Raw genomic sequence first — 61,032 nt, forward strand, 5'->3', positions numbered from 1 at the left:
AAAATGGACGAATCTTTTTTTGTGTCATTTGGTTCATTCAACGAACAAAATGAGCAAATTGACTCGGAAAAAGATTCGTTCATTTTGATAAACGAGTTTGAACAGGAGAGTCCGAACGCGCATCCCAGAACAGAGAAAGGTAAGCATTTGAGTTTATAAAACTTAAACTTTTTCATTTATTTCTTAAATGAGCGATCGTTTCGCTAGATAAGACCCTCATTCATCGTCTGGTGTCGTTTAAAGTCCTTTGAATGACATGGACATCTTGGATGGCATGGGGGTGAGTAAATTATCAGCAAAAGTTTTTTTTTAAAAGTGAACTACTCCTTTTAAGTTGCATGGATTAATTGTTCACAATAATATGCATTTTGAAAATAGGTAAGGTTTTTTCCTTTCATCCCAACTTTTATTAATTCATTAGTTTTATTCTGTTTTCTGTTTGTGGTGCAGCATAGACACAAATGTGTTGTACAGACAAAGTGAAAGTGCATGCACTGTTAAAAAGAAAGGAGAAATATGTGTTAGCTGTGGCTTATATCTAGGTCATAACCAGGGAGAGAGTAAACGTTTCCTTATCATGGCTTGAATAACGGATTTCTTTACAGTCCGCTGACTATTTGCAGACTAATGATCCTCATCTGAATCAACAGGCATTATGGACATCCGTTCCCATTAGCTCGCTTGCACCGCTGTCAATCTGGTTTCAGCCTTAAACGGAAAAAACAGGGGTGACGGGAACTGATAACTATTAGTAGCTGAAACTGCAGAAAGAGATGGAGGAGATAGAGGCTCCTCGGGGTGGTTGACTATCAGATGTTCTATTTCCTGTGCTCAGCTGGGGTGCACCTATGCTCACGCACTGAATTGATACAAAGCACCTGATTACAGATCGCATGCACCTGCAAAACCAAGTGAAATTAATTAAAAAAAGGACCTCATGCAAGAAAAACATTTCTAGAAAAACTTTATCCTGCTAGAACACATGTGTGAAACTGAGGACAAATGATTCATTCATAATATATATAATGTTAATTCAGGTCAGTAAAGCTCAGGTCACTTAAACCTTTCTGGACTGTTGACATAAAACAGATTCCTTTAACACACAACAAACCCAATACTATGCTTAACTCACGAGATAAGATGTCTTGGGTTTGCCAAGTTCCCTTCTATTGAGTATAAAGTTTCTGTCCATGTCTAATGGACACCCTGGTTACCTGTCAGATATCACTGTGTGGAAAGTCTGCATCCCCTGGGCGAGCAAAGCTCCTCAACAGCAGACACACAGAGGGTTTGAGACCTGCAGCGCAAAACAAACGCCACACCTGCTGCTTCAGCACATTCATATTACAAGAATATTCCTGGTTCAATACAAGATAAGCTCAATCAATAGATTTTAATGTAGATTGCTAATAAAAAAATCTGACTTGTCCCTTTAATCTTAACCTTAAAGTCCCCCTGTGGTGAATATATATATATATATATATATATATATTGTATATATTTGTCTATGTGGTGTTTTTAATATGCCTTAATATGCCCTGTGGTGAAAATCAAGCTTTTCTTGTTGTTTATATGGTGTTTTAAATTTGCTTTAAGACAAACCACCATGTGCAAATTCATAAGTCAACACCATTGCTGAGAATTTTCTTAAAACTGCAGTGAACCAAAGACAGTGTCGGGGTACGTTTTTCGCCACAACGATATGCTTAAAACTGAGAAGTTTTTCCATTGAGTACAGACGACACCATTGTCAAAACGATCCCCATTCACATGGATCCGTGTCAACTAATATAAAAGCTGTATTCTGCTGCCAGGCCATTAGATGGCGATGCAACACTATAGACTGAACGCGTAATACGCATGTGCATGACGTCATCGACTTCAGAAATATCGTTTGTATTTACACGGAGACCGTTTTCAAAAACTTGCACTTTGAAACCCGTTTCCAACATTTTGCATTTTTAGGCACCCAAAACGCATTAAAAGTTTTACGTTTTTATTTGAAAACGGATGTCGTGCAAACAGCCCCTCAAAAACGCGGTTAGAAATCGCTGGTGTTTCTGATGTCACAAACTACCTTGCAATCAATCACGTCAACGTGTGATCGTCAACGAGTGGATCTCTGAGCTGTTGTAAGTGAGTAGTAAGTTTTACACATAAAAGTTCGGTAAAAAAAAAAAGTCACACTGAAATCATGCCGTTTACATTTTGTTCCTCTGCTATTGAAGCATTGAGAATTGTAACATTTATCCTTCCTCTTGTAAACCATATTTAGAAAAGAAAAGATAATCAACTAACGAGTTGTCACTCGAGCTTAAAGGCCAATTTATACTTCTGCGTCGAGGGTACGCCGTAATGTGCGGCGTTGGCTACGCACGTAGGCGACGCCGTTATGAGCATTTATACTTCTGCGTTTAGGTCTTGTTGCTCTGCAGTACTGCTCCGAAACGCTAGTTGGCGGCGGAGAGTTTTAATGTTCCACTGTGTTTAGATTCCTCGCGGCTAGGTTACTACAAGCAATAGCGATTGAAAGAGAGTGGATCATGTTGGAGTTGGAGCTTATTGAGGTGGAAAAACAGTTCACTTTAGTGAAATTACTAAAACGGAAAGGCAGAAATGAGAGAAGACGTCGGAGGAGATGGTACGTGTGGAAATCATAGACAGTGATGGAAATGCGTGAGAAGGTACGTGCGGAAATGCGTAGGAGGAAATGCGATGCTACCAAGCCGACCAATCACCGATCTTGCGGTCCGCGTCGTCGCGACGTGTAGTTACATTTTTGAGGAGGTGCGCGTCAGGCGACGGCGAAGGGTACGCGCAATGGGACGCGTCTGTGCGTATGCTACGCCGTACCTACTGCGCGCACCCTACGTAGAAGTATAAATTGGCCTTAACGCTGAGGCACTTCACTAAATGTAGCATTTAGCGTGAGCTAGGGTGTTTCTGATTTGAATTAGTGTTATTTCAAAATCATTGAGATAGTATTATAGATTATTTGAATGGTTTTAGTTAGTTTTAGTTTCAGTTAACTATAACCCTGATTTGAACAATATATGTTGAGTATTCATTTGGCACTAAGGGATTTTTTGTTGTTGGGATCTTTACATTAGGCTGGCTCCGCCCTCCTACGTACTTCCGCTCATTTTTCATTTTCCTTCAGTACTACGTCTGGGATTGTTCTTTGGTTTGGTTGGGAGTGGCTGAGAACAATGACGTTGATGCCAAGCGCTAGTTTAAGTCGTCATAAGTCAAGACCAAAAGTTAGCGGTTGGTTATGGCAGATCCAGAGTGACTCTGGGCAGATCCAATAGTTTTAGACTTCAACAGAGCACCCGCCTACAAGGAAGTTAACGCTTGTCAATGAAGCGAGGGTAGACTCTCTGTACAAATAAAATGTACGTACGAGAGCCTGGTGGGACCAGGCTATCTTTACATAGCAGTATCCCCTAAAATAGTCTGTTTAATAATGAAAAATCCAGTGACAGGTTGTGATGCATCATTTAGGATGATGGTGTCTACTCTGGGCGTTGATGAACTGCTGTCAGGAACGCCTGTGCCTGGGCTCCAGGGTTTTGTGGAATCCGGGTGAGCTGACACCGAAGCCACCGTTGATATAAGAGCCTGATCAAAGCCGCCCTGTTTCGCCTGAGTGATTTTCACAGGATTACGGATTAGGGAGACAGGAAGCAGCGAGAGAGGCATGGAGACAGAAAGAGAGAGGGGGAAGATGGAGAATGAGAGAGTCAGACAAACAGACGGATAGAGACTGCTGTGGAATCAAATGCTGAATGCAGAAATACTTAGTACAATAGCCGTGAAATGTGTTCAAACCTGAGACTAAAATTATAAACGAACACATGGGATAGTGCAATGACAGTAAGCCTGTTATAGATCTCTGATCTTTAATACTAAAATTACAACAGCTGTTTTTGCCAGAATAACACGTTCCACTCAGTCGGAAAAGGGTGGCTTGTCTGCTTCAGGTTGGTGGAGAGTTCCTGCCTCAAGTGGAGGAGTTCAAGTATCTTAGGCTCGTGTTCATGGGTGAGGGAAGGATGGAATGGGAGATTGACAGACGGATCAGTGTAGCGTTTGCAGTAATGTACCGGTCTGTCGTGGACTTGTGGTGCCGTGGACTCTTGATTTACCGGTTGATCTACGTTCCTACTGTCCCCTATAGTCATGACAGAAAAAAAGACAAGATACCGGATACAAGCGGCCGAAATGAGCTTTCTCCGCAGGGTGGCTGGGCGATCCCTTAGAGATAGTGTGAGAAGCTCTGTTACTCGGGAGGAGCTCAGTGGAGAGCCGCTGCTCCTAAACATCAAGAGGAGTCAGCTGAGGTTGCTCGGGCATATGTTCCAAAGCCTCCTGGGTGCCTTCCCCGGGAGGTGGTCCGGGCGTGTCCCACCAGGAGGAGAACCCGAGGACTACCTAGGACACGCTGGTGGGATTATGTCTCCTGGCTGGACTGGGTACGCCTCGGTATTTTCCTGGAAGAGCTAGAGGAAGTGTCTGGGCGTTTCTGCTAAGACTGTTGCCTCCGCAATCCGGATAAGCGGAAGAAGATGTAGCATATGTATGTATGTATATATATATATATATATATATATATATATATCCATCCAATACTCTATGTTGGCTGCCAAATATTGTATTATATATACTCAAAAGTAATAAAGGAGTAACTCAAAAGTAATAAAGGAGTAATGTAACTCATTACAATTCTGAGACAGTAATATTGTAAGGTTCTCTTCGAAATGGTAAGAAATTATATTAGATTGAATGGAGGATTTTAACTGTGACGAGATGATTGACAGGCAGTTTATGGTGATAAGATGCACGCGACAGAGCTGTCTCTTAAACACGACATAGTAGTATGTACCAAACATTCCCTAATCCTTTGCTACACACTCAAAAGTATGTACTTTTCATTAACAAAAAGAGTACATTCTTTACCTGGCGTAGTACAAGTAGGCGAATTGGGGTGCAGCATTAGAGTCATTTATTCTGTTATTATCTGTTCAAATGATTGATTCAGTCACTTAAGTTGAAAGTCATAAATTAAATGGCTCTTGAATGGGCCATTGAATTATTGGTTCACCCTATTGATTCGCTTAAAACGCAAATTCATTCAGAGATAAAACACTGCTGTGTGTCACCCGAAGAAGCACAAGAGTTCTGCTCTGGCTTTAGGTAATATTTTCTTTGTCAAAATTGACCAAAAGCAGACAATATTGTGTCTCTAAAATATGTTACAATATTAACTTTTTATTTTTTTTTTAACTGTTGTATAAAATCATTACATTTGCACTTGTGCTATTCGGGACAAAACAGGACTTGTGATATTGCTTAACTACATCATAATAGAAATATGAGACAAATACTCATACAGGGGCATTTTTGAGCCGATATCTTCTCGTTCTATAGGCTCCATGCTAGGCTACTCTTACAAGGATAATACTTCATAAAACATCTGTTTTTCATATTTGTTGCCACATTTGTAGAATGTACCTTGACGATAATGCTTTGGAACTACAAAACAGATATTTCTCGACAATGTCATTCTTTGCTTGGTTCGATCTGATAAAACTAAGCCTGAGGTCTCGTCTTTCGTCAAAGACTGTGACATCCATTTCCCCTGAAGCCGTTGCACGCAGCACAACCACAGGTTCAGGGTTGTGTTTGTGCAGTTGTAATGCACTGAAAGCAATTAAACATGGTGCAAGCAACTGAACACATGGGTCTTGAATAGCTCTAATTAAATAAAATGCTTAACCAATTGGAATTGAACCTTTCGTAATATCCGTGCAAAGACAGTTATTGTGAATTGCTTCCCAGCAAGCATGAGTAGATTAGGCAAGCAGTTTCTTTTTAAATGTGATTGAAAAAACTAAATAGATGAAAATGTGGCCCACATAAATTTGTGTGCCTTGCGAGATCAGATGAAATGCTGCATTCAAGCAATAAGACACGTAGGCTACATAAACTCATCATACCTGCTCTCTCATGGAGATGCGAGGGCCATTCGAAACTGTTGTGTGACATGATGGTTTGCATAGCATTTTTCATATGGCAGACTTTTCCTTTTGCCTGGATGGACAGACTGCACGCACATCACTCCTCCCACAGGAAAGCTGTTTATAGAAATGCAGCATCAATTCACACCCAGAAGACAACTATACATGCCCAGCAACATGTAGGCTACTTGGCTTGCAACAAAACATTACAGCTCCTTATTCTTGAGACCCTGATATACTCACAGCAAAGTCCTTTTCGTATACTGCAAAAAATAAGTTTAAAATCATTTTGCCGTGATATACTGTTAGCGAGCATCCAGCAACATCCACATTTATATGAATACGTAAATATGTGCTGAACAGTTTCCTCTCAAATAAAATAAATGTAACAAAAATGAGTGCGGTGAAAACACAGCAGTTTAAATGCATCTGATCATAGTGATGTGTATATGTTTGCACGAGCTCTCCTATTCAGCACTTCATTCAAGTCTCGTCATGTTTATTTATATGGTTCTTTATACAACAGATTGCTTTAAAGGGTTAGTTCACCCAAAAATGAAAATTGTCATTGACTCACCCTCTTGTCATCCCAAACCCGTAAGACCTCCGTTCATCTTCGCAACACAGTTTAAGATATTTTAGATTTAGTCCAAGAGCTTTCTGTCCCTCCATTGAAAATGTATACATGGTATACTGTCCTTGTCCAGAAAGGAAATAAAGGCATCATCAAAGTAGTCCATGACATGTGACACCAGTGGGTTATTTAGAACTTTTTGAAGCATCGAAAATACATTTTGGACCAAAAATAACAAAAACTACGACTTTATTTAGCATTGTATTCTCTTCCGGTTCTGTTGTCAATCCGCGTTCACGAGTCCGCAGTGACGCTGGTGGTGTAAGACGCTGTTGACGTGTTATCTGGTGCGTCTCTGCATTCGGGTTCAAATAAATATAGCTGGGTAAAAAAATGCAAGTCTTGATTATTGAGGAAAATGAGTATTGGAAGCGTTACAGATATTTCAATATCAATATATATGGAAAAATCCATGTTTTCTGCCACTACATTGCACTTAGTTTATTATTTCAGATGCCTTTTAAAAACACTATTTATTATCACACGATTACAAAGTGTATATACTGTATATAATATTTAAATTCAACCCTCCAAAGTGTCTAGTAGGCGTGACTGTGTTACACACCACTGCTCACCCGCATTTGGTGTTAATGTCAAGCCCAGTGTGTGTAGTATGAATTTAGTCCGGATGTAATGCAGTCGCCATGTTGTTATCATGTGACATAGCATCAGTTGTGGTGCTTCACTGCCATTCACAAATCCTTTCATGTGGCCTCATGGGATAGTAAGTAGGTCGGATGTAGTAGGTCATCTGGTTACTTTTTGCCAACTGTTTTATGAGTACTTTGAATTCAGACATACTTCTTTTGTCACATACAGTACTGTTTTTTTTTAACATTGATGCCAGCCTTTATATGTTAACATGATGCCTTTTGCAACCGTTAGCCTTTAATTCAGAATACCTTTTACGTTTCACATATGTCTTTCAAGTGTGGTCATTGTACAAATACAATAGCTTGCATTAGCATATTGTTTTAGCTAACAATGTGATACTCTAAGCAGCATAGCAATGAGCAAAAACACACAAAGTTGTTAAAATAGTAAATTTATAATTAAATAAAACAATTTTTTGTTGACGATTAAAATTAACTACATTTTAAAAGCAACATTTCTATATCTATCTAATTTAGATGTAGTTTTTTTTTTACTCACTGAGCTTATTGTAATGCATTGTCGGTTTGCATTTTCCACAAAACAATACATGTAAGGCCTTAGGTATTAAGAGGACGAATGGTAGGAGGCAGGAGAATGGTAAAACTGTTTTTGTGTCAATGATATTTGATATTCTGAAGGGAAATCACGTTGCCTTTACATGGCGTTGGGCATGTTTGACAGCTGTATACAAGGGAAGCACAATCTGATTGGATAAGATGTCAGAGTTTGTACATTAATCATCCACTGATGCTCACACATGACCGAAGACAGTCACCTACAAAAGAGACTAACAAAAAGACAGCCATGAAGGGAACCCATGAGAATAATTGCATGTGTGCTCCCAGTTGTCATTCGTCAGATTGTATGATAGACTGTTTTGTAATTTCGTTATCTTTTAAGGGTACAGCTTGTCACTGCATGGGCAGTAGCCTTAAAGGACAGTTCCGGCGCAAAATGAACCTTTGGTCTAATAACACATAGGTACCTAGTCAACTGTTCTCTGAGATTTGTTTTCATGATAATCGAATGTAAAGAGTTATCTCTAAAAAAGTTATCTCTAGCTATCTCTAAAAACTGTTTAGCATATAATTCTAGTATATGGGGCATAGCATAATGAAAAATAAAAATTGCTAGTTTAATACCACTGACAAGGCTCAAAATAGCCCCACAGCAGAATAATGAGGGTCCCTACATGCAAACCGAAGCATTGAGAATGTTGTAAGTGTACAGACCGTTTAATAAGAAGATACTTTATAAAGACATTCCACTTCCAGACTGATCTCATGAAATGGCGTATGTATAATGGCGTATTCCATTTGCATGGCGTGCTATCAACACGCATAATCGCTTTTCAGCGTGTTTATGAATGCCGTTGACTTAACGTTACATTACTGTATATATAAATATATGACCTACCCCAACCCCATCCCTAAACCTACCCGTCACTGGGGTTAATATTTATGAGTCTTCCATACCATCCTAGGAAAAAAATATCGCTCCCCATATGTAGATCTACATTTTGCTTCGTTTCGCTCAGACATTTAAAGGCATGTACATACACGCGGAATCATTTAACGGCGTAGACTTACACTAATACACACGGATAGCTAAAAATGCGTATGGATAACACGCCACTTGACTTGAAAGTGGCGTGTATGTTTACGCAAAATCTTTGGAAAACAGTCTCGACCAGTCGAACCACAAACTATTTTGTGGGGCTATTTTGAGCCTTTTTGGGGGTATTAACAAGCGATTTTTATTTTTCATTACTCTATGCCCTATATACTAGCATTATAAACTAAACAGTTTTTAGCGATAAATCTCTTTACAATTGATTATCATGAAAACAAATCTCAGAGAACAGTTGACAAGGTACCAATGTGTTTATTAGACCAAAGGTTTTGCGCCGGAGTTGTCCTTTAAAAGGGACAACGTTGCAACTTAGATTAGCTATATGTACCCTTAAATTACTTCTAAAAACCTTTTAGTGGTAAAAAAGATTCAAAGCTACCATTTTGAGGGCCAAGATTCATCGCAAAGGCAATTATGTCACTAAGCAATCAAAGACTATTTTTTCTTACAGCAAGATACAACTTTAGACTACAGAAATTTCCCAAAATGAAATGTACTTTAGGTTGCACCTTTATGTTCCCTACACCTCTCTGAACGTGTAGTGCAACCGAACGTGTGCATGTTAGTGTTCATGAGATGTTGTTTGGGATGCAAGGTGCAAACGCACTGGATGTGGTCCTCAGCTGCCTGGGGTGAGGCACAATCTTGTTGCTTCCACAGGAGGCGGGATGGGGAGCATGCTCCAATCACCCACGAGCCACTGCTGGAAATTTTATTTGTCAGCACATCTATCCGTATAAGCAGGGGACCAATGGCTGCAGAGGAAGTGGTCATTCTGTCACAGAAACAGTTGCCACAGAAGCAACATATTACAGCATTATCCAACCCCCCCTTGCCGTCATCTCCTCTCTCCCCTCCTTTGCCTATATTTGTCACTCTGAATCATTTTCCTTCAAGCTTTCAGCCATCAATGAATCGCAACCAACCCTGCTGTGGACCGACTCTTGCAGCTGGCTGAGCAAACCAGCATGGCTTCAGAACATCTGCCATATCTCGCATGTACACATATAATTCATACCCGTCGTTCTTTGCGATACAGCTTGCATTTTCTCCTCCCGAAATCTCTCTGTACCCCGCTCTGCTTTCTCTTTCTCTTTAGGGTTTAATCCTACTAGCTGTTTTCCCCTCTCTTCTCCTCTATCCCCACTGACTCCTCCCTCTTTGCTCTCATACTCCCTCACTCACGAACGAACACACTTGAACACAAGCACACATACATACGCAACCACACACACACACATACACACACGCACCCTCCTCCCCCATCGCTGCAGTGTCTCTTAACTGCCTTGGAGCTAACAAGAGGGGAAATAACACACCGACAATTATAAGAGGAGAGAGCACGACACAACGAAAGAGGGACAGTGAATGAGTGCATGTGTGAGAGCAGATTCAGACGGATCTGAGGATGTTGGCGATTCAGGACTAAGGGGACGGATCGCGCGCTCCCTCTGCCTCCCAAGTGAATGTTTGTCTGCAGTGTTGCTGGTGAATGGACGGCAAGCGGTGAAACGGTGAGGAAATATTTTCCTTTTTTCACTCTACTTTCCACACACCCTTATTCCTGTTGTTACACCCAGGCTAGCTTCCCTGGTAGTGTCCTTGGTTTTCGTTTTTGGCTTGGGAATGTGACCGTGTTTAGTAGCTCGGCCAGGAGAATGCTATTTTCCTCCATCTCTGTGAGGTGATGCTCAGGGATGATGCTAAAGCAGATTGGTTCACCAGTGTATATTTAAGGACTAAGCATCTTCAGTTTCGAGCCCACGTATTGTACGTAAGTGATTCAGCTTGTGCAATGTTAAATGGTCACATATTATTGAATCTCAAATGGAGCAGTGCACTAGGTGTAGTGTGTTCATGCCACGCTCTGCTGGCTGGTGAATATGGAAGGAGCTGGATTAGGTGCACACCCTGTGTAAAGACAGAGCTGCTGTTTCTCCTGGCAGTGTAGCGAAAGCCCGTGTCAATATTCTCCTTTCGGCCATACCTCCTGCTGATCTTTGACTCCAACTGCCCAAACGTTAAACAACGACACGTTTGCTCCCCATTGATCGCCGTTGATGTGTTTGCGTGTGCCAGAGGCGGGTCCGTGGATCCCCCGGTGGCAGGCCCCCTTCCCCAGTGAGTGTCATTTGAAGTATTTTTGCCCTGTCTAAAATTCCTGGGATTGTTATTAGGGCAGCGGAGGACAGTGTAGCCTAGTGACAGGGTTGTGTGTGCATGTGCGAGGGAACCTGCACAGGGAGAGGTTAGGTGTTGGGGGGAGGTATAATGGTGGAGAGATAGTAGGGGCAGAAGGGCGGAGGATGATGCGGTACAAAAAAACGAAAGGAGAGAGCAAGATAAAATATATCTTTGCAAGAACCTGCCTTTTCTTCTTTGCAAGAAGAAAATATATCTTTGCAAGAAATATCACAAGCAAGGAAACGGATGTACGGGGAGGCCCATGGACCCATTACAAATGAAGTCTCATTAAAGTCTCGATTGTTTCTCCTACAGTAAATACCAATGAGATTAAAGGAAAAGCAAATTGCCTCTCTTGAGTAAAGAGAGTTTGCTTCTCTAGTGTAAAAGACTCTGGCATGTAGCGAGTTTCTCAGCAGTGTCTCAGACTGTGCCTAGAAGCTAAAGTCAGAAGTTTCAATGTAAACGCAATTATTTCACATTCCTCTTATCCAAAATAATTTGAGCTATGGTATTGATATCATTGCTCACTCAGTTCTTTAAAGTAGAAGGTTCCTAAAGTTTTTTTTTTTCAAAGCGATACCATACATTTTTAAACCAACAGTGCTTAAAGTCTCTTTTTTAAATATTAATAATCTAAAGAACCTTTTTCTACACACTAAAGAATCGTTGTGCAATAGAAATGTTTATGATACCACAACCTTCGTTTTTTAGAGTGCATTTTTGTTTGTCCTAAGGATTTTTAGGAGAAACATCTACATTAAATTAAATGTAGCTGAGCAGTATGATTTTCCTCTGGGGACGTTTGGGAGCGAGCAGTTATGTTAGCTATGTTCACTTCATTAAATTACTGTGTTGTTACTCATAAAGACTGGGAAACACAGACTATGTAAAGATGAGCTGATACTGCCATCACACACACACACAACCCACAAACTGACCAAACTGCAGGATGGTTGTGCAACATCAGCTTAGAACCAGTTAATATATGTACATCCTGTGCTGTCGTCTGAAATGAACGCCGTTTCGGGAGGCGTACCCTCATTTTAATATGGCTCTTCATTTGCTTATACGAATGCGAGGAAAATTATGGATGTCTAAACACAGGAATATCTGTCAGTGATATTCAAACACTATAACCATCAACATCAACATGATCACAATGAAAGCTCAGTCTCAAATGATGGTTAAAAATAAACTTCACTTGATTACCAGGTAGCTCATGTGAACCGAAACTATGCCGTAAACAAAACCATCTAAAGCACAGAACGTCGGATTGTTATGCATTTGGGTCATGTTTTAAAAATACCTGAGCTTGCTGCTTTGATAGCAAAGCACGGCATGCACAAGAATTTCACGAAATTCGTATTTTAGAAAAGAAAGTCACATTTATTATTAAACATGCTTTTGTTACTGAAGTGTTTACTGGAGTGTTTAATTTTTTTGCCATCACACTACATAAGTCTGGTGGAGACTAAATAATTCTGCCCTTCGTATTGAGAGTACCCTTAAAAGACAAAAATGGGATGCAGGAAAATAATCGGGAGAAAGAAATTCTAGTTTAGGTTCAACACTGATAGGAAAATTCTTGAAAGGGAAATGCCAAAATATACACATGCTGCTTTCAGAGTGAATGCTTGAATGATCATAACCAGTTTTTGGCACCACAGTAGTGGTTTGGCAAAACACCTCGCTGGTGACCTTACATGCTCTGATAGCCAGCTGTTCATTAATGCTCAGGACAAATCACACATCTGCCATTGAGGATACAGTTTCTAACGGGTACTTCTTATTAAAACAGTAATTAGTTTTATTCATCATTCCTGATGTGTTGTTTATGATTCCTGACTGTTTTGCAATAAAATAATTGACAAGGTTTGCGGACAGTTAGATCATCAATAATGCTTAAAGCGAATGGTGATTGTTTAATAGCTCAAATGTGAAGCATTTTACAAGCATGCTAAATCTACACTCAGGAAGTCGGCCAGTCTCTCTAAATTTATCATCATTATATCCTTAAAGATGATGTGTGTAAATTGTTAAAATAATGTCTTTTATCCTAGTTTAATGTGCAGTGGTTGACTTACCAGAAAATGGTAACACTTGGTACTTTCAACATTTCACTCTTTGAGCGTTTTGACACAGCAACACTGGCTCAACCAATGGTGTGTGTTTGGGGCGGGGCAATCTGTTTGTCTAACCAATGGAAGATAGACAGAGTGTTTGGAAAATGATTAAAAAAAAAACAGTCAATTAACTGCATCGAAATCGCTACAGTATAGGCAAAAAGTCCATGGATGACCTACTATTTCCGGAGTGATTCTGAAGTGCGCATGCGATGGGCATTTTACTATGCCATGAGGCCACGGGAGATAATTTGTGGATGGCAGTGAAGCGACGCAACGCTGGTAGGTCACATGATTATAACAACATGCCGAATGTAGTATGTCCGAATTGAATTCATACAATATAGAATGTGCTTTTAGCCATTGTGTAGTTACTTATTTAAAATAAGTTCCTAATTAAGAGTATGTAATTTTGGAACTGGTGCCACTAATGGCATAAAATGGTCTTTTGTGGACAATGGACAAATTATACTTTTCTTTTTACATTAAACTTTACAGTCATAACTTACCCTCGAGTTGATGAAAATATGAATATTTCTTCTTTAAATCAAAAGATGAAATTCTTAAGACAACGTTTTACATGTTGCTGTTTTACATGTACATACTATGTGGACTGAATTATTCAGTTTATATGAACTGGGTCAATTTATTCATAAAAAAATCTCAACAGAGTGATCCATTCGGACATCAGTTCTACAAACCTGTAAAGACTTCAAATAACTTCAAATAATATAGTGCACTGCACAACTGATCACTGGACCACTTTTATGGTGCTTTTCTATCCTTTTTGATATTTTAGTCCCCATTCAGGGCACCATGACATCATGACTTTTGCGTATACACTTTCAAGTCAAGTGGCATGTTATCTATACGCATTTTGAGCTATCCACGTGTATGCGTGTATGTCTATGCCATTAATGTCCGAGTGATTCCGAGTGTATGTACACACCGTTAAATGTCAATCTACATCTGAGGACCGATATTTTTTTTCCTAGGATGATGGGGAAGATTGATAAATGCTATTCACCCCAGTGATGGGTAGGTTTAGGGACGGGGTTGTGGTAGGTCATATATTTATATATACAGTAAGACAACGGCGTTCATAAACACGCTGAAAAGCGATTATGTTGATAGCACGCCAAGTGTCATACACATGCAATTTCACAAGATCAGTCTGTCAATGGAATAAACTCATACAGCTTTGGAAAGACATGAAGATTCTGATTGATCATTCCAATCATATGACAAATAATAAGCTCTCCTTTCAGCTGGAGTTTCTCTTTAAGAGATATTATGTTGAAAAAAATGCAGAGAGCATATTGTGCAAGACTTGTCTTCTGATATAGATTGGCTAGAATTGGAGTAGCTACTCGGTGAAGTGGACTGAAAGGGCTTTTCTAAGTGAGAGCACGGAAAATCCAACACTCTGACAATCTGAGGTGACCAGGCCCTTGTTTTATAGAAACACATGTGAGAGAGGCCTTTTGTTGAATTGAAACCAGTCATTAGCTATAACCAAGTGGTCTCCTAATAAGAAGCCCTGTGGAATTCTATATGATATAAGTCATACCCAAGTCTTAAGTTGGTTCAGTTAATGTTTTAAGATTGTTAGAAGAGTGTTAGAAGATTCAAAGTAAAGCCAAGAGCTTATGCTCTTTCGATCTGGAGGAAAAGTTGCCCGATTTGTTGCCATAAGTGGGACAGGCTTGACCTCATGTTACTGTGAACTAAACTAACAGGCCCTGCTTATGCCATTCCATCTTGAACAAGGATATATTCTTGGTGATCAACACGATAAAAATATACACGGCGTTCTTAGCATGTTGTTTATCACTGAGTAGATGATTTCCAGAGTGTTCTGATTGGTTACAAATCAAAAGACACAAGGTAACGGTAAAAGCATGACATTTTAAATGATGCCAACCTCCCGTTCATGCTAAGTTTGCATCTGTATCACCTTTAGGCTACATGTTTGCTTATTGCACCTTTATGCGTGTTCATTTACAAAGCAAAGTGATTTGGCGCAAAAGTACAGTTGTCATGACATCAGCAGGATGAAATGGATCCGACTGTTAATTCTGTGGTCAAGATCACATTTCTCCTGATGAGTCAACTCAGTATTGGCTTTTGTGTACATTCATTATCAGCAGTTTGTTTCACAGGGCAGTTTTGCATATCACAAAGAAAAGGTTTCATAATACTGTGTGTTAAAATGTGCAGAAGGAAGTAGGTTCGAGAACTGAAATGACATGTTCTATTTTGGCTTTTAGAAACAATGTTATTGTGAACTTTATCTGCAGTAGATAGAATATATTGGTTTATTCTTATAAGAACATTTACATCAAGTTAAATACTTTCAAAGCATTTTTAGTTAATACATTTACTAATACATTATTAAAATCAAGAGTTGTTAATACATGAGCTAAAATGATCTAACAGTGTATTGGATTTTTATTAATGTTAAAGTCCCCGTGAAATCAAAATTGAACCTATTTACTTTGTTAGCGCATATTACTAGTCTTGTGGTGAACAATTAATCCGTGCAAGTAAATATATATTAAAAAAACGTTTTACCTTGGTAATCTTTAATCAAAATCTGAAAAGTTACTTCCGGTCTGGAACGGTTGATGACGTAGGTTTCACAGTTTGGGTGGGGAAACGCTTAACCACTCCCCTCAAACCGTTAGTTTGCTATGAGCGAGAGATGGAGAGGAGGAGCGCTAGAGTAAAACCCTGCCCTCTGTTCAATATTCCGTTTCACTTGGAAATACGTCACAGCACGGGAGAAAAATCGTTTGCAACTTCCGGTTCACGGGGACTTTAACAAAGATGAATAAATTCTATACAAATGTATTGTTTTACTTTTTTTGGAATTTCATATATATATATGTTAATTAAATAAAAAATTTTCATCTATTATGTTTCAAGACTAAGTTTTATGCTCTCAGAATGTTTGTAATTTTATCAAAATGTATTTGTCACTATGTAATTAAAAATGATCAAATGTAACAAAAAAATATTTGCATTAGTAGCCTATTATTTTATAGAAGGATTTTGTAAATATTCATACTTTTTACAGAAGATTTTTTGTTCCATTAGTATCACCAAATGAAACAACAAAAATAATGATAATTTCAAATAGGTTTCCTGAACACTCCCCCTTCTTCCACTGGTTGGACAAACAGATAGCCCCTCCCCCAGATTCACTCCATTGGTTGAGCTGTTGCTAGGTTGAGTTGGTCAGAATAGAGAAACAGCAGTTTTTACATTTTTCAGGGAAATAAATCTACAAATGGCTTACTTATAGTCATCCAACATTAAACTGGAATAGATGAAAGTATTTAAACATGGACTACATTTACCTGAAAAATAGAAACTCATTTGCAAGTGCTGCACGCATGATGTTTTGAAACTAAAGCTGTAAAGGTGAGCATGTTGGATGAGCCATTGGTCAAGCATGTCTGTATGTGTTGTCTGGCTCTATTACTCAGAAATGGCACTTGGCAGGCAGAGGACGCACGTCCTCTTATCTAGGTCAGCAGGTACGGAGAGGGACTCTGAGGTGTTTGCATCGTTTTTGTGTACACACGCCACCAAGGGAAGTGGCTTTAGAAGCTTTAACAATACCTGAATTAAACAATGGTTTAACAAAAAAAAATCACATAATAATGTATTGCCTCATAATGACATGTTCGATTAAAAAATCTAGCATATCAACTGGCTTATTCGCAATTTATTTAGACGAAGTTATACACGTGCAGTCATTTAATCACATTTTCGGCTTACGTGAACCGCATCCAACTTTAATGACATAAAGCAGATTTTAATGTATCAGTCAGAGTTTGATGAGCTGAGAGGTATTTTCATACAGATTATACAGTGAGGGATTATGCCATTTGTATGAATGGATTGAGAAACCCTGATCTAATTGCGAAGTATTGTCATCACACCTGATAAGAACACCCCCTTCCTAAAACCCCCCCTCCCCATTTTTACTTGCAAAATTAATATATTATTATTTTTAAATGTTATATAAACAACAGGTGCCACTATATTCTTACTGTATATACACTGTATAAAGATCTCATTTGCATAAATTCCATTTTCCAATACATTCCATTTATTCCTGCCTTATTTATAAGCAAATTAAGGAGACTTAATGGATAACAGACTTAACAGTTGATGCTTAAATGAATCATAACTCCATTAAGTCTCCCGGACTATGAAAGAGCATTTCTGAGCGATGTAGTTTTCTTCTGGGACTGCTGCAAGAACCGTCCTACAGTATTTGTGTGTGTGTGACCGAGCATAGATGAGCTAAGAGGGTCCTCTTTTCTGTTCTCATTACGCACAGAGCATCATTGTATTCGTCTGCATGGCTGTAACAGCGGTCATATGACTGAGGGGTAGGTGGAGGGGTGCCATCACCCCATGAGCTCTCCTTCAGTCATATGACCACTGTTATGGCCATGCAGACGAATACAAAGGTGCTCCACATGATGCATAGGGTTTGAGTAAGTCTAACCTTGCCAATGTTGTCAAATAAATAGGCGACCTGAACTATTAATGCTATGATAGTAAAACTGCTGTGCTAGCATACTGCTACAGTTATGTTTTGCGCAGGGAATATTCCAGGTTCAACACAAGTTAAAGACCACATGAAATTGTTTAACGGATATAGTCTTATATTTCCTGTGTTGTATGGTCCTAACAGGAACTTTTGGTGGGACATGTTCAACAACTCGTCTCCCAAGGCTTTAGCAATGTCACACTGGTGAAACATGACTTGCTGCTTGCTAGTCGGTTGCATGTGGTATTGGGGGAGGGACGTTCACATTCTATAGAGCATTTGATGGATAAAAATCTATGTAGTGCAAGAGGAGTCATCAATATTTTTTGATTTTTTGATTTTTCTTTTATTTGTTTTGATGTAATTTTGAATCAATATGCCATGAATGGATTTACTGGTGAACCCTCAGACTTCTCTATTCCGGCCTTTAACCCCATCCCTTTCTTACAATCAACCGCAAGTTGGCATTCAGATCTGACTCCATCCAATCAGCAACCAGATAGAACCATCTGTTTTACTTGGATGCACATCAATAATAAAGACAAAATGAACTGTGGTGCTATATAAGCACCATTATGTCAGCCATTTACCACTGGTGGGCCAATTTTCATGGGTAAAATCATGCCTTTTCGATAGGAATCCACATGATCTGGAAGTTCATGTAAGGACGAACGATTTCACCATGCTTAGTTTTAGAATTTGGTCCTGTAAATTTTCTGCAGTGACCGACAGAAAGCTTTCATCTCAGCAGTGCTTCATACTTCACTACACTATTGACAACAGGCAACAGACCTTTTTGCCTGCTAAATTTAACTTGAACGCACCATTAGACGGTTAACACTATCGGCCATTACTGTCAACTTATTGGTCATCATCATGAAAGTTGTTTATTTGCATGCGTTTTAAAGCCATGACAATCTATACTCCTGATATGTGGTTTTCTGAGCGCACACACCTGAAGCAAAGCTGGATGTCACGTCTTATTGTGCTTAAGCAAACAAATACACACAAGGTTATGTCAAAAACACGTACAGTTCACATAAACACAGGCGGTCATGCCTGTGAACGTAAACAGCAAGTAAAGAAATCGTATGTGTTTATTAGATCTGTGTATTAAAGTGAAAGAAGCAGCGTAATATGCAGAACTTACTGCTGGATAGGCTGTTAAAATGAATTAAACAACAAAAGAAAAACTGAAAATCACTTAAAGGTTCTCTAAGCGATGCTGGGCCAAAACATTTTTTGTCACATACATCAAACGTCTCCTCACTATCGGCTAGCTGCCTGTCCCCTAAACACACTGTAAAAAAACGTGGTCTCTGTAGACACCACAGGCTCCACAAACGGCAACAAAAACAATCATGTCTCACCCGGACCACGAAACCTAACAAACAGTGTTCCAGCCAATCACTGGCAAGAAGTATTTGAGGGTGGGTCTGGGGGGTTAGTGCGCGTGCACATGAAGGGGGTGTGTGTGTGAAGGAGAAAGAAGCATAAGAGGGAAGTTTGAAAAATGGCCGAAACACGACCAAAGAGACGTCGTTCTGAGGAACAAATTAAAAAGAAGATTGAGTCGGATAAAGAACGTGTGAAGTTCCGAATTTACATCGGTAGCAAAGCTTTTGAACGATGGCGAGAACTCCGGCGGCAGAAGGGCTTCCAGTCCGACATTCAGGTTGCTCTGTTTTTGCTGGACAGGTGGGTAACGTTAAATAGTTTTTTTTTTCTTCTAAATTGACGATTATGTTCGCCAAACCCACACGCTATAATTAGCTAGAAATGCACATTCACAATTATTTCAGGAAGGACGGAAGGGAGGGGGAGGAGATGAGATACGGAGGAGGGAGGGTCTAGCTAGCCTCCGATTTGTTTGAAACTATTCCGAACGTCAACACCCAGGATCGCTCAGAGAACCTTTAAGTCTCTTGACTGAAAAACTTTAGTAGCTTTAATGAGAATACATTTCTTACTTGAATGCTGCTGTTAAATGCTCTGGTGAGGACATACACATGGCAGACTGTGTAAAGCGCTCTCAGAGCGGGGTCTATAATAGGGCATAATCTGTCTGCAGTTGTGGGCGGGGCCTAAGTATATGTGACATTACACAGCTAAAATCTGCAAACGGTTAGTCCACTAAAACTGTTCACTTGAAGGAGTGGATGAAAACGAGTGAGCAAATTCGAACAGCCGTTGAGCGTCCATCAGTTTTACACTCAATAACGTCCTATTTGATGGTATAGGGGGTGATTTTGGATTCAGCCCTTGTTTTGAGACACTGCTTATGATTTATGGGGATTTAAAAAAGAGGATTGGGTGGATTTTTCTGACACACATTTATGTTCAAACACCATGTAGAAGTCAATTTTGCATTATAGGTTCCCTTTCAAATAATTTATTGACAAAGTGATTGTAATCAACATTATGCTTTATCTATCGATTGTGCAAGTGTTGCACATTCCGTCAAAGTCAGGTACATTCTTGTCTGACAACCTTTCATAAGCATCATTCTGGCCAGTTTTGTGCCAATACGGTCTGTGTTTACAGTGAACAGTGAAATCACACCCCAACTAAGTGCAGCCGCTAGGGCTAGCGCAGAGATAAACCGACCCCTTCCTTCAGAAACCTGCTGTGCCTCAAAACGGCTCATATCTTATCAAAGCTTGAATTTGAAGTGAACATTACACACAACCAAAGCAGTCCTCAAAGATAGATTAGCAACATGTCGCTCTTGAGCTTGGTCAGACCTCTTTTGTTTTCCTTTATTTGACAGCGGTTGAGGTTAAAAGGTTGTGGACAAACGCAGACTGTTAGGCTCAGAACTTAAAGTCCAACCAATAGTTGGTACACCATTTCCCTCTCTTCAGTTCAGTCTGGTTTCCCCTATATAGACGGTTCCCATTAGCAGTAATGCAAAAACATTCACAGTACACAGACGTGCATTGTCAGGGCAAGAAGCACATGTGACTGAAAACAACACTTTTAATAGGGGCCAGGCCATGCCCCTACCTCTCATGAGACCCTTTATGGCAAAAACAGACCTGCTATACAGTCGCCCACCATCAACGCTGGCCCCAGCCAAATCAAAAGTCTTCTGTTTTGGGACAGCTATTGACTGAAACACTGCCACTCATTGTTTCTCGTGATGTTTCTACTGTGATACAACAAAGCTGTGTCCTTTGAGCAAAACATCTTGGGTCAGTTTTGGGCCATGAGTGTACAAAGCTTTGGACAAATGTGATTGTTTGAAGCTCATCATGTGACGCCCCCACATTCATTTCCAATGCATACGATCCCTTCATCCAGACGTGATGAAACGCATGTGCCTGGAACACTCTGAAATTCATAAACATGTTAAATATACTACTTTCCACAACGCTTCACTCTTTTTTGTTTTTCCCGTAGTGAGCATAAAAACCTTTTTAAAGACTTTGGCTAGAGGCCAAAATTAAAATTCACAGATTGCCAAATGCTTTTGGAAAAATAAATAAAATTTGCAAGGTAGCTGCATGGTAACTATCTAGCATATTATGCTGCAAGTAAAACCCGATCTCATGAGAAAACAGAACTATTTTGTGGTAATTTCGTACAATGTGATTTGATTTTCAGGAAAAAAAAACAGTATGAAGGTCCACCTCTAATCTTAACCCTCAGTTGGGCGTAAGCAGATCGCAAGAAAACGTACAACTGAGATTGTATTCACATGAATTTGCACCAATTAGCCAAAGCATATAATAGTTATAAAGTGACGAGTGTCACAATGGACTGCATCGTTTGTCGCAAACATAAATAAAAGAACTGATCAATTATTCCATTGTCATATGGACACAATTTGTTAATTACACCCCACTGGGTTAAGTTTAGGGGTGGACCTTAACACTTGCTTACATTATTTTTTCCCCAAATTTGTTTCAAATCACATTGTATGAATTCATATGAAGTTGCCACCTCATAAAATAGTTACATTTTCTCATGCACTTACAGTATAATATTCCAGTTAGACACCACAGAGCTAACTTGAAAGTAACTTTTATTTGAGGCTGAAATGTTCTTGCTCTGTGGCCCCTGGACTTTCTAAAGTTGATGCTTATATAGACTTATGACTAATTGAGCTTTCAGTGATGCTCAGTGGTTTATTAATATACTGTGACTTCAGACGAAGATAAGAGGAAAAAACTCTGACCTGACTGATTTAGTATTTTGATAACGACTTCAACCTGATAACCCGATGCTGTGTCTACTAATTCATTCTCATAAAGCTTTGTCTCATTTCTTCACCTCACACTCCACCCCAATCTTCACAACCTGTCATAATTAAAATATTCAAAGCACTATTACTTACAGTAAAGGGCCTTTATCTCTTTGATCCAGTACTTAGGCAGGACGTGACTCAAGTCTAAGCACTTGTCCCCTGGAAGGCCTAGTATCTTGTCATAAAAAAAGAACGGAAATTAAGCAGAATTTGTGATAGAAAGGGCACAAAGGAATGTAATAATAGGTTGTACTAGTAACCCACCAGGCATGGCCTTAAAGAAATAGTTCACATACAAATCATAATTCTGTTATTATTTACTTACCATCATGCCATTCCAAACCTGTATTTTGTTTGTTGTTGTTGGTCTTCATGGAGCACAAAAGGAGACATTTAGCAGAGCGTTCACGTTGCTTTTTTCCATACAATGATGTAAATGGGGACCAAATACTGTCTCACAAAAAAAAAGACAAAAAAAAAACATGATAAAAGTAATTATTCACTCTTGTCTGTTGCAGCTCTCAAGTCTCATTAATGTTCATATACAGTATATCAACGCGTTCTCATCCCAAAGCGCCATATAGGACGCTTTTGCAAAAGCGTAAATATCCAACGCACATGGCACCCTTTAACGTCTAATGAGACGCTTCGGTTAGGGTTAAGTTTAGGTAAGGTGTAGGGTAAGGGTTAGACCACTAGGGGGCGCCTTCTGCCCAAATATATCTGCGTCCCATTTCACGTTAAAGGGTGCCATGTGCGTTGGATATTTACGCTTTTGCAAAAGCGTCCTATATGGCGCTTTGGGATGAGAACGGGCTCAGTATATTGTTGCATCAATATGTATCATGCCAAGTTTGACATCAATAATGAGAAATTGCATTCAAAATGTACATATGTACATATGACATGCAGGTTAGGAATTTGTTCATCTGATTTATTAATTCAATTAAAATTAAATTAGTACAATTTAATTACATTTTTAATTTAATTTAATTCTAGTAATTAGAAGTAATTAGTACAAGATGACCATGATTTACCTTAAACGAGGGATCAGTGTGATAAGTCGTGACTCGTGGACATGATTTAAATATGACAAGGGAACAAATTAATAAAACGTGGCCACAAATGAATAAATTGTGGGATAGAAATCTTAATTTATGGTCCCAAATTATTTTTTTTTTGATTTGAGACCTGTCAGAGAAGAGTAAGGGGGGCTTATTTTTTTTTTTTTAACATTGTCAGCCCCTGCTCACCACTGACATTATATGGACAAGAAAAAACATTAGGGTGAGTAAATTATTTTTGGATGAATATTACTCCAAAATATTATAATGATGCTATTTGGGCCACATCGTCTTGCATAATGCAAGGCTTTAAATGCAGCATGCTGGATATCTCTTAGTCTGCGACCTACATCTAACTTGTTTCTGACGTAGGCAGGTTCCTGTACACCACCAATGAGTCAGAACTCCAAAAAGAGAACGCCGATTCCTGTTTTGAGCTGGAACACTGTACGTTAGCCATCGTTTGTGCAATCTACGTCTCAAATCTAAGAAAACATTCTCAGAAAAAAAACCCAGTGACCATCTGATGTTGTTTCGGTTTTTGTCATTTCTGTTTTTCAAAATCAACTGGGGTTTGCTTTATCCTTTTTGTTCATTGCTGTTTCAGAGAGGCATTCAAACCAGAAATTATTAGCATATGGGAAGCGAACGTCAAAGTCACCAGATGAGCTACCTGACACAACGAGACTGACAAGATACCTTTCCAGGAAAATTGTGAGTATAGGATCATTCGAAGATTTAGGATTTATATGTAGGAAATGAGCAGGCAGATTTACAGTATTTACTGGAACAGCATTTAAGGTTATAATTTTGTTTTATACTATATACTATACTATTTTTTTAAAAATCATAGTTACATCAGTGCCTCATCAAGTCTCAAGCGATATAAAATTAAATTAAACTTTTTAATTCTGCACATATTATTTAGTTTGGATAGTTAGTCATTAAATCTTCAGTAAGAACACCAAATGCATCGGTACTAAAATGTATCAAGGAGCAGCTTTAATTAAAAATTAGATGACTTGTCACTTCAGGCCAATTAGCGGACCAAGTTTCAAGCATGATAAAGGGTAATTAGCCAGTCACAGCAACACGTCTCCTTTCACATTACTTTTTTTTTTTTTTGGAGGATGTGCCTCATTTGCCCCCTTGGTCAAAATGTCCATGGTATCAGAATAGATTAGTGATTAGGTCAGTTGAGTTTGAGTGGGTGTAACAATACATGTTGATTGAATGACCATGACACGGTTAATCAGTCAGTGTTAACCACATGCTATAGTGACAGTGTTCAACAAGTGCATTACCTGCATGCCTAGCTCTGTATTTGATTGATTGTATGTTTTATGTATAAATCATTAAAGAAAGCAGTCCTTTTATTGCTTCATGGCTCTGGCACTAGCGCAGTGTCGAATGTGTTGCATCAGAATCATTAGCTGTAATTGTTGTTACAACTGTGGCAATCTTTAAAAGCTGACAAGTCATGCTGGGTGTGTGTTCTGCTTCTGGCGCGTTAGCGTTCCTCATGGATTTAGTGTACCTTCTGTGTTGAAAGTTCATATTGTGACATCCGTTTGTTCATAATGAGCCATCCCTGACATTGAAATTGTTGCTTGCACTGCCACTTAGAAAAACTTCTAACATTTGCCACAAGGGGCTCTATAGTGTTAAAGGTGCAGTAAGCGATTTCTGAGAAATGCTGGCGAAAGTGGATTGAACTGAGCAGCACAACACACTTGTAGCCAATCAGCAATAGGGGGGCTCTATGATGGGGGAGGAGAGAGAGGAGCAAAAGGGAGATTTGAAGAAAGACTGTAGAAAGAGAGATGGCTGAGAGACATTATAAAAGAGAAAAGGTCAGAGGAATGTCACTTCGGGTCAGAGGTCACTTTTTTAGGGCCATTACCAGAAGCCAGCAATTATAGTTTATAAAGTTATAGGTATGGAGAATTGTCCTTACAACACCACATTGCTTCACTTCAGAAGGCCTTATATTAACCCCTGGAGCCATATGGATTACTTTTATGATAGATGATGGATGCACATCTGGGGTACCATTCACTCCCATACATTTCATAGAGCTTGCAAGAGCCAGGATATTTTTTAATATGGCTTGAGCATGAGTAAATTATGGGATCATTTAATTTTTTGGGCGAACTAATCCTTTAAGAGATGCTTTACAAATGAAAACAATATAGTCTGAAGCCAAAAAATGAGTGTCTGCGCCCGTCATACATTGACCGATTTCCTGAAAAATCGGTCAACTCTGACTACTCAAAATCTTCAGGCTGGGTCTTTCTTTTGACAACTAGAGGCGACTTGTTCAGGCAGCAAATCAGTGCAAAAAATCTGTACGAAAGTCATGTAGTGTATTTCAGCCTTCCTAATTTTGGTCATGTTTTTCTATTAAAACATCAACAAGACTTTGCAGATACTTACTACAATCGTAAGCAATATAGTCAAGATTCGCCTCGAAGGAACACATACTGGCCGTATGAACAGAATATCACAATGATTGTTCATACATACATGGTTGCCAGGTTGGAAAGATTAAGTAAAACACTGAGCAGAAAATGTAGAAAGAATAAACAAAAACCAGCACACTGGCACTACTGCTCCCAAAAATCAATTTATTTAAATGTGCAACGTTTCAACCCGAATGCCTGACGTTACAAATTGAAATGAGCAGTAGTGGCAGTGTGCCGATTTTTGTTTATTCTTTAGTGAAGTGCTTTATCTGATTGTGCACCTGTGCACATCGCCCAAAACAGCCGTCTACTCAAAGCTCCGAGCCACAGCTTCCGCCCGCCCCGGGACCAGAGACCACTTTCTCACTCTGCCGGCCACTGCCCCCCTCTGCGTGGGCCCCGGCAAAAGATTGAGATAAAGCCAGAGGCCTCAAAGTCTTCCTAGCAAAGTCCTTAGCAAGTCTCACCTTCACTCATTCAGTTCCAGAAAATACGTCTGTTCCAGTGTATTCAGCAGTAAACAAGTTGGTACCATGGCCCGCTTGCCTGCACACAAATGCCGTTTCCACGGCAACTCAGATAAATCTCATTAACAGTGTAATTTCTGGTATTCGGGCCACGACCGATGGTGTGTAAAAAAAATGCCCAAGACCCAGTATTCATTCCTACACACAAGGACAGCCCACCACAGCAGGGCTCACACAAATAAAATAGACACATGTCGATTGTGCCCACAACCCAGTGCCCACAAGCACTACACACTGTAAAAACGAAACAAACACACATACAGTCAGCTCAGGCCGATGGTGTTTTCAGTGAAGTAAATGTGCTCGCTGTCCCACGCCCATATTCACTCACAGACATGATAAGCCCCACCGGGTTTGCTCCGCTCGCTCTCTCTCAGCAAATTGCCTTAAGGGAGTCGATTGCGGCCAGGCACGCCCCCCGCCTCAAATTCTGCAAGCACAGTGTTTATATTACAGCACACCGAAGCTCTCCGGTCACCATGTTGCGGCCAGAGGCCAGATGTCATTCTACCCTAGCTATTCATGCAAATGAGTGGGCAAAGCTTCCCGGGGTATCAGAATGGGTGCTGAACATTATACAAAGAGGCTATTCGCTGCAGTTCGCTCGTCGTCCCTGCTGCTACACGGCGCGGGTTGAAAATACGGTAAAAATGAAGTCTATTTCGAAACCGAAATAGCGAAACTACATTATCTCAACCTCAGAGCAAAGGTGTATTTTCCAGCAGATATTTTCTGGTACGGAAAAAAGACGTGGGGTCCAAGACCTAAGATCTAAGACAGCTGAACAAAGGATGCTCACAACCAGGAAAATCCTTGCACAGATTTGCTAAGAGACTGGTTTATGTCAATAGAACTGAAGGACGCATATTTCCAAATACAAATAGCATCACGTCACAGGCGATTTTTGAGATTCGCCTTCGAGGGCCAAGCATATCAATACACAGTCCTAACATTCGGCCTGTACCTAGCATCCCGTATATTTACAATGTGCATGGACGCATCTCTCGCACCCCTGGAATTTCAGGTTCAGTTTTGAACTACTTGGACGATTGGCTGATTCTAGCTCGATCACAGTCAAAGCTCATAGAACAATTTTTATTCTACAATATGAAATATATCAGAAATACCTGCTTGTGATAAGTTTTAAAGCTTTTACTTTTTTTGTTGATAAGCCACTTAATGAGACAACCGAGGTTGCCGGAACATTACACGTCATCGTGCTGAACAAGTAAACTCATCTACTCACTAGTTCGTTTTCACAATCGCACTCTTGCAAATGATATATGTCCACATTAATACGTTTTCGTTTGAAAACGTATACTTTTCTCTCCGTTTTGGCCTTCCGTCCAGTCCACACTGAGACGGCGTTTTAAGTCAACAAAAACGTATCGTTTGGAAAAGCGGATAAATTTGAAAACGCCATTTTCGCGTTGTAGTGTGGACAGTGAAACCGGAGGTATTTCAAAACGATGACGTAAGTTTAGTCATGTGATCCATGTAGTACCAATAGTTATTCATGTTTATCGGTATTGTGCCTCTTATGTGTTATTCATTTTTACACTATTGCTAAAATATGTTACTTTCATGTTACTTAATATGTGCTATTCTTCATAGCATGTGGACGGAGAGCGTTTTTAAACGAAAACCCCGTTTTCAAATGTATCCGGATTAATGTGGATGTAGCCAAAAAAAATTTTCAGGGGAAATGTTTTTAAACAAAGAATTAATGAGTTGTCAGAAACTTAGTTATGGTGTTGATGTTACAGTAGGTTTGATGTTGATATTGTGCGACTGTGGTGTAGTTCGTTTATAGCCAATGTTTAGCTTCTGACTACACTTCAAAATTCATAAATGTTTTGTTAATTTGTGATGATTATCATGAAAATAAATATGAAAATCAATAAAAACCAATATGATTTTTCCATTAGCTTTTGGATTATTGCAGACAACAATCTCTGTGACCAACAAAAGTTTATGATACTTACATTTTGTTAATCACAGAGATTGTCGTCTGCAATAATCCAAAAGCTAATGGAAAAATCGGAAACCATGCAGGGTGATGTGAACTTCCAGGGTTGGCCCAAAACTACGTCATCCCTGGAGCACTCTATAACCTGTGGGCCTTTATAGAGAAGCAAATCATGATCACAATAAAAATACAGTCCTAGTTATGAGCAAGTTTGTGGCTTATATGCTCTTCATTTTATTTCCATCACTCTATTAGAGAAACAATTCAACTGAAAAACATTGTACATGTGATTTTTCTGTAGAAGCTACTTATCTGCACTCACTTGTAAAGTGGACTGCGCTGGAATTCTCAAGAACAATTAAATGACTGATTTGAGTCATGCATGTTCCATCAAACGCTCTGACGTCACACGGTGCAACTCAAAAATTCTCCACTGGCCAAATTGAAACCCTGTGTCTTCAATCCAAAGATGAGAAACAAAAGAGTGGAAAAAAAAAATGAACAGCACAACAGGAAATTCTCCCCAACGGCACTTAAAAACGATTGCAACAGCGGTTGTGAGGCATCACAAATTCCCCTCTGATACACATCTCCTGAAACAATGATTTTTCTTGTGACGGATGGTTGAAACCAAGAGGACAAATTAAGGGAAATGGTATCTGATTTTAACATCGTTTGGTGAATTGTATGATTGTTCACTCCTTGTCAATGTGATCAAAGGCTGCATCTGTTCTGGTTGGTGTGTGGTCAATTGCCCACTGACACAGTAACCCAGGACTCTTAGCTCAACAGTCAAAATGACACCTATCCTGATGCACGATTTGAGAAGTAGCTTAGCATGGAGTGGATTAATAGCTGTAGAATTTATATCAGACACATTAATGCTTTAGCATTTTGTACTTGTACATTTGACACAACAAATATTTTAGCAGTCGTTTTCCCTCAGGAATGCTCAGCCACTTCGCTCTCTCAAGTGAATGTGGTTTCCTTTTCCATGATGCCTTATTAATAATGCAGAAAGATGAGATTTGCTAAGATTAATGAGTCTATTTCATTGAGCTGGGATACTGTATGGTTTCTGTATAACTATTCTCAGATTATTCTGCACTGTAATCAGTTAGTGTCTGTAACTGGGGCATGAGTCATTGTGGAGGAAAGACAGCGCTGTGATATATTGACAGCAAACCTCCCTCAATAGTGTGCCAAAATACCAAAGGGACGGAGGGTGGGTGGAGGGGGAAAGAGACTGACGTCAAGCTGTCCACAACACAGGGCTGAACTCTCTTGGGCATTTTACTTTATATAGGGGAGGGGAAAGGGCATAAGTTTTGTTATTGTTTGCTTGAACAAATATTGCATATTTGGTTGGGTGTATTTTTGTAGATTATATTTGACTCCATTTCTTTTCATAAGCACTTTTTTCTTTAAAATTTGCATCATAATGTGAAAACAAATCTCATTTTTCATCATAATGTCTTCTCAGTCATTAGAGCATGCCAAGGTCATGACTCATGGGTTTGATGCTCAGGGAAAGCAAGAACTGATAAAAAATGTGTACTTGGAATGCAATGTTAGTCGCTTTGGATAGAAGTATCTGCTAAATGCATGAATGTAAGGTAATGCAAAGTAAATGAAATATATTTAAATTGATTAAATTTATAAACAACAGTAATGAGATTTTTTTCACTTTAATAGCAAAATATATTGAGAATTAAAAATCATTTTATATAGACATGATTTAAAAAAAATCACAATGAATTAAAATCAAATCAATGAACAATCATTTTTAGACATGAGTTATACTTACAGTTTTATGCATGTATTGTACTGTAACAGAGTCAAACAGTGTAACAGAGTCCTGTATTTCCATTTGAAACCCATTTTACTTCCATAATGTGGCATATTTCTGAGTGAAATAGGATATTCAATTAGAAAAAATGTTGTTTACTCTGCATAAAACAATGCATAAATTAATATTTTCCAATTGATTTTTATTCACCAGCAGGAAAAGCTACAGAATTTAACTCTAATTGATTAACTTTGCAACGTCAACGCCATTATTGAATGAAATTTAAACAACACTGAACTAAAATGACACTATTATCTTCTGTAGAGCTACTTAAAGCTGAAATTAAATACGTTTTATAATTTTTACATTTGACAGAATAAACCATTTTTCCTGTTTATTAATGTCTCTATATCTCTTTTTGTCTGAAGGGCTATATAGATGTGACTTTGAATTGAGCAAAAACATAAAGATCCCAAGTCACATTGTTTCAAATCTGTGCATCATCATACAATAACCATAGTATGTTTCACTTAATTTGACACAGGTTTCCTGCTCTGTGAAATGTATGTGATATTTGTCAGACATATATGAGTTGGGCCAAGATTGTATCCCAGAGAGTTACTGGCTGGCAGCCTTACATAACACAAGCATTCATCAATAAGACAGAGATGCCATTGCGTGTTATATAACAATCTATTTTTATTGCACAAAGCTGGGTTTGTTCTGGGCAAAGGGAGTAGTCAGTAGTGGTCAGGGTCACATGGGTGACCAACTAAACACATAAAAAACATGACCTCAATGTTCCTCAAAATGTGTTAATCTGACAGGTACACAGACATTCATTTGTTTCATTCATTTGACTATTCTTTCCCCAAACTTATCAGTTTGTCCAGTGGAACAGTCAGTATAAACAAAGTATGTGTCAACATGAAATCAAAGTGTAGACGTTTTAGGTTTCAATCAATTCCCAACGGGAAAAAAGCTCCTCCCGAGGCGATGTCGACCACTAAAGCTCCTCCCAAGATGACGCCGTCTGCTAGCTCCTCCCGAGGTGACGGTGTCCACTTAAGCGCTACTCCCGAGGCGACGAGCGTACGCTAAAGCTCCTCTTGAGGCGACGCTTACGCTAAGGCTCCTCTCGAGGCGATAGTGTCCGCTAAAGCTCCTCCCAAGGCGATGTAGGCCACTAAAGCTCCTCCCGAGGCGATGTAGACCACTAAAGCTCCTCCCGAGGTGACGGCATCCGCTAAAGCTCCTCCCAAGGTGACGGTGTCCGCTAAAGCTCCTCATGAGGTGATGGTGTCCGCTAAAGCTTAAGCTCCTCCCGAGGTGACGGCATCCGCTAAAGCTCCTCCCGAGGTGACGGCGTCCGCTAAAGCTTCTCCCGAGGTGACGGCGTTCACTAAAGCTCCTCCCGAGGTGACGGCATCCGCTAAAGCTCCTCCCGAGGTGACGGCGTCCGCTAAAGCTTCTCCCGAGGTGACGGCGTCCACTAAAGCTTCTCCCGAGGTGACGGTGTCCACTTAAGCTACTCCCGAGGCGACGAGCGTACGCTAAAGCTCCTCCCGAGGCGACGCTTACGCTAAGGCTCCTCTCGAGGCGACAGTGTCCGCTAAAGCTCCTCCCGAGGCGATGTAGACCACTAAAGCAAAGCTCCTCCCGAGGTGACGGCATCCGCTAAAGCTCCTCCCAAGGCGACGGTGTCCGCTAAAGCTCCTCATGAGGTGATGGTGTCCGCTAAAGCTTAAGCTCCTCCCGAGGTGACGGCATCTGCTAAAGCTCCTCCCTAGGTGACGGCGTCCGCTAAAGCTTCTCCCGAGGTGACGGCGTCCACTAAAGCTCCTCCTGAGGTGACGGCGTCCACTAAAGCTTCTCCCGAGGTGACGCCGTCCACTAAAGCTCCTCCCGAGGTGATGCCGTCTGCTAAAGCTTGGTGACGAGGCGATGTTGACTGCTAAAGCTCCTCCTGAGGTGACGGCATCCACTAAAGATTAAGCTCCTCCCGAGGTGATGGCGTCGAATTAAGCTCCTCCCGAGGTGACGGCGTCCACTAAAGCTCCTCCCGAGGCGATGCCATCTGTTAAAGCACTTGCCGAGGTGCGACTGCGTCCGCTAAAGCTTGGTGACGAGGCGATGTCAACTGCTAAAGCTCCTCCCGAGGTGACGGCATCCACTAAAGCTCCTCCCGAGGCTTCTGCTACATCCACTACGCCCTGGCTCCCTGATATGCCTCCATCTCCAGTCCTGATTCTCCACGGGCCTGGCCCCCGATCCCTCCCCCTGATCAACCTCCACTCCATCACCCTCCTATACTTTTGTTTGTTCTTGGAGCATCTGGAATCCGTTCATGTGGGGGCCTCTATCATGATCTCTGTGTTTAGGCTTGTTCGACTTCATGCAGCTCTGCGCAGACCGATCGGCGGCTGACTTGAAACAGTGCATGCCGGTTAGAAATTTTGTCCGACTTGATGCAGCGCTGACTCCACGTGACTGTGACGTATGCCATCAAAGTACCGCGAGAGCGATACGAGAGTAGCCGAAGGACTCAGCCAGCGCAGCTTCTCAAGAGCGGCTGCAGGAGCTCTGATGATGTCACAGCTGTTCCACGATTCGCCGGATTTACCGCATGACAACGATCACGTGCGTTTCGTGTTTATTCTCACACCTTAGTTCCACTAAAGCTCATCAGTATTTTATAACAGTAAACACTCTTTTCATGTAGTCGCAATGTTATATTGTGTAATGTTTATCATGTTTATCAAAATAAAACTGATTAAAAAACGTTGACTCCACGTCATTGAAGGCTTATTTTGAACTTTATTCTAGTTCAAACAGATGCTGTATGAAGCAGTAAATTGTTGCATGAAAATGTGTCTGAAATATCTGTTTATTTGGCAAATGTTGCATTTATTTCACTTAAGCTGTGGTAAAGCATGCAAACACCACGTGAGCCGTCAGTACGGGAACCAGAAATTGTCCGACTTTACGTCTCCGTTTGCAGCTCCTCCCCGCCTGCACGCGGCTAATCTCGCCGATCGTTGCATCCAGCCGCAGCCGATGTCGAACACACCTTTTGTCTTTGGACTTTTGTTTCACTTCCTGTTCTAATGTGCCATAGTTGTAGTTTTGTAGTTTTTAACCATGATTTGTCCTTGATTGTTCTCACAGTTGCTTCATGTTCCAACCTGTCATATGCTTTGTTCCTGAATGAATCAGCTGTCTGAACAAATCAATTGAATGAATGACTCAGTGATTCACTCGTTAACAGTGACTTGCCTCTTCTGTGCCACCACCTCTGCATTGGAAAGGCATATTTGTTGATACTGAATTCATTATATTGGTAACAGCCCAGTAGTGTCTTATTGTCCTAATTGAAGTTATTGATTAAATATAAGAATTTGACATACAAGATGACAGACATTCAATTAAAATGAGCATTCAGGTTAGAAAAAAAAATTCAAAATCAAAATCTATTTAAAATTATTGGAAAAGTCACTTCTTCTAACAAACTACTGCAGACAATATGAAGAATATAAAAAGTCTCCTGTCCTAAGCTTGTCAATTTACCATCACAATAACACACTAAATAAACATTGTCTATCATTAACAAAAATGCCAGAAAATATCGGGATCATTTTTGTCAGTATCACACAGCACACCCCTATGGGAGTGTAAGATGGGTTTCAAACTAGTTGTGTTAATTTTCTCTTGTTCATTTCATTAAACTGCAAAAGGCAAACATATTTCACAATAGTATGACTCTGAGCTTTCCTCTTATGTGCAGCTTTTTGAATAATCTATATAATTATGAGTGCATTCATATCAGGAAATATGCGCGACTGACAGCAGCTGATCTCTGGAGGCGAAAGGGAGCCGCTGGGGTCAGATTACCTCAATGTTCATGAGAAAACATGAGTCTGACTTAACCGTGAGACCGTCATTCTCCATTCACTCACACATTCGGTCACAGCCTTATAGGACACATTTCTGATACACATTGCCAATGCAATTTCTAATACACAGAACCAAGCATGAATCGCAAGCATAATATTTTGGTTTCTAGGTCACAGTTTTGACTGATACTTACGTCAAGCAACAGTGTAATTTTATACATTCAAACAGGGTCTTGTTAAAAGCGGAAGTGGTGAAACAAGACTTGGCGGCCACATTCTATTTCTCAACCATTCCAGCTGTCATCCTTCATCTCAAAAACAGCCATTAAATCATCATAAATATACTTCAATTGCCTCAAGTAATTATCTAAAATGGACTGATGTTTGACTGATGTAATGCTGACTTGGAAGAAATGCAGAAATGAGATCAAGCATTCTTTGAATATTTATGGCACTTTCCACAAACAGGGTACCTTTTTTTAAATATCTTCAAATACTGCATGAGCTGTTTTATTTTATATTAATTTTACATTTATATTTAGGCTATGCATTGGCAGATGTTTTTATCCGAAGTGACAAATTGCATTCAAGCTAATAATTTCTTCAATTCAACCCCTGGGAATCAAACCCATGACCTTGGCCAGAGATGGGAGATAGCAGGGTCCACGGCTCTACCATTGGAGAAAGCGTAATGTCATCTTGGATCACTTGTGTCTTGATAATCAATCACATTACAGCCTTGACGTCACTAGAGCTATGCGACAGTCAATCACTGTTTGGGTATTTTTAATCCAATCGCTATAAAACTCTGCTAACCCTGTTAGCGCTGTTAACCCTGTAATGCGGTGCCAAACTTGTACAGTTTGAAATTATGGGGTGTTAGAATGTTACATCCAGATGCTTCGCAATCAACAACCAATCACATGCCTCATATTCACCTGATTTTGACAGTCATGGAAACACTGCACATTGTACATAAAAGCAACTTCAGAGAAAAAAAAATGTAAAATGCTGACAGAAAACTTAACAATTGGAGTGATGAAGAGACCTTTCATTCATACCTTTATAGTCAGAAACGTCCATTAGGTATAAAGTTGATAGTAAAGTTGCCACTATATAATACAAGGATACGCAATGCTAAATGTAAACATCTTGCGTGCGGTGTTTGTGCAACCAGTAACACTGACACCACAAATATGCAAATAAGGATGTTAACCCTGTATTCAGTGCGAAATTACATTTTATTAAATCCCAGGATCACTGTTAACCCCACATAAATTATGATCATTGTGAAACATGAAGTAAAAATAACCCCGGATGGAATTTACCCGGGGTTTAGAATGACATACACTATTTCAAGTGTGAAAAGCCCCAATAAGGGCTCTTATGAATTTGTGAAAATAGTTATGATTTGTCATGAGTCGGTTGGAAGGCCTCAAGTCCAAGACTCTTTAAGGGCAAATATATGATGTTTTATAAACTTGCTTCTTATTCTGTGTTAAAAGAACATAAGACAATCATTTACTTAAAATAATGATAATAGTTCTCCCAATAAAAAAAAAGTTAGGGGTTGGTGTGTCTAAGGCTTTAAAAAATGTCATCAGACAAAAGTGTCCTGTATTCAGAGTGTAAACTCAGAACAACTAGCTAAACTTGAACTAGTTTGATGTGATTTTTGAAACATCTTTTGAATTATCCTGCTGTGACCATGTCCCTCCATATATCTTCCTTTGTGTGTGTTGTATTTTGCTGTCTTTTCCCTGTCAACTCTTGCCACACATATTTGTGCAATAATCTTTCTAAGAGCAGGATTCTGTCTGTGACAGATCTTGGAGATGTATTCTCTCTCTGTGCGATCAGTCTAGGAAATGTAATCTCTCAGCCGAAACTAGGCCATGGCGTGATTTCACATTTGTTACACCGCCAATAGCACACGGCCTGTCACAAAGAGCATCCATTTATTATGCTGTCCCTCAGGCACTTCTGTTTTAACAGATCACCTTTAGAGCTCATCTACTCCCCTTGAAAGCACATATTTCATTATGAATTGTTTTAGGGGTCACATCATATTAAGGACCCTTTTATCCATATATTGTTTGCTGGGATGCTTTTAATAATGGATGGCATGATACATTGAAATGGTGTCAGACTGAAGAACGAGGTGTTATGCAAGGAAGTGAAAAAAAAAAGACTGGTAGGGATTTTGGTATGGTTAACTGAGTGTTTGACTAAAACGGATTGAATTTTAAAATGTAGCATCTTTAAAAATAAACTTAATGTATTATTCTTTTTTACATTGTATTATTTTTAGCATTTGAAGAAAACACCATTAATTACATTTATTCGTTTTATCCATTTTTTTAAAAAATAAGAAGATAAAAATTGCATGAGATGTGAGACATGAAATATAACCCTCTTCTCTGAGGTGAATATATCTGCTGTGCTCGTCACAACAAGTCGTTATCATGTTCACGTCTGTCAACTATCATTCTGACTGTCATCAGGCAACTGGAGTTTCGGTCCATAGATATTTATCTTGGTGAAGAAGTAGATACTTTTTTGAGATTTCTAGGAGTTTTATTAATCTTGATTTCTCACAACTTGCAAGAGTGTCTATTCTAATACCACATCTATTTCTATTACCAGATTTAAAAAAAATAAAAATAAAAATCTCCTTTTGTGGTACGAAAAGGAAAGAACGGCATTAGAACACCAGGGCGTGTAAATGACTTCATGACTTCACACAAAAAGGTGGGGCCAGTGAAAATGTGTATGGTAAAAATACTGACCCAACTGGGTCTTATTGTTGAGCCCAGCTGTATATATTATGAACTGTTTTTCGAAAGGGGTTTGTTGCATTTAGTACATTGGAATGAGTTGGAGTAAAGCACCTGTTGGTCTGAGCCAGTTATTTTCCACCATGACAGTAAATAAACAGTCCACCTGCTATCAGTTAGCTCAGTGGTTGAGGCTTGGGAAAAGAGAGAGTAAAATGGGCGGTACCTTTTGCTTCAGGGAAGGACATACATCTCACATCTGTTTCCGTTTCACACCCAGCTTGCCTCTGCTTGTGTGCGTATGTTTCTATTTGAGAACTAATGTGTTTTTGGGCTTTATGGGGCTGGATCACCTCCTTGGCAGACCTGAATCTATGGTTGCAGAGAGAAGCAGATGACAAAGGAGTGCATGATGGGACAGGTTTACCATGGAGAAGGTTAGATTTTAGATAAATATATACCAAGATCTAAGGGTACATGTGTATATGAGAAAGCAGAAGTGTGTATCAAATGTACATTGTAGTGCTAACAGAGGCTGACTGTGATAATTACCATGTCTGTTAATTTTTTGCTTGAGTGTACTTAGTTATTTAAAAGCAATTGGTGAGATGTTTTGAGTTTGTGATGCGTGCTCATGTACATTTGTTCATTCTGCATGTGTAATTCAAGTATTTTTGTTTGTTGAAAAGCAAGTCAACAAGTCAAAGTCAAAAATAAATCCAAAATGGACCCTGTTACTTTCATAATAAGGTTACTAAAACAGTTTTTCTTTGTACAAAACAACTGATTTTGTCTCACATAATCAAGGCCATGTAGCTACAGTAACCTATTTTTACAGTAGACTTTATTTTAGGGGACAGCTGTACGTAAAGCAGCCTTTTTCTTACATTTTATTCCAGTTAACATTAATGTAACTCAAGTTACAGCATTAATAACAAATAACGACAGAAGTTTAATCATTGGGATGCATTTAGGAGCTCTTGTTGTGGAACTTTACCTTCGGCTTGCGTGCCCTTGTCAAAAAGTCTCCTCAAAAGTGGGTGCCAGCAGTGTTTCATTCAGGTCTGAAATCTGATCCTGGAATGCAATGCCCACTTCTCACAATCCAATCAATTCCTTTTGGACAAAATAAAGTCTTAGATTTTTTTTCTCATTGTATATTCTGATTTACTCAGAAACGTCACATTTACAAAAGGTAAAACTTGTAATATTACATGTATCATAGCATTAAGTTAAGAAAGTGAGGAACTGTAAAGTGATTCATGTTTAATTTGTGAGAGCATCATCCAGTAAAGAAGGTTTAACATCTCTCTATGATGGAAACTTCTTAGCATTCCCCTTTTACTTGCCCTCCTTTCTGTTTCATGATTACTAATGTCTCTTTTATTTTTACCTGCAGGAACGTGGGCCTTTAGCTGCCTCACTGGCGTATACAAGGAGGACGATCTAGTACGCAGTCGCCTAAAACAATCCACAAGAACAAAGGTCTGACATTCCATCGGTCGTATAGTGTCTGAAGAAAATTAAAGGAGGTAGGAGTTCTCTACAGATGAATCAGTCACAGAAACACAGGGAAGCACACTGGACGCCATGACGGAGGAGAGTGAAGGAATTTTACGATTTCGACTTTCTCTCGATGAACATTGACAAGTCCACTTAAAGCCCGCCGTGCTCAGGGGAGAGAGTCCCCTGATATGAACCCCAAGTCCTTGGGATCTCAAAGGCAAATGCCCTTATGCCAGGGCCTGAGTTGGTCTTCCACCATGTCATGGTAGCATTGTACGCCAAAAATCAACCCTTGGAAAAAAAAAATCATAAACTGTAGACTTGAATAATGCAAGTTGTCTAACACCAATCTGACAGAAAAAAGCTTCCTCTAGTCTCTGCTCAACTATATCAACACATATTGTTTACATTGCATACTTTTTATAGCTAACTCTCTCACTCCCTGGGATTACCGACTCAAGTCCAGGTACAGTTAACCATGGGGTGCCGGCAGAGTTCGGAGGAGAAAGAGGCCGCCCGACGCTCACGGCGCATCGATCGACATCTCCGCTCAGAAAGCCAGCGGCAGCGGCGTGAGATCAAACTTCTGCTGCTCGGCACTAGCAACTCTGGCAAGAGCACCATTGTGAAGCAGATGAAGATCATCCACAGTGGGGGATTCAACCTGGAGGCATGCAAGGAATACAAGCCTCTCATCCTCTACAACGCCATCGACTCACTCACACGCATCATCCGTGCCCTCGCCACCTTGAAGATCGACTTCCACAACCCAGATCGAGCTTACGACGCAGTGCAACTCTTTGCCCTCACCGGGCCTGCTGAGAGCAAGGGGGAGATCACACCAGAGCTCCAGGGCGTGATGAAGCGCTTGTGGGCCGATCCAGGGGTCCAGGAGTGTTTCTGCCGCTCCAATGAGTACCATCTAGAGGACAATACTGCCTATTATCTAAACGACCTGGACCGCATTTCTGCGCCAGAGTTTATCCCAACCGTTGAGGACATTCTGCGCTCTCGTGACATGACCACTGGCATTGTTGAGAACAAATTCACCTTCAAGGAGCTCACCTTCAAAATGGTGGATGTGGGTGGCCAGCGTTCAGAAAGGAAGAAGTGGATCCACTGTTTTGAGGGTGTGACTGCCATTATATTCTGTGTGGAGCTCAGTGGCTATGACCTCAAGCTTTATGAAGACAACCAGACGGTAAGTATAGCCCAATTTTGTATTCGGGTCATTGGTGCAGCGAGATAATACAAGAACACATGAAATCAATGTTATCTGCAATGGGCTACATACATATTTACAATAAATTCATCCTGTCCGTGGCACTGACAGACAAGTGCTTTTAATCATCTCACTTCCACATTTCCTGTAGCACAGAAACTTTCAGTTACATTGAAGCTATTTAGAGAACTAACCCTGCTCAAGAACATTATAGCTTGTTGTGTTTTAAACACTGATATTCTTACCAGTTGGGGACTAAACTAGCTTAACTATGATGGGGACCCTCAAACATCAAGGCATGATGGGGACACTATACTGCCAAAAGAGCACCATCCTTGTGATCGCTAAAAATCCCAGGATGTCCTTCGGAAAAAAAAAGAGTAGGGGTTTAACCCCGGCATTCTGGCCAAATTTGTCCAATGGCCTCTGTCCATCATGGCCTCATCAATCATCCCCACATACTGATTGGCTTTATCTCTCTTTCTTATCTCCACCAATAAGCTGGTGTGTGGTGGGCGTTCTGGGGCAATATGGCTGCCGTCGCATCATCCAGGTGGATGCTGCACATTGGTGGTGGTTGAGGAGATTCTCCCTTCCATTTGTGAAGCCCTTTTTAGTACCCAGAAAATCGCTATATAAATGTAACTAATTATTTTATTATTATTAAGACTACTTTGGTCATCTAGCTTCATCAGAAAGACAAGTGGCAAACCTTGCCAATGCTAGGTGGTTTACCAACTTAACCAGTTTCCTGTTCAGCGACATAACTCCCTGGCTAACTACCATAGAATGATGCATAGCTGCTGCACAGAAGAAGAAGAAGAAGAAAAAGAAGAAGTAGTTTTATTTACAGTATATAGTGCCTTTTCGTGGCTCAAGGTCGCTTTACATTGTAATTTATGATACATTTATACAATTACACAAACATTACAGCATGAATTAAGGTTTCACCGTCAGCTAAATTTTTTTATGTATATGAGGGCCAAAAGATAGAGTTGAGTCGAATAAGACACCAAGGCTGCGAATCAATGACGAAGGCTTAACATTAACCATCAATACAAAAGGACTGGTCCATCATTTTGACCGAGGCAGCAGAGCCCATCACTAATATCTCCATTTTTTTATCATTTAATTTGAAGAAATAAAGGGACATCCAGTGCTTGATGTCCCTGATACATGTAGTAAGTGAGTCAGGCAGGGATGTGCCTTAGAGCTTGTGGGGAGATAAATTTGAATGTCATCAGCATAGCAATGTAATTGAAGTCCATGTGTGCCTATGATGTTACCAAGTGGATGTATGTAGATGATGAACAATAGTGGACCAAGAACTGAACCTTGAGGAACACCCTGTGTAAGTGAAGCACTGATACAACTATGACCTAGTATGCTGATATAATACTTTCTGTCGCTGATATAGTAAATGAGCCAGGAAAGAGCGGAACCAGTAATGCCAATATCAGAAAGCCGAGAAATAAGTAATATGTGGCAGACTGTGTCAAAGACAGCGCTTAGATAGAGGAGCATCAAGATGTTTATCAACCCTGAATCGATGGAAAAAAGAATGTCGTTAACTACATGGAGAAGAGCTGTTTCAGTGCTGTGAGATGGGCAAAAACCTGACAGAAAAGGTTCGAAAAGACCATTATCCAAATAAAATTGCAGTTGCAAAACAATCTTTTTAAGGATTTTGCTTAAGACTGTTAAATTAGATATTGGTAGTTGTCCATGTTTAGAAGTCCTGTTTTTTTTTTAAGAATGGGGGTCTCCACAGCCGTTTTTAGTTCTGCTGGGACAATGGCGGAAGCCAAACTACAGTTTATCATATGCGTTATGAGGGGTGCAACCTCAAGGACACACATCTTATCTTAATTAACTAGCTAGTCATAAACGTTTCCCAAAACTATAGTAACTTTTTCACTCATCCATCTTTCTAACCATACTAACAAGAAACTATGCTTCTAACTGTAGGTTGTGAGCAGTAAACAACTTGGCGATGCAGTTTGCAAAGGTTCATTGGTTTTGGGAAACACTTAATCATTGAACTATTTTGGTAATTACTGAACTTGCGACCATAATTAGTTGGCTAACGATGTATTTTGGAAATGCATCCCAGACTGGAAGACCACGGCAAATTCGCTTAGGCTTTTTTAAGCAAGGTGGACAACCATTGAAATCCATGCTTGCATAAGCTGGTCTTTGCAGCAGCCTCCCCGTTAATTAATTACAATTAAATTATATTTACAGAGTAAATTGTAATTGCCTCTGACGTTAATTAAAGGTGTGTTTGTGTTAAGGCCACTAATCTATATAAATGACTGTATTACTCATGATGACATAAAAAAAAGTGAAGCCACCACGCCGTCATATTGGTATTCCCTGGTGTTCCATCACATTCTGTTGAAATAACAAGAACTCATCTCATTTTAATGAAACAACATACACTAACGAGTCAGGGTTTTTATATCTGTAGTCTCCCAGTACATTCTTACAACATCCTTCACGCTTAATATTTCCTGCACAAATGCATGCATAAAGGATTCTCTGTCGGATTTTAAAGCTGGTTTGAAACAGTCCATATTGCTAAAAGCGGTATATAAATGAGGGTGACTTGACTTTAATTTTCGGCAGTGTTTACATTTGTAAATATTGCTTATCCTGCTCGAAAAGACCATAAAATTACAGATAAGTTTGAAGCATCAATTAATGTACATAGCATACATGTATGCTATGTACATTAATTCTAATGTTAGGGAAACGTTAGAATTAATTCTATCGTTAGGGAAACGTAAGATGGCCGCTCGAACATTTCTGTTGGCTTCACCGCCTGATGGCAGTTTAGAACACGACGAGCAATCCAGTCATTTATATAGATCAGTGATTATTAAGATTTGGAATTAACTTTTAGAAACAGTCGCCTAACTGCATTTTCTCTCCATGTGCTGAAGCTAACTGCTTATCAGTGAGTTCATAGACTGCATAGGCTACCTATGTGCACTACATTAAACCTTTTCCCTCGACTCAAAACAAGAACTTCCAAGTAGTGCATTAGCCTGGAATATCAATTAGCGTTGGGGAGTTAAAAATAAAAGTGTTCTGCGAGTCTTGTGAGGAGGGGAGGGGGGGACGTACAAAAGTGATAATTGAGTTCACAGTGCAAGGTGCCAGGGTGTACCCGCGAGAATTATAAGATTTAGCACTGGGGAAAATCACTGAAGTGATGGGGGTCAGAGAAGTTTTGTGTGTCTTCTGCTGGAAAGTTTGAAACAAAAAGGAAGTAACAAATCAAAGAGGAAGTGAGGAAAGTGAAGCAAGGAGTTAGTGCCTGGCTAAGGGAGTGGCGAAAAATAATACGTTGAAGGGGGAAGGGCGGACCTCCTCCAGTTACTTTGCCATCTTATCTAGTTGAAAACCATCACAGCAGTTAGAGATAGCCTGAGGTCGTCTTCAAATATAATTTATTAGCTCTAGCCGCACCTGTTTACAAGGTGTGTTGCTCTTTTTCATGGTAGATTTGGATCAAATGTTTTCTTTGGCTTTAAAGTCAACATGATTTCAAAACGTATTGTTCTTTCATAACACAAGTTCCTGCTTTTACAGTATTCTGAATGATACTTTGATTAGCTTTAGGGTTTGAATATACTCAATATCCTGTTTTAGAAACATGTTATATTACGGAAGTAAAATAAAATAGCTGGCCAATGTCATTTAAATGTTGATTTTAAGAGAGACAGTTAATAAATATGATACATCAGGTCCTTCTGCCCATAAGACAGATGTTATTGCTGTGCCAAGTTTTCCTTCTTTTTTCTCCTTGACCATCTAGGAAAGCCTCATGGAAAATCTGGGCTACACAGGCCCTCACAACTCTTATAAACATACGCTAACAGCTAGAGGAGTGTATGTTTGAGCTCCAGGGTCTGGGGTGAGCCTCTGAATGAGATTACTCAATAAGCACTCATCTCTGAAATGGCCCACATGTGCTGCAGCTTGAGTGCTGCCAATCTCCTCTGGTTCTGCCAGCAAAGAGCAGAATTTCAAAAATGACACCCCTCGCCCTGCGAATTCACTCACTGGCACGCGTCTGATAAGGCAAGGGGGATCAGCGCAGTCACCGAGTGATTGAGTCAGAGTGGCAGCAAAGGGTTTTAAGCAATGCTCCATGGTCTTAAGAAAGTCTGCCTGAATGGGTTGTGTGGGGTTTGCCATAGGGAGAAACACAAGCATTATAGGAGCGATGATGCTCTGAATGTTGATAATAGGAGAAAATCTTGGTGACTCGTGTGTTAAATAGACAATGTTGACTAAGATGACAGGGTTGGGCTAGAACACTAAAACACTAAAAGCTTTTGCACTACAGTAATGTGTCTAGACAGACACTACTGTTGAACGCAATCCTTATACAGGAAAACAGGACTCTAAAACGTCTGGTTAACGCAGCATATTAAACCATAATGAAAATACAGCAACAGGCAGAAGTGTCAAGCTCACTCAAACAGATTTTTGGGTCAAGTGGATTTTGTATTGACAAAAAGGTCACAGTTGTTAGTCTTATATCTATCTACAGTATATAGTATATATATATATATATATATATATATATACTGTATTTATAAGTTTGAACCCAGGTATACTATCTAATTCTTCAAGTGAAGATAGAAAATGTATTTAAAAGTATTTGGTCTTTGGTCTTGTCATATCTTACCTCGGGCAGGATGTGAGCCAACACTACTGCTGCCCCTTCAAAAAATAAATAATTAAAAAATAGCTACATGATGCCCATGGCCTCATGAAACATGCTTGTAAGATGTTCCAAGGCAAGTTTTCCATAGCACCGCAAACACTCCTTCCCCACAAAATAAATGATCTATGTATCCTCACTCTTGAAAGTTTCATTTCCAGCTACCGGAAAAAGCGGTTTCATTCAGGCTTAAAGGGATATTTAACCCAAAAAGGAAAATTCTGTCATCATTTCGCCCTCATGTCATTCTAAACATGTAAGACTTTCATTTGTCTTCAGAACACAAAGGAAGACCCTTTAATGAAATCTGAGATTTATGACCCTCCATTGACAACTATGTTCATAAAGAGATCGTAAAATGAATCCATGAATTGAGCAGTTTAGTCCAAATTGCGTATCCGAAAGATTCAGATTTCGTTAAAAAGATTTTTATTTGTGTTCTGAAGATGAACGAATGTCTGGAATGACATGAGGGCAAGTAATTCATGAAAGAATTTTCTTTTTTGGCTGAACTATCCCTGGAGTGATATTTTATAAAATTTTCAGTTACCACAATAAAATCACATCTAATGATTTGCATCATCCTCTGATGCCTGGCGTCTCTAGTGTGCTAAAGCTTGCAAAGCTGACTAAAGCATATTTGACCAAGAAAAACTGGCAAGAGTACTTTCAAGCCATTTTTACCTAATGAAAGCAATTTTACAATTTAATTACCTTCTATTTAAAAAATATTTCCTGCTGTAATGTCCCCACAGTCCCCTATTATGGGAACGCGTATTCCTGCACATCTGGTACAAAAGCTTTCCAGTAATTCAGCGGCGCAGATGTAACTTTTCAATTGCGATTCACAATCATCTAATTCTGCTGGGGACTTCAAGCAACAATTGTCAATTTTGTGGCACGGCACATTTTATCTTCTTTTCCCCCTTTCAATATTTCTTTCAACATTCCTTTTTTGACCCAACCCTCCCTTAAAAAAAGGTTTCTATGGCAACCATTGCCAAGCAACAGAGCAGTCATACGCTCCTAATCCTGTGCTGTTGACAATGAGCTGTGACCAGGAGAGGGGGGTTTACATGGTGCTCGGCAACCGGAGAGAGGGTAGACGTGTGCTCGTGCTAGCGGCGGAACGTGTGCTTGTGCTGAGAAGGGCAGCGCGAGGAACTGCATTGCGCAATAGTCAGTCGAAGCAATGCAGCTCCGGTGCCAGTTGGCTGGGAGGAGAGAGTCTCAAAATCTGGGTCACGGGAGGGATGCTTGGCCATATATATATATATATATATATATCCCGATTGAAGTTCATTTATGGAGGACTTATTTGAAATTTATTGTTGTTGTTGTGATAACCCCTTGAGATGAAACATCTCGTTTTCGAGGGGGTCCTCGAGACAAAACAAAAATAATACAACACATGTACATTCACTCACACAAAAGCTCTACCTTATCCCACCTTCTACCTCAAAGACTTCTACCATCTTTCACCGCGACACCAGCCAAGGAGGCATATTAGTTTCTTTTTTTGGTCTGATTTTTTTTTTACCAGTTAGAATTTTTTTAATTCTGTTATTTGTCTGCTATCATGTTATTGTAAATCAGTAGGTATGACCCTCTTTCTTCAACTAAAAGGAAGATAAGAAAGAAAGTGTTTTTTGTCCATACACTGAAAAGCAAAGGATTGTTTGGTTCCCTGCAGTCATCATAATATCTTCTTTTGTGTTCCACAGAAGAAAGAGAGTCATACAGGACTGTAACAACATGAGGGTTATTACGTGATGACAGAATTTTTGGGTTAACTAGTGATTTGAACAAACCTTTAAACTTTAGTGTGTAACTCATCCCATATTGTTTGTGCAAGAGACATGAAAAATCCCCTAAGATTTGTGACTTGTAAAGGGAAGACTTTGGTTTAAACTTCTTTTTTTTTTTTTAAACAATTATAAAAATGAAAACCTTAAACCTTCTAAAAAAATCTTTGTATTTTTAAGGATGAGCCACGATGGGCTTTATGCACAGCTGCACTACTTCCTGAACTTCAGCCAGCTCCTTGTTTCCTGTCTGCCATTATTGGCCAAATTGATTAATTCAGGTGTGTCTGATTATTGTTGCCGTGACTACTGAGGTCAGGCACACCTGAATTAATCAATTTGGCTGTGCATAAAGCCCATTGTTGAGTAGTCTGAATTTAAATTGACTTGCTCATCTAGTTTTCATATAGTTTCTTCCCTATTGCTATTGTGACATATATCTGTATGAAACTGCTTATCAAACAAGAAAAAATGTAGAGCGGGAGTTTTGATTTTGTCCATATGGAGTTGATTGGATGGTTGTGGTTTGCTCCGTGACAGGTTGTCTCGCCCTCACACCAGTAAATTTACAATAAATTCTGCAGTATCCCATAAAAAATGGAGAATTGTACATTTTGATTCTTGGTGACTTTTGAAACTCTTGGTGAGTTTAATTAGCATTCTGACAGCAACCCAAAATGACACAGGGCAAATCTAGTTCTGAATTTTGATACATTCTACTTCAGCCATTGCCAGTAATGTTGCATGATGCCTCAGACACACTGACTCTGTTCTCTTTCAATTAGCTACTGATAAACAGGATGTCAGTGAAAAAAAATTTAGCTACACAGTCAGCTTAGCCTCCATGCATTAAATGAAGCTTTGAAACTAACCATGTTAGCCACAATAGCTGAATCGACTCGATTGTGAAAAAATGAAGTTTTGATACTGAGTTTTAAGACAAACAAAAGCTTCAGAGTGAGCGCTGTTTCCTACTTTCATTCATCTGCAACATGACATCATGACTTTTGCGTAAAACATTCAAGCTTTTACAAACTTTCATGACTTTTGCGTAAACATTCAAGCTTACACAAACTTTCAAGTCAAGTGGCGTGTTATCTATACACATTTTGAGCTATCCGCGTGTATGCATGTCTACGCCATTAACATCCGAGTGATTCCGCGTGTACTGTATGTACACGCTGTTAAATGTCTGAGCGAAATGAAGCAAAATGTATATCTACATCTGGGGAGCGATATTTATTTCCTAGGATGGTAGGGGAACACTCACAAATGCAATAAACCCCAGTGACGGGTAGGTTTAGAAATAGGGTTGGGGTATATTTATATATACAGTAATAACGTTAAGTCAGCGGCGTTCATAAACACGCTGAAAAGCACGCCAAAAATGGAAATACGAATTGGCGTGTCATATACACGCAATTTCATGAGATCAGTCTGTCATTTTTATGATGCTATGATGCTAAAAATTCTTCATCATAACAAAACACAAAAACGCACCTCTACATTTTTGCAACACTGTAAAAACATAGCTACCCATACACATATCATATAAAAAATAAACACTAGTGGCTTTAATAACCAACTTTCATTCCTTTTAACAAAATTACAGAGGCAGATTATCTATTAAAGATCAATCCGCACCGCAAACACCAATAAACAAGTTGGCCGTTGGATTTCGAATTTTATGAAAAATAACTGTACAAACTACCCCAACAGACACCAACAAACTCTGATTGAACATGTTAAGTCAGATGAAAACAAATCCTGACCAATTTAACAGATGCTGATGGGTAACACACCGATCCAACAAAACCCAATTATTGTGTTTGTTGGCATTTGTCTGTGCGGTGTGAATTGGCCTTAAGAAATACTTATTTTCATATGGTTCCTTGTACAAAGTACACTATTATGTCATGAGCTCAAAACACTTTTACCATAGTGCATAATTGGGTAAACATACATTTTGGCATTTGCATCATGTATATGTGGAGCTTGTACGACGTAGCGGCTTGCTATCTCATCTGGTACAGCATAGCGAACAGCATTGGTGGTGGAGCGTTGACACCGAGCCATGTGAAACACGAGTCTTAGAGGAAAGCTAATAGCATGGTTGCTTCAGCAAATGCTATTTTATCTCTTTACGTTTGCTTTGCTTAACACTATCGGTTATGTTTATGGTAGGGTTTAGTGTAGGTGTTATCTTCAAATGCAAAAGAGCATTAACCTTTTAGTGCCATTCACCGGACATTTTACTGCCACGATCTGTACTACAAACAACGTAATAAAACATTTCACGTTCATCTGTTTCGGATAAAACTGAACATGCTTTTTGAGTCATTTCACTTTGAAAGTGTTGTGAAACATGCAAAACCCTTTAAGTATCATTTTGCAGAGATGTAGCCACAGCCATTTTATTTCTTCTGATAATTTAAAAAAGGAACTGATAACCCAAGGGTGCTCTACGTTCTAATACAACTAAACTTTGTATAATGTTCTGGCCTCAACAAAGGAAATGGTAGCAGGGAGGGATAAAGAGAACAGAGACAAATGCGAGATGCAAAGTGTGGCAATTATGAGCAGGTATGGTGTAAATGTACTTTACAGCTCTCTCTCATTGCTGATGGGGCTATTAGAAGACTAGACAAGAGTCATTTTCACTCAGCTTCAACGAAATGGATTTTCTGGAGCGAGACGTCTCAATTCAATAGTTCTTATTTACAGGAAACAAAGCATTAGTACACTGTTGAACCTCCTTATTAATATTTAAGCCTAATGAAGGCTTGTGTCTGGAGTGCTCAGGGAGAGGCCAGGCGTCACGCTGCGGCGTGTGTCTTGGTGGGGGTACCCCTCCCACTGGCTCCCTGCCGCCTTTTCTCTTTCTCTCTCTCTCTCTCTCTCTCTCTCTCTCTCTCTCTCTCTCTCTCTCTCTCTCTCTCTCTCTCTCTCTCTCTCTCTTCTCCTTCCAACGCTCCCACAATTGGCTCTGGAGAAGGCTGTAGTTGGAAACACAATGAGCTTTAACAAAGCACTTCCACCCTATCCCCTGGGATGCCCGATTGCTTAATGGACACCTTAAGATCTGCAGGGACGCTTGGCTAATGGTGTGACCTGATATCAGAGAGCCCAATTGGCCATTCGAGGGCCTCTCGCTGCAGGAATATGAGTACACTCAGGCCTCGGTGCGAATCACAGCCCCTCACAGTCTGTCAGCCAACTAGGCGTTACGGACAAATGTTAAACTGTGTTTACATCAGGTTTTTTTTTTTATATAATCAAATTTGAGTGCACTATTTTTTACGATTACATTAGAATGTCATGGAGGATTTACTCACATTATTACAAGATATCTCAGCCCATTGTCAATTCCTGCCCGAAATATAATAACGAAATATAATTTATTTTGTTTTTTTTTTTCCAATTATGCGACATTTCTTACCCCTATTCCTAACCTAATAGCAGGTAGCTAAAATGATGTTGTCCTCCTCGGTTGAAATCCGCCTTCTGGGTGGGGGGTGCAGGTTGGTTTGGTCATAGTGGACTAGATAAAAAAAAAATCCATCTTGGAAAAAAGTCTCGACAAGTCGAACCACGAACGCCGGTTCGACTTGTATACACTTCTGTCTGTATACACGAAGTGGACTGTCTTTCTAAAATATCTTTTTATTAAACGGTCTGGACACTTACAAAGTTCTCAATGCTTCGTTTTGCATGTATGGACCCTCATAATGTTAGTGCGTTAGTGTGGGGCTATTTTGAGCCTTGTTAGTGGTATAAACTAGCGATTTCTTTTTACTTATTATTAGCTAATAACCGCCGTTATACGCTAAACCGTTTTTAGAGATAAAAACTCTTTACATTCGATTATCATGAAAACAAATCTCAAAGAACGGTCGATTAGGTACCAATGTGTAATTAGAACAAAGGTTCATTTTGCACCGGAATTCTACTTTAAACCCTAACGTTTTTCCGGGTGGTCCTGGAGCAATATTCCCATCCACCAATGGGAATGTTACTCCAGGACCAGCAGGAATAACCTTGTTGCTGCAGTGATGAGGTCTCTCTTGTTTCTTCATCATTGCAACTATTCCTCCATCGTCTTCACTGATTTTACTCATTTTTCTGTGAAACCCACTTTCACTCTCTCATAGATGATCTTGTGATTTGCTTAAAGCACGATGATGTTTTGTGTAACCTTTCAAACAGCGGCCCAGTCTTCATATCAGATTCCTTCCTCAGTCACAAGCTGCTCGTCCCAACCACGTGCCCGCAACCATTGCAGCTCACAACGTGGGAGGGGGTGGAAGGATGTATCCACACGCACACACTCCACTTAAACAAAATGTGGTAAACGCTATACGCACTCGGTATAATTGATACATATATTTGCAATTAGACTTGGTTTGACTTCTACTAGACTTAATGTGGTCTTATAGTCTTACCTATGCAGCTAAAGTAGATTATGTAGTAAATTATGTTTAGTAAACACTATAACCTTTGAAATATCTGCAGAAAGCACATGTTTGGGGATTAAAATGCATTACTTGGGTGGATGATGGTATCGTAAAAAGGCTCCGCTGATGTCGCCAGCAAAATGGTTCTGCGCATTTCACGGGTGTTATTTACATCCTGTCCTCTACCTTTGTTTTATGGGCATTACCCTGGCAAACACAGCAAGGTAATTGAACATGGGCAGGTGACTAATTGAATTAGATAGGGAACTCAGTGGGGGCTAGAGAAATGGAGGTTAATAACTTCGGTTGGCCATATGATGCCTGCTGAAATCGACATGATTCTGTGAGCTGTTTTTTCTTGTTGTTTCTCTTAGGGATTTTGTGGTGCGTGGGTTTTAATCTTATTTTTGAATGTATTTAATGTTTAGAAGCTTATTGGAGCACTTCCATCTCTGCAGAAAGCGGCAATTATTTCCAATAAGTCCTGCTATGGCTCTGTTTTATCTAACTAAATATTGACCGAAGATTGAGCCGTACTCGGTACTCAGAAAGCTGGTTTTCTTGTTACCTAATCATAAGTATACTGTATGTGTCATCATTCAAATAATACAATGTATGTTAGAATTGAAAAAAATATAAAAATATATACTTAAAAATAATACACTTAAAGGTATAGCGGAGGATCTTTCCGAATTTTAGAGAAGACCCGCCCTCTCCAATTTTTTTAAAAATGCACATGGACAAACACGTACTCTTGCTCCCGAGAGGGAACGCCTATTACGCCTTGCACAACGAACTCAAAAACATTCATAAAAAAGACAACATGTCAAATGCCCTTCCGTGTTTTATTTACTTATTATACTGATCGATTGAGTGACCGAGGACTCAAGACATGATAGTTGCAACCCTGTATCACACGAAATACGTTCTGAGGAAACTATTTTGCAAATCGCAATTACGTTACATGGCAACATATAAGCAGTGCTATTACGTTGGTCCTTAACCTAATGTCTCATTGTTAATACGTTATTTTTATACATAGTTCCATATGTAATGGAGAAGTAGCTTGTTGCATTTGTGTAATAATAAACACACAAGGTTTTAGAATATGAACACATGAATACACAAGGTTTTAGAATATTTCAGCGTGATACCATTTATCATTTGGTCAAAAGGCTACTTTAGACAAATTGAGATGTTTACCGTGTCTATGCGGTGCATGACTCGTGCCAGGGCTAGCATCGCTAAGTAGCTTGCATTAACTTTTACTAGTGATTTTAAATGGATTTCTCCAAATAGCATGACAAACTTTACCTGTCTAGTAGAATCTTCGCGACTGCGGCATCAGTGAGAAGCCCAACCTGTGCTTTTAGCGCACGCCAGCGTGTGATATTCACCCAAAATCACTCTGGTCTTGTTTCTATATTCTGTGGCCTTTCTCTTCTTATCATACACTTCGTAAACATTTTTTCTCTTTCGACCCTCAGCCATTTTCAAAGGAATGGCTGAAACCGCAGCTCCGACATAATAATACACCTGAAAGTGAAAACTACATAGGGATGAGCACGTAGGCTACGACGGCCTTACGTAAACATATCACCATGCAGAATGATTGACACTTAGGTGGACCAATAGTATAGACTACCCACCCGGAAAAGGAAAATCCTCCGCTATACCTTTAAGTGCAAACTGCATAATTGCATGTTAATTTCCCCTTTTAAAAGTGTACTTGAGTGTCAAGAAACAGTGAATATGTACTCTTTTATTATTATTTTAGAGTTTTTCAACCCATATGTTCAAGATTTGAAGTACATTACTTTGCACACTATTTTAATTTTTTTTTACAAGAGAAGGCAAGAATGATTCACTGATTCACAAATGAACTTGTAAAGGTAACAGTAACACTTTAGGGTTTAATTCTCGCAATTAACTAGTTTCTTAATACCATGGAAATTACTAGGATATCGGCTGTTTATTTGTACTTAAAGCAAAAATTAATAACTAATTCTGCATGACCTTATTCTACATTCCTTAATCCCAATACCTAAACTTAAAATTAAAAAAAAAAAAAGAAATTAGAAGTTTAGTGAGGCAAAAGTATAAGGTATAACTACATTATGTCATCTGCAGGTGTTTTGGATGGTTTCTTACTGGCAAAAGAGTATAGATGAGATTATTGTTCCTCAGGTTTCTCTTTCAAAGTACTATTGTTTTACACATTTTATTGCTAACCAAGAATTTTTTTTTTAAATTCTGATGGCTTAGAAAAGTAATAGCACACTTTCCCTCAACAAGCCACACAATTTGAATTATCCTTCAAGTATACTCAATGTCAGAGGCATGTTCAAATCCCTGCAATATTAAAAAGCGAGTTTGTGGGAGTTAAACCACATCATCGTCCCCTGTTGCCACAATGATTCGCCCCGCCATAGTGATTTGTTGTCCTAATATTGGGTCATCTATTTGACATACTGTACACCCCTTTGTCTAGATCTAGAGTGTCTCTGGGAACTTAATATGTTACCCTGTTTGCTCTCTTCAAGGTTAAAGGCCACTGATTTCATCAAGTTCAGAGATTTTCCGCTACAAGGGAGCCAGATCCTTTTGTTAGCGCTTCAACTAACCATTTCTTGTCTTCGCTTTCCCAACAGAGCCGTATGGCAGAGAGCCTGCGTTTGTTCGATTCCATCTGCAACAACAACTGGTTCACCAATACCTCACTCATCCTCTTCCTCAACAAGAAGGACCTGCTGGCCGAGAAGATCAAGCGTATTCCGCTGACGGTCTGCTTCGCTGACTACAAGGGCCAGAACACCTACGAGGAGGCGGCGGTGTACGTGCAAAGGCAGTTCGAGGACCTCAACCGCAACAAGGAGACCAAGGAAATCTACTCACACTTCACTTGCGCCACTGACACCAGCAACATCCAGTTTGTGTTTGACGCGGTGACGGACGTGATCATCCAAAACAATCTCAAGTACATTGGATTGTGCTAGGACGAGGGGACGGGGGAGAGGGGCGACAGGCACGGCAAAAGTAAAACCCTTTGGCGAACTATGAGGCTCACCTGTCAACGATCTCAAAAACGCTTGTTGAAACTGGAAACTCAGATGAGGCCCAGAGGAAAGGGCTACATGCTGCCATCCTGCTAGATTTATCAATGTCAAAAACGTAAAAGGTCAAGAAGGATTTAACAAGGTTGGTATAAATGTGTTTGCACTGAACATACTGTATGACTATGTAGAAACACACACAGACACACACGCATTGTTACGTTTGTTCACACACAACGGACTTTGGGATCAGTTGTCATGCACATGTTTAACATGGAAACACTGGAAAAAGATATAGGCTACCTGCTCATCTCTTCCCTTAGAAACAGCAGGAATAAAGATACCATACATGAAAGGGATAGTTCACCCCCCCCCAAAAAAAAAAAAAGACAAAAAGTCATCACTTATTCTTATCATTTACAACCTGTATGACTTACTACTATTCTTCTATGCACATGTTGAGCAGAATGTCCATGCTTTTCCATGCAACGACAGTGAATGGTGAAACATAAAAGTACCATAACTTATGACTTGTGTGCTTATTCTTAAGGAATATGACCATATGCACATGTTCAAATTTGGTGCATTGCAACTGGTTTAGACATGGTTTTCACATTCCAGTTCAAATAATCAAGTGCATTAGATGTGCTTTAGTATTAAAGTCAGCATCAAAATAAGTACAAGATTAAAGGTTTAATAAAACACAATAAATTAAAATCTACTTTAAAGTAAAATTTTAAATTTGATATTAACACAAAGTGCACGTTTTAAAAGTGTACTCAAGTGTATTAAGCAACCTAGTTATGAAAGTACTCTCTTCAAGCAAATGTGCGCTTAAGTGACCTTTTATTTAATTAATTTTATATTATCTGCAAGTATTTTTTTTAAATATACAGTTAAGATTTGAAGTAAACTACAAGTGCACATTCAAGACAATTAAGTGCACTTTGTTTTCACAAGAGAAGAAAAGATTAATTCACAATTTTTGTCATCTGAAGAATAAGCGAGTGTTTTCTTATGCAAAAAAAAAAAAAGTGGTTGCCGAGGTGTTGCTATTTGGTTGTTAGGGTATTCTGGGAATTGAATTTGTGAATGTTATCTTGGTGGTTTCTATATTGTCTCTATTTGTCCCTCAGGTTCCTCTTTCAACGCAAATAACATTTTTGGCCCATTTCATTGCCCAGCAATGGAAGATTGTAATTTCTATGGTCTATGTTCTATGGTCTTGATGTGTCATATTTGAATATTCTTGACCATGAATACGATTTGAGAGCTGCAATGGAGAATCAGCGATAAACGACTTCGATTTTAGTGTTTTCCTCACACAAATCTATTGCATGACTTCATAAAGCTTGGAATATATATATATATATATATATATAGACTGCTTTTATAGTACTTTTTGGCATTTTTTAGCACTTAACGACCACTAGTCACCATTCACTGTCATTGTGTGGAAAAGAGCGTTCTGCTAAATATCTATTTGAATTCCACAGAAGATATGAAGTCATATAGATTTAAAGTATGGGTGAATTTAAAGGGGAACCATTCCTTTGAATTTTGTCTTTCTTTTTAAGGTCTTTGATTTGCCTTTTGGGTATGATCTAAAGCGTTTATTTGAAAGTATAATTGTATATGAGAGGGTAAATGGATCCTAAGAGAAAAAAACTAAACAAAAAACAAAACGATGTCAATTGGTTTTGCTTCAAAAGGTGAAATCTGCCGCTGTCTGAATATGGAGTCAAATGGCTTTTTACTCACACTCACACCGTAATTTATTTTTGGCTGTCTGACCCCTAGGAAGCAATCTATTTTCTTGTTTCTTTTTATTCTGTTTTCCTTTAGCCTAAAATAGGATGTAATCCAGAGTTTTTAGAGCAAGCGTCCTTCTTTCCATGAGAGTGTTACACTGACGTGAGCATTGACGTGTTTCATAACGATCATTCCAGATTCAAAGAAAATAAACAGTGCCAATATTAATGTAAATAAAAAAAGGCCCGGCAATTATGTTACTTTTTTCGGTTTCTATGGACAGAAAAGTATATATATATATATATATATATATATATATATATATATATATATATATATAATATGCATGATTTTGTTACTTTGGGATTTTGATAAACTATAGTTTGATCTCTTTCTTATATTTTTAGTTTTACTAACATGCTCCAAAAATATATCAAAGTCAAACACTGTGTACAGTTGTTTCCTGAGAGGTATTTATTGAAGAGAGTTTTATGTGCAGAAAGAGTCATTTTATGTCCGGCGCAACCTAAACTCAGCACGGAAACCTTAAAAGAGGATTCACTCCTCAAATTTTGTCTGTAACAGAAAAAGAGAGGAAGAGAGAGAAAAAGAATATCTATAAAAGAGCAGAATCTTTTTATCCTGGTGTCATTTTGAGTGGACGTGATCCGCTGTATGTGTAAATACTATGTGAGGTACACTTTGTGAGACAATGCAAAAAAAAAAAAAAAAAAAGAGAAAAAAAAAAAAGAAATCCCTTTTTAAGATGTAGGGCTGATTAAATGGGTCCAGCACCCGCTCCAGTCCTCCTCCTGTTCTGCTATGAAGATGTACAACAAACCCAAATAAGGGCTTCAAGATTGATTTTACAGGATGTCCACCAAAAAAAAAAAGAAAAAGGAAAAAATAATAAAGTTTAAAAGAACAATAATAGTGAATAAAAACAATTATGCAAATGTTGATTGTGCTGTAGGTTTGTTTCTTGTGTTGGGGTGAGTGAGGCTTCAGTAACTCTTTCTCATAAAACTTACATAATTGCTTGTGTTTGACACATAATATTTTCTGCAATGCAATCTAACAGTTCTGTGTAATACTTATTTTTATATGTATATTTATACAAACTTTTATACAGGCATTAACCAACCAATTAACCAAAAATGTCTCGATCATATTTCACCTGAAAATAAATCAATAATAATAATAATGATATTAAGTAAGCCTATTTTTAGAACCATTTGGACTTTTTGCATTGTGACATTATTATTGATGACAATAAATTTGACATTTATTATGACAACTAAAAAGACCTTTCAGAATTTATACTGTATACTGCAATGCAAAAATTTCAATTCTAATGTATGGTGCTGGAAAAAAAAAATGAGATGGGAGCAAAAATATTTCAATATTTCTTTGCCATTTCTCTGGGGAACGCAAAAATAATGCATTATGCAAAAGCATTGATGTATAATTTTCCCTTCCATCTCTTATTTTTTTCCATCACCATGTCCCTTTTAGAGATCCATATAAATATAATTTAGTACACTACAGTATTATTACAAGCCATAGTAATGACAATAAAAAAATAGACAATCAAAGGTTCCAGACACATGCTTAATTATTACTTAATTTGAGTTTTTTGTTTTATTTGTGTGTGAAATTCACTATTTAATGATATATATTTACGTTTATATGAACTTTTTGCCTGTACTTCACAATAACAGCATCTAATTCTGTTAAAACATAGAATAGATATAGTGGGAAAATATAATCCATGGAATTATTTGCAGCCAGCACTGACCGCTAATGCAAGAAAATACCAAAATGGTCAGCGATATGCATCCCTCTTTTCCTATATGCATGTTTCACGGCATCAGCAACATTATCAGCCTCATTAAATGTTGCAATAACCTGGGGCAGCTAAGATGACTGTAGTGAGTGGCCATACATTGCCTCCATGATAAATCATTGCATTGAGTCACTCTATCACTCTATTTCAATGCTGCAGGCTGATGCATTGCATGTAATCCATGAGGAAATTGTTTCTTCCTGCGTGACTGTCCCTGGTCATCAGGAAATGTCTTCTCAATCAGTCCGGCAACAACAGAAGCTCAACGCTGCTTTTATTTATGGTGCATTGCACCACGGCAATCAACATGCTAATTAAATGTGCAATTAAATTATTCTTCAATTGATTTATGTCTGCAGAGAGTTTGTCCGAGTAGTAAAACAAAACTGTGAGAGTGAGAGATGGACGGAACTGAAGATGAGAGGCTGGGATGGTCTCGCATAATGGTCCAATTAGTGGCCAAACCCTGGATGACCGCTTATTGTTGTCATTAAACACGGCCCATTGTTTATCATTGTTGTACCGGGACAAAACAGCATACAGAACTGACTGAATAAAAGTTTATGTACCAAGGAAGCATTTTGAATTAATATGTTCAAGTTGTTCTGAGCTATTCCATCATGTGTGGGTGCCACCTCCTCCATTTTATCACAAAATGTTTTTTTTTTTTTCCTTGCCACTAACTGTATAACTCCTGATGTATTCACACTGCCAGACTGGAAATTATAAATCTACATTGATTAAGATTGAATTTAGCATACAATATGGTTTCAAATCATCAGTCCCAAGTGGATTAAAAAACAATAAACTACAAAGTAAGTATCTTTCATAATAAATATCAGTGTGGCAAACTCAGCAAACCATGGCAAAATTTGCCAATCGCCCGAATGTCATTTGCGCTTTTATTGCATGAAACACGTTTTGATTAAAGACCACTGTAATGAGAACGCGGGATCTTATATCATTACAACCACTGAAGTTTTTCGTTATTAACTGAGATATGTAAATCCATATAAACATCAGCCTTTTGTTAAAACGTTATTGGTTTGGTCGCCAGCGTGCATGAGTGCAGTAATGTGTGCACACACACCAACTTGGCGCGCTCTCAGGGAATCTGATTCACACGCTATAGAACTCATAGCCTAGTAGATAGCATATGGAAAGAAGACCGGATGAAACCTAATTTGTATAATATTTGTTTTTATAAATGTTTTGATGAATATCTTACAGCTGTGAAACCTTGGGGCGTATTTCGAAAAGTAATCTTTTACTGTCAGGAGTGGACAGGTTGCTTTAAAAGACTTTGATATTTATGTATTCTGCTGAACACTTTTTTTTTTTGCTGGGAAATACAATAATGATAGTAATCAGATGCCTCACCATTGTTTATGACGAAGTGGCGATCTTGTTCATGTCCTGGAGTTTCTCTGGGCATGGCCTTAAATTTCACATGTGGCCTAAAGTACATGAAAAAATTTGAAAAGGAGGATATATGACTTGATGTACTCATATATATTTCATGATTTTCTAATCAGAATGGCAGGGGGAAATGATGTGCTTTTCACTCAGGAGACAGTGTTTCCTCTTGAGACTGTAGTATACTGGTTTTGGCCATGTGACCAATGTGACTAGATTATGGAAAAAGTGCATTTGCCCTGAAAAACAGAAATAAAAAAATGCATGCTATATAGCAACACTGAGCAGGAGGGCCGGCCAACGGAAGACCTTGTGACTGTCATGAGGAGCAGGGAAGGACACACTGCAGACACAGAGGAGGAATGGTAAACATCTGTTTCCAGTCTTGACAACAAATGGGATTCAGAGTTCAAATTATTTGCAGGGACATATGTGATGTGTTACTATAAGGTGGTTGGCTGAAACTCAGCCAGGTCACATTTTATGTTTACAAAGCTCTCGTTATATTTTGCATAAAGAAAATGATCCCTGTTTTTGGACCATTAAGATTTGTTCACATCTTTTATTAACATCTTCCTACACTGCAATACATCTGGAAGTGATTTCTGTAAATTATTCCCAATGATTATTCAAATTAGATTCTCAATCAATACAGTATTTCCCAATTGAAAAATTGTCAATAAAATCTATTTAAATCAGCCTATTAATAACAAGCATGATGTATATAAATATGACTGAAAATAAAAATAAAATAAAAAGATTATTAAGATTTATTGGACATGTTCATGTGATTCGTCTGTTTTTAATTCATTTTATAATAAATCTAGGCCAATATTAAAAAAAAAATTGGATTCAAATTTAGGTAATTAATAAAGTAATCACAAATTACATTTTGATATGTGTAATTAAACGAATAGCCTAAAGACAGTGAACCACTAATATTCTCTCACATTTTTTGCCATATGTAGCCTATAAAAGGCAGTGACAGAAAAACAGACAATTTCTGTCTTTAGCAAGTCCACCACAAGACATCTGATTGTCTTTTTTTTTTTTTTTTACTCCATTGAACCTGCCAGATGCATGAATTAGCCTATACTCTATTGTATTTGTTGGCATTTGTCTGTTTAGGTAAAAACACACATGTGAACAAACCAGTTAACAAGTTTAATTGAGCGGAGCCTGCATTCTCGGTTAATTGCAGTTGTCAAAGCGTTTAACTGGGAGTTCATTGAACACTGTATTGCCTATATAGGCACATCCAAACCCAAAGCCTTTTCTGACAATACATCTTATTGCAATATGCATCAACAGCATGGACACAAATGAATCAATTTAGCATCACATACTTTCAAACTGTCCATCATTATTGATGACTGTAAAATGGAATTAGACCCGAGGCCAGACTGAGCTTTTTAACCTAGTAACCTTTGGCTTTAGTAGTCTGGCCGACTCTCTCCAGCTGATCTAAATGTGTTGAAAACTGCAATGCTCATTCTTGTTTTAAAATGACACGTGAAAAGAAAGGAGTTACTAAGGGGGAATTTCGAGTATATATAAAAAAAATCCATCTCTGAGGCACCATGAACAAAGAGCACAATCTAACTTGCTTGGCATGACACAGCACTCTCGCTCGGCTCGGCTCGCTAAACGGGATTTGCTGCCACCCTGCGGACATTCAGCGTAACGCGCGCCACTAAGGTCAAATAGCTTACACACACATTCACACCATAGACTGTGATTCACACCGGTGAGGGTGAGTACTCAATGTATAATAAATCGTATTCTATATGGCTGAAAAAAATTCGAAGTAATGTACACCCGAGGTGGTGATGCCGTTAATCACCACTTCGACGCCCTCAATAATTCAATAGGCCTAATCAATAATTCAACGCCCTATAGTCAATTATTCCACTTATACCACGGTTACCACACCTCAAAATTGTTCAGATGACGTATTTCAAGACATTTCCGTTGCTAATTTCCGAAACGTCATTTTAGTGCTAGCAAAGCTTGAGCCATTGATAGCAGACCTAAGGCCCTGATCACACACACAAAAGCGTTTAGTGTGCTACTAATCTTTCTTTCTTTCTTTCTTTCTTTCTTTCTTTCTTTCTTTCTTTCTTTCTTTCTTTCTTTCTTTCTTTCTTTCTTTCTTTCTTTCTTTCAACAAGCAAACAAGCTTGTTTAACTTTCAACAAGTTAAACAAGCAAAGCGATATGTTGTCTTCTTTTCGACACCGAAATAGTGATTTACAATTTTTTTCCCCTAATTTATGTTGTCTTCTTTTCTCTCTACACCGAAATAGTGGTTTACAATTTTTTTTCTTAATTTACTTTAAGCAGAGGAGGATCTAAGAACACATTTGAGATTACTGTAAACGTGTGATTTTAGTAAATGTTGAGGAACACATATTCTGAAATATGTTGGCAATTGTGTGTTTAATTTTTTTTTTTTTTTTTTTTTTTTTACCTTTCAGATTAATTCTTCAATGACTTTTCTGTGAGTTTGTTGTGCGGACCATCTTAAAGTGACAGTTCAGCCCAAAATGAAAATTTTGGCATAAATGTTTCACCCTCAGTTTGTTCTTTCTTGTGCTGAACACAGAACATAACCAAATAGTTTCTGGTCCCCATTGACTTTCACAGTATCCTATCTTTTTTTTTCCTAGCTGTTTGTTGCAAACATA

At 39.1% G+C, this 61,032-nt stretch overlaps 1 protein-coding gene across 3 annotated transcripts; it reads left to right on the plus strand.

Annotated features, from left to right (window-relative positions):
- Positions 1 to 9,865: 9,865 nt before the first annotated feature.
- On the plus strand, positions 9,866 to 58,296 carry gnaz (guanine nucleotide binding protein (G protein), alpha z polypeptide). Of its 3 annotated transcripts, XM_039676639.2 has the most exons (4): positions 9,866 to 10,454; positions 23,741 to 23,847; positions 37,953 to 39,260; positions 52,930 to 58,296. In XM_039676639.2, the coding sequence occupies exons 3-4, from the start codon at positions 38,538 to 38,540 to the stop codon at positions 53,272 to 53,274; spliced, it is 1,068 nt and encodes a 355-aa protein (XP_039532573.1). In that variant the 5' UTR covers positions 9,866 to 10,454; positions 23,741 to 23,847; positions 37,953 to 38,537; the 3' UTR covers positions 53,275 to 58,296. The 3 variants fall into 3 exon arrangements, with proteins under 3 accessions (XP_039532573.1, XP_039532571.1, XP_039532572.1); XM_039676637.2 differs by lacking the exon at positions 23,741 to 23,847; XM_039676638.2 differs by lacking the exons at positions 9,866 to 10,454; positions 23,741 to 23,847 and adding an exon at positions 36,817 to 36,990.
- Positions 58,297 to 61,032: the final 2,736 nt, after the last annotated feature.

Source organism: Pimephales promelas, chromosome 23 (genome assembly GCF_988280905.1).
Source record: "Pimephales promelas chromosome 23, fPimPro1.hap1.1, whole genome shotgun sequence".
Lineage (NCBI taxonomy): Eukaryota > Metazoa > Chordata > Actinopteri > Cypriniformes > Leuciscidae > Pimephales > Pimephales promelas.

Coding starts and splice junctions, on each gene's coding strand:
- gnaz (XM_039676639.2), top strand. CDS start 38,538: ATGGGGTGCCGGCAGAGTTCGGAGGAGAAAGAGGCCGCCCGACGCTCA. Junction 39,261..52,929: donor TTTATGAAGACAACCAGACG/GTAAGTATAGCC, acceptor CTTTCCCAACAG/AGCCGTATGGCAGAGAGCCT.